This window comes from Apteryx mantelli, chromosome 1, assembly GCF_036417845.1.
Source record: "Apteryx mantelli isolate bAptMan1 chromosome 1, bAptMan1.hap1, whole genome shotgun sequence".
NCBI lineage: Eukaryota > Metazoa > Chordata > Aves > Apterygiformes > Apterygidae > Apteryx > Apteryx mantelli.
In genome coordinates this window covers 98211505-98283256 of record NC_089978.1, presented here as the reverse complement: position 1 = coordinate 98283256, position 71752 = coordinate 98211505, and the positions used below count along the sequence as shown (strand labels likewise).

At 43.8% G+C, this 71752-nt stretch overlaps 2 protein-coding genes across 11 annotated transcripts in view; one reads left to right on the top strand and one right to left on the bottom strand.

Moving 5' to 3' along the window:
• Nucleotides 1–29253: 29253 nt before the first annotated feature.
• Nucleotides 29254–46490, top strand: DIPK2B (divergent protein kinase domain 2B). Its single transcript, XM_013941674.2, has 5 exons — nt 29254–29646; nt 34717–34981; nt 42126–42299; nt 44074–44362; nt 45554–46490. Exons 1-5 carry the CDS (start codon nt 29423–29425, stop codon nt 45892–45894), a joined length of 1293 nt encoding a protein of 430 aa, XP_013797128.2. The 5' UTR covers nt 29254–29422; the 3' UTR covers nt 45895–46490.
• A 19224-nt stretch (nt 46491–65714) lies between these two features.
• The window catches only part of KDM6A (lysine demethylase 6A), a 159349-nt gene continuing 153311 nt past the window's right edge, over nt 65715–71752 (bottom strand). For 6 of the 10 annotated variants that reach the window (XM_067297937.1, XM_067297965.1, XM_067297955.1 and 3 more), the window contains 4 exons: nt 71582–71708; nt 70644–70814; nt 70303–70381; nt 65715–68308 (listed from right to left, as the gene is read on the bottom strand). In XM_067297937.1, the coding sequence (XP_067154038.1) occupies nt 70325–70381; nt 70644–70814; nt 71582–71708 (355 nt within the window). In that variant the 3' untranslated portion in view covers nt 65715–68308; nt 70303–70324. The other 4 variants (XM_067297947.1, XM_067297959.1, XM_067297986.1 and 1 more) reach the window with 2 other exon arrangements.

The following is a 71752-nucleotide window of genomic DNA, read 5'->3' as shown; positions in this document are numbered from 1 at the left end:
GCGCAATTGCAGCAGCCACTAGTGGGCCAAGGCTCGCATCTGAGCTTAGCTTCTGAAGTGACTCTTACGGGCCCCAACACGCTAAAAGCATGATCCAAATCCAAATAACAAGTGCTGTCTGGGGCTAGGGGAGGGAAACCAAAATTCATTCCAAGTGTTGCCATCCAGGCCCACTTCTGCTATCAACAATTAATGTTAAAGGAATTGCAACCTAATAATAAACTAACAGAGCAAAGCACATACCACAGTGAAAACTATAGATTTGTTGGATGCAACAGAATACATTGAAGGATCACTGCAAATTTCATAAGACCTATCTCTTCTCCTGTTACAGAATCACAGAATCACAGAATAGTTGGGATTGGAAGGGACCTCTGGAGATATCAGGTCCAATTATTATCAGGATTATCAGGTCCCTCTGCTGACCCCCCCCCCCCCAGGGTCACTTAGAGCAGCCTGCCCAGGACTGTGTCCAGGTGGGTTTTGAATATCTCCAAGGATGGAGATTCCACAACCTCTCTGGGCAACCTGTGCCAGTGCTCAGTCACTTTTGCAGTAAAAGGTCTTTTCTTATGTTAAGTGGAACTTCCTGTGTTTCAGTTTATGCCCATTGCCTTTCATCCTGTCACTGGACACCACTGAGAGAGTCTGGCCCCATCCTCTTAACACCCTCCCATCAGATATCTATCCACATTGATAAGGATCCCCCCCCCCCGAGTCTTCTCTTGCCCAGGCTGAACAGGCCCAGCTCTCTCAGCCTTTCCTCAGAGGAGAGATGCTCCAGGCCCTTCATCATCTTGGTGGCCCTTCGCTGGACGAGCTCCAGTAAATCCAGGTCTTTCTTGTACTGGGGAGTCCAGAACTGGACACAGCGCTCCAGGTGTGGCCTCACCAGTGCTGAGCAGAGGGGAAGGGTCACCTCCCTCCACCTGCTGGCAACACTCTGCCTAAGGCGGTGCAGAATGCTGGTGGCCTTCTTGGCCACAAGGGCACATTGCTGGCTCGTGGTCAACTTGTTGCCCACCAGGACCCCCAGGTTCTTAGGTCCTACTCCGCAAAGCTGCTTTCCAGCTGGTCAGCACCCAGCCCGTACTGGTCCATGAACCTGGCATTTTCCTTTGTTCAACTGCATGAGATTCCTCTATGCCCATTTCTTCACTCTGTTCAGGTCCCTTTGAATGGTGGTGCAACCATCTGTTGTGTCAGCCACTCTTTCCAGTCTTGTATCATCTGCAAACTTTCTGTGGATGCACTCTGTCCAGGTCATTAATGAAGATGTTAAGCAGTATTGGCCCCAGTATTGAGCCTTGGGGGATGCCACTAGTGACTGGCCTCCAACTGGACTTCATGTCACTGATCACAACGCTTTGAGCCCAGCAGCTCAGCCAGTTTTCTCTCTACCTCACTGACCACTTATCTAGCCTGCACTTCATCAGTTTGTCAGTAAGGATGTTATGGGATACAGTCAAAAACCTTTATAAAGTCAAGTAAAACAACATCTGCAGCTCTCCCCTCACCCATCAAGCCAATCTTCTCATCCTAGAAGGTTATCGGGCTGGTGAAGCATGTCTTCCCCTTCATAAATCAGTGTTGACTACTCCCAATCACTTTTCTGTTCCTCATGTGTTTGGAAATTATTTCCAGGATAATCTGTTCCATCACCGTCTTAGGGACTGAGGTAAGGTGGCCAGCATGTAATTCCTCAGATCCTCCTTCCAGCCCTTCTTGAAGATAGGAGCAGTGTTTGTTTTCTTCCAGCCCTCAGGAATCTTCCCTGATTACCACAACCTTTCAAAGATTATCAGGAGTGCTTCCTCTCAACAATCAGCCATCTCCCTCAGCACTCGTGGGTGCATCCCATCAGGTCCTATGGACTTGCATGTGTCCAGCTTGTTTAAATGTTCCCTAACCTAAAATGTTCCCTAATCCTCCTCCTGTTTAAATGTTTCCTAATCCTCCTGCACCAAGGATAAGTTTTCCTTGCTCCAGACTTTCCCAGTGGTCTCAGGGACCTGGGATTCCTGAAGGCAAGTCTTACCAGTAAAAAATGAGAAGAAGAAGGCATTGAGTACCTTGGCCTTTTCCTCAGTCTGTCCTTTTCCTGCTCTTCTCCACATCCTCTCTACATAGAGCTGAAAGGGCAGAAACATGAAAATGGGTTCAAAAATTTACAGGATACATTCACAAAAGACAAATCACCAAGAGATAGCAAATAGAAGAATGCTCCTCTCTCGTGATCCATCTCTGGAAAGAAAAGAGCCTCAAGTTGTCAAAAGCTTATCTTGAGAGTCAGCACTCTATGTTCGCCCTGTTCCTATATCCTTCCCAAGGCTGCTCTTTGCCCCATCAGTGACAGGATACTGGGCTAGATGGGCGGGTACGGATAGTCTTCTGTCCTGGTTGCTAGCTTCAGCATTACCTTCAGAAAGTGTAAGCTTTGACCTTGCAGCTTTTATGCAGATAACACCCAAATAACCATGCTGGAGAGGAAAATAAGATTGGGCCTGGCTATGTGCTCCCTAGTGCACTGTTGGCTACAGGAGCTGCTGTCCCCTGACCATGCTAGTTCAATGGGCTGTGTAGACCTGGATAAATCTGAGTTTAATGTGAGGCAGTGTGCCATTGTCCCTTCTCTTTATCAGCAGTTGTCATAGTCTTCTCCCTACTAATCTCCCTGATGGAGAGAAGACCCATACTGTTGATCTCCAGTGCCTACTGGTATCTGTATCACAGCCTGAAAATAGGATTGCAGTTGTTGTTCTTATCCTTTAACTAGTGCTACCTAGCTAACTCTGGTACAGACAATGTTGTGGCCATCACAGGGCAGGGTTTGATGTGACCAGACAAACCTGCTAGAGTAATCCGCTGAATATTAGATGCAGAGCTGCATTATTGTTTACTATTTATGACTGATCTTGCAGAAGTAAGAGCCTATTGTGACAGGCATTGTAGAAAGAGATTCAACAGAGTCTTACAGTATAAATAAGAATGATGAAGGGTGAGGAAAATGAAGTAGTATTACCTTTGTTTTTTTCTCAAATTGTAAGCTGAGTCTCAGACAGATTGCCTGACTTGATTAAGACCATACCGTAGGTTGGTGGCAGAGCTAGGAACTGAACACAAATTTCCTAAGCTCCATTCAAGTGTTGTAGTTACAGCACAGTGACAAACTGGACTCAGTTCTCAAAGCTATTAATGATTTCCAACATTGGATTCCTGGGAATCCAACAGGAGACATGTTAAAGAAACCTGGTTTTCTGAAAACTGGTGGCTGGGAGTTCCCAATTTGGACATAGGAAAATAGAGCCTTACAAAATTAATAGTTGCATTTAAAAATCTTGGACAAGTGTTGAGTGGTTTTTTTCCCTTTTCTTGTTTATGTTCTGGGGCCGACTTAAGAAAGATAAATGAGAAAAGCTCATTGGCTTCACTTGTTTAGAGTTCTCTTGCACTTAGTCTATTATCCATATTTGAATACTAAAAAAATTGACCATGTTTATCACTAAGTAGAACCTAAAGGCCACAGTAAAAACATGGAACTACAGCATTTTTGATTGCAATTTTTAGTTGCCATGGTGATATATTTGGACAGTGAATGCACTTGTTGGTCTCTCTTTCCTGCAACATGGCACACAGAGAGAACCGCAAGGTCCTTATTCAGGGGGACCATTCAGTGAATTTGGTGACTTATTTTGCCTGAGAAAGAACAGAGGGCTGAATTGCACATACTTCTTCAAAAATTATTTATAAAATGGTTTCCTCAGCTTGTAGTCAAGGAACTGGGACTGATTCAGTTTCAGAGCCTTCCTATGCCCAGGTCCTATGCAGCATCCCCTGGGCAAGTTACATCTCTCTGTGTTCCTGTTTGTAAGATGGAGATCATGGCACTGCTCTCCCCCACCATTGGTGCCTGTTCATTGGAGAGTACACTGTCCCCTACTGTCTAACTACACAGGGACAGTCATCCTAGTTTTGATTCTAGGATCTATACTGTAAGACAAACGTATACTAAAATAGCAGCATAATTATATTATAGAGCAATATTATAATAGCAATACATGATATTTGCCCATAAGAATCTTCAAAATATTTGAAGAAAAGTGAGCAGAGCAGTTTCTTATGTATGCGCTCAGAGGAAGCAGGACCAAAATGGCAGTGTCATTACTGGTATGGCTATGGGCAGGCAAGTTTTCAGCTATTATTTTCTAATGGTTATTCTTCAGTTTAGATTTAAGCTAGGACTCTAACAGGAGTCTTCGGTTAGTTGCCAGTGGGGCAGATTTCCAATACTTAGCAGCCATCACACAAGAAAAGAAAATTGAAGGTAGAAAAACACTAAGAGAATCATAAATCAGTTCTAGGTCCTTAAGAGACATAGACAGCAGCTGATCTGAGATGTAAAGCTAAAGTTCTCTTCATGGGCTTCTTCTATAAGGACGCAAAAGTGGCATTACCCTGAGCCATTCCCTTTGGCTGTGGACAAACATCCACCCCAGGACTGGCGGTGCTGTCTGAGAAAGTTTCAACTCATCAGCTCTCTATTACAGCCACCTTCTCTCCCCAGCACAACAGGTCACGCGTGCTTCCTTAACAGCTTCAAAGGCAACGCGGGAGCTAGCTTTGTCTGTGGGAAGATGTTTGCACGGTGAGCCAGCAGAGATAGGGGACATGGTCATAATGGCAGCAACCGCTCCATGGCCAGTGGCACCTTTCCTTCAGGCCTGCCAGCTGAGCTGCCCATGGAAACCCCCTTCAGCCCAACTGGATTTGCTTAAACGATGCTCCAGATGGAAGTAACAGCACAGGGGAGCAGCACCGCTGGCAGATCCGGGAGGAAACGGAAGCGAGGGGCAGCAATAGCAGGATGCTGGTTGTAACTTCTCCAGTTGGCACAGCTGTCTGCAGAGCATGTCTCTCTGCATCTGAAAACATCTGGTGAAGGTGTTCAGCAATGTCTTCCACTAGCGCAGCCATTTGTTCACTGAACGTCTCCATCTGCTGCATTATGTTCCTCAAATAGTCCAATTAAAATCAGTGGGCCTGCCTGCAGTCTAGCACTATTCAACTTGAGTAAAATCAGGCAGTGATTTAATGATACTTGATGCAGGCTGGGGCAGATTCTCTTGTCCTTATTTGCTGTGAATTGTGCTGTAGGCGGTTATAGTCCCAGGGAAATCAATGGGATAATGAATACTAATTAGCGGCAAGACACAGTGGGAGAATCTGGGAGAACATCTGTCCTTGCCCCAGGAGTGGGAGTTCCTCAGGCCTCTGCCATTGTCATGCAGTTTGGAGGCCCTCACAATTCTGGGGAAAGCAAGATTTTGAATATTTACAAGCAGCATAAAAATTGGCCCCAAAAATCACTTTCTCATCAGTTTCACTAAGCCTTAATTATAATGTAAATTGCAAAATTGGAAGGAATTCAGAGACGAGAAACAAATATGATTAAGGGGACTGGAGGATTGATTTATGAGAAAAGATTAAAAGACCTAAGAATTATGCAGTTTGACTAAATGATGACCGTGGGCCTGATCTTGCAAACTTTTCCCAGACATGGCTTTCCACATTAAAGAGGAAAGCATGATTTAAAAATACCTATCATGTTCTCCAGTGAGAAATTCTGCAAATCAGTATTCCAAGCTAAGGCAAAGAAAAGCATCATTTTCCATCTTGCAGATAATGAAAGTAAAAAATTCTAGTGTCAAAGCTCAAAGAGGGTTTGCGATTTTTTTCAGGGTTGTAAATGAGAAAAAAAAAACAGAATTTATTCACATCAGATAGAAATGTGGGGTACCTGAAGATGTGAGATCTGGAAAAAAAACAACATAACAGGAGTGATAGAAAAATGTTACTTTTCACTTGGAAGGCTGTTAAATGCTTTTATTTGTAGCTTTCTAAAATTAAAATGGAAATCTTCAGCCCCACCCTCCAAAAGGTTGACAATCTGAAACAGGTTAATTCCATCTTTGCATGGGTAACAAGTATTTTTAGCATTTTTGAGGATGCATTTAAGCTCTGTAAAACATTATAGAGGTAAAAGGGTGTCACAGGAGCAAGCACATGAAACAATTCAAATGACAGGAGAAATCAAACGGAGAATGCTGGAGACAACACCAAAGTGTGAAACCAGCCTCTCACTCCACAGGTTGGCTACCCCATAAGGGTACAGCACTCTGGTATGGCCAAGCTGGCCTCCCAGCAATGTGCTGCTCACAGGGATGGTCCTGATCCTGGTCTTTTTACCCTGTTGGCATTGGTACCTGGCCAGGGTCCCATGATAAGCAGATTCAGGGGGCTAAACCAGCAGCAGGCTGCTCTTTTTTTCTGGTAAAATTTTTTTTTTGCTAGTATCTCTCTCCAAACTAGCTCATCACAGACTTGGCCAAGGGCTGGTGCTGGCACAGGGGGAATGATGGTGGAAACACACAACTGACATGGGGCTGGTATGGACTGGCAGCATGGGTCTTTCTGGTAGCAGCTAGCTGTTAGATTGCCTTATTCACATCATAAAACTGCCCGAGTTACCTAGCAAGTCCTATCAAGGTAGAATACAGACTTCTGGGACTGAAAATATCCTGTTATCTGTTGTGCTTAAAAGGTTTTCTCAGTACCCTTGACCAGATCAGTCTGTGAAGAGCTGAAAGTATCCACGTTTCTGCTCTATTCAGCTCTACAGCATGGAAACAGTGAGGTGTGATATCTCATTTACCAAAGCATGCTTTCATTACTGTTTTAATAATCATCATAAAATGAGAGAAATAACATTCCAGATCAGATGATGTGCTGTGCTATCTATATGAAGAGCATCTGTTCATTTTCACTGCTTGCTCAGAGATCTTGTGAACTAAACATTGCAGGGATGGTTTTTTTCAACCTTGTTTCCAGGGAAGAGAGGGACAACTCAACACATTTGGGCGTTACAAACTATTATCTCTTTCTCAATCTCAACACCGATGGAAGCTAATGTGAATGAAATCTGATCTTCTATGCGTAGGCTTTAATGAACTGCCATAGCACGTGTGTGTGGAAGGGTGCGGGGTGGACACAGATGCAATACAGGATTAGGCAAAAAGTGAAAAGAAACAGTAGTTCCAGAGGTTTTGAGGGACTATGATGTCCAACAAACAAAGACCAAACCAGCATTACTTAGTTTCTGCTGCTTTCCACTTAAGCTGTGCATCTCTAGCTCACACTAAAATTTGCCATGCCAGTCTCCAGTCTCTTGCTATCACAGTGTCATTCTGCATGAGAACACCTGCAGCAAAAAAGTCAAGAATGGAATAGCGAACACTCAGAAGTATCAAATAAAATCCAGGACCAGATGATACTGACTTGAAATCTTGTCCTTTTTTGTCCCAACTATACTGTGTCACTCGATCAATGAAATGAAATCTGTTCCCTACAAACCTTTCCTCTTATAGCCTTAGATCATCAATATTACAACAACACTCACACGGAAAATAAAAGCTCCCTTGCTTTCATCCCACCAAGGTAGAGCTGAACAACACTACAAATGAAAAAATTAGTTAATTTCATGAAAAAATGGAGTTTGGGAAAGATTAAATTCTTTTGGAACTTGTCATATTTTGCAAACAGTTTTTCCTGGAAAAAAGATTCAGGAAGGATTTTTTTAAATGTCAGATTGAAATGCTTTACTCCTGAAAAGGCAAACTTTTTGGTTATGTTTTGAAAACAACAAAACTTTTATCTTTTGGTTATTTTCCAATTAAAAATTAATTTGCTATTGTTTAAAGCAAAAAAGTTCAAAAAGTGTTGCAGGAGTATTAAAATGGAGTATTTAACGAGCCAGAAACCAAATCTGAATGTTGTGGACTGATGAAGATGTAGTATAATGGCTTATTGATTAGTCCAAAACCTGCAAGTTTAAGCCTAATTCCACCAATTTTTTGGTCTGTCTGTCCATCTCTAAAATTCATCCTTCATCAAGCACTTTCCTTGGGTTGCTAATCTCCCTGTCATGCCAGAGCCCAGCTTGGACAAAGGTTCAATGCATGGCAGAATGGCTCTGCAAAATAGGGAGCAAGTAAATAAGGTCTCTGATCTAGTCACAATCACTAAAAATTTCATAGTACCAGTACCAAAACCAAACTTGGCCCATAAAGATTTGTCTGTGTGAGCCCAAGTTGCAACAGGAGGTCCTGATAGGAAAGGATACTGATGTGAATGCTACACCCACAGAGGCATCGATATGCTGCCCTGAGTGGCCACACCACTGCACTGACACAAAATAACAGAGCGAAACAACATGGGAGAGACATGTACAATGGTAAAATGACAGAGGTGCCTGCCTTGAGGTGCCAGCTCTTGAGAAGGCAGTTTCCAGCATCTTCAGGAATGGCCTTGCTGGTTCGGCAGGTTCAGGTTTGGATCAGCAAGCAGAGCAGAAACAAATGCCCTGCCTTTTTTAATGGAGCCTGGAGCAAAAAAACACTGTCTTTTCCAGAAGCCTCATAGCTGCTTGTGTGAAACAGTTTACGACAGTGAAAGAACTGGACAAATATGTCATGCTATGCTGCAATGTGATTTTTTTTTTTAAGGCAGGCATGATTTCACTTAGGCAAGCAAGGGAAGGATGAGTCAGCAAACGATTTCATAACAGTCCTCGGCAGCCTGCTGCGACGTGGTGGCTGCGAAGGAGGCAAGCGAAGGACGTGCTCTGGCATGGCAGGCTCGATATCAGGCTAGAGGACAGCCAGCCATTAGAGGGGCTCCCCAGCAGTCCTGACCTCGTGCAGGGCACAGCCAACATCAGTATGGGGAGAAGCAACAGCTTCTCCCGAGGAAAACTGCTGGGAGAGAGCAGGCTGCTGTGGAAGGAGCAAACACCAAGGGAAAAATACCGAAAATGTCTTTGCAAGCCAGGATACATCTTAGACAGTCTCCTTCCTCCTTGCCATGGCTGCTCTCTCCTGTTTTCTCTTGGCATTGAATTCCTGACATGAGTGGTTCTCTAACAAAGTGCTTGAGGGAGCTTTTCTTTAAAACCGGGAAATCCCGAACCAGGGTAATGTCATGGGGGCTGCAGCGAAGCCCTCCAGGAAGCAGCCCAGAGGGACGAGGTCTTCTTCTGGCTTTGAAAAGCCTCCTCAAGGAGGAGGAGGAGGAGGACTCTGGGAGACCTGGGAGTTGCTGCCCTCTTTCCCAGCCCCTGCTTTCCCAGATGTCTATGTAGAGGAGCCCCCCACGGACCCCATGAAAGGGGGGTGACCACCCACAGGCACGGGCACACTCTCCACACCGCTTCCCTGCCTATGCCTGCCTGAGAGGATGTCAGCCCAGAGGGCTGGTGGGGATGCAGGGAACAGTGCCACACCATATGAAGAATTAAAAAAGAAAAAGAAAAGAAAAAGCAAGGAACCCACATGCTTGGGGCCCATGAGGAGCGGGTTAGCTCCACAGTGCGCAAATGAGACGTGGGTAAACGCCATTCCTTCCCATCTGCGCTTGGCAGCATCACGGCTTCCTCCCGCTGCCCCTACACTGCACACTGCCTGCACAGAGCAACCAGGAAAAGTCAGGAAGAAGCTAATAGGGAATTTTGTTATAGGGACTGGCACAGCACCCGTGATTGCAGGCAGGGAGGTGATGAGTCACTATGGAAGCAGGAATAGAGGAACAGAGAGCAACAGCCCTTATATACTATACCATTGACAGAAATAGAAAACCGAAATGCTAATAGTATAAAGGCAGACATACGGGTTCTACCTCACATCTAAACTGAACCCTAAAAATATTTAAACAGACCTCAAGACACTTAGAAGGAAAGTTGAAAGCATCCTTAGTGTCAGAAAAAGAGCTAGAGAATAAAACAGGAGGGACAGTGAGGCAAGGAAAAAAATGGAAGAGGCTTCAAGAAAACATGGATTTTTTCATCAAATTTGTTTTTTATCAATAATCCTTTTTATTGCAATGAATGCTTTCAAGTAAATTTTACCCTGTGAACTCCAGCAGGCTCTGATGTCCTAGCCCGATACTGCTGTACTGCTTGATCTTTGCCTTGGTTATTCCTGCACAGGTTCACAATCACCATTAAACTCCCTTTTTTGCAAATTCCTTGTAAGAAATTCATAATCAGCTTCTCTGGAAAACTCTGTAGTTCAAGAGTGCCATCTTGAGGTTTACTATATTTAAGGACTATCATGTTGATTGAACTACTAGTATTTGGGGAAATATTAGTGATCTAACATTTAAAGTATCTTTTAAAAAAGGCATGAACAGGAATATGTACAGAGGGACTGTTTGCCTCTGCTCTGTATTACCTGGAGATAAGGGCTCTAGCTAACAGGAATGTCGTTCCCAGCCAAGGTTTTTAAAAGCAAAAATAATACTGAATGCTATGCTTTGGGATATTCTACTTCAAACGCCTTAGGAGATACCACGTGTTCAGACTGTGCTGAATTCCAACCATCTGAAAATCAGATGTGAGCTTTCAAAATATTTTAAGCCAGGCACCCAAAATGACTAGTTATGATTTTTAAAAATGCTTTTTTTCTATAGGATGTAGGTTTGCTTGTATTTTTAATTTGACTTAAAGGTAATGTTGGAGACAGAATAATACTATAGCCTTCAAAAATGTTTAAAATCTTTGTGGGGAATACATTGCTTTAGATATTCCCGTGAGTTACAATACAGAAGAAACTTTCATGATTTGGGGTATAAGTTTAGGAGATATTATGAGATCATTTTGCTTCTACATCATTGTCCAGACATTAGCTATTTACCATTGCAGGAGAGCGAATGAGTAGATTGCAATGACATGTCACGCATAGGTTGAGAGTTTACCACTGAAAGTGGGATGTTGCTTGCTGTTCTTCCTGTTGCAACTGCCAGTTGGCTTTTGGTTTGGGAAAAACACGTATGCCAACACCTCACTAACGTGCATTAAAGAATGAGATACCACAGGAAACTAGAGACCCTCAAAAATACATATTGTTAGCACCACAAATAACTCGTGTTTCTTTGTGATATTTCTTATTTTAGAGCACAGCAGAAAAGTAAACCCTTCTGAAACCTTTGCTCATGACATATATTTTCCAGTTATCACCCCTACACAAATTGTACAAGTATGTTTCATTCTTTTTACAAGAATTTTAGTTTCTATTAGATGGGAAATTCTAACATCATAATTTTGATTGAAGTCTAGGTGAAAAGTAATCTACCTGCAGCTATATAGCAGGGAATCTAAAGGAAAAAGGTCTGTTTGTTTTCGAGTACAGCAGCAGATTGCAGCAGAAGGCATTCTTATACTAAGCAATTCTAGTAAAGCAATGACAGAGCTCACAAAAGGAAACCAATCATCTTTAAACTATATCAGTGACTGAGCCAAATCCAGGTCTGGAGGAAGGGCTGGGTAGGAAATGAGTTTCCCTTTTACAGAAGAGAAAACCATGAATTTGAATTTTTTTGTTGCTGTTGTTCTCAAGTCCAACATACATTGTCAATAAATTGCGATGCTATGGCAGATCTTCTGAAAGGGATCAGAGCAACCTTCCACAGCCCATGGACCTGCCTCCTCCCTGTGAATCACTGCAGCAACAAGAGCATTCAGCACTGAAGCAAGGATATTCACAGTGATCTAAGTAACAGAGGATGAATCGGATAGCCACAGTCAAGGGGCTTGGAGTAAACTAGGTCTTTCTCTCCATAGAAATGACATTTCAAAGATAGAGTATCTTAGGTCTAGATTATGTTAAGCCTATTCACAGTGAATAATACTTTATTCCAGAAGCAGCCTGGGTTATTTCTTGTGGAGTAAAGTGTTCATGTTACTGAGCATGAACAAGGTGGCAGAATCTGTCTCCGCATGAGTAAGAGACATTGCTGAGACTAAACTGTGAGCTGGTTCATCTGAAAACTACTGTTTGGGTATAAGTCAGACTTCTATTTTGGATCACTCCATAGGCAAGTGTTGCCTAGAGTCAGTCAGGACTTCTCTCTTGGACAGACCAAACGTTGCCTGATCTTCCAGAAGGACAAAGGGCAGAAATAGCGCAATAGCTAAAAAGAACTTAAAATTTAGTTGCCTTTTAATTCTAGGGATGGACAAATAATTTAAAGTTTGCTACTTTAGTTTTTATTATCAATTCCCAATGACAATACAAAAACCAATCAAAAGGTTCAAGAAGGTTTATGCAAAAATTATTTCCACAGTCTGATCAACTAGAAGAGGGTTTTGAATGTGGAAATTTCAAAATGATTTAGCTGAACGTTACATTTTCAGTAGCCAAAAGGGATGAAATTTGTGTATCTCTCTGAAAAAATACATTCTATATTTTGACCTCATCTACTAATAGCTTTTTGAATGTTTCACAGAATTAACATTAAACGTTGTACAACTAAGTTGTCTTTCAAGTTATTTGATTTAGGGCTACTGCTGTGTATTATATCTTACATGGACTGTTAAAGAATGACATTGTATTCTGTAAATTTTTTACACTGTATTCTAAATAAATGTATTTGCCTGTGTTGTTAGTAAAAAATCTAAATATTTTGGAAAATTGTAATTTTTTTGAGCCTTATAATTGCTATTGCTATTTCTCATACTGGGCCTCTTGTTTCTTTGTCTTCTTCTGTGTTTTTATAAGATATCTCAGGTACCTGACATTTATATTTATGTCTTTCTGCAAGTTTGATTTATTATTATAATTCAAAGATAATTGGTGCTACCTTAGAAAGTAGATTCTACATTTAAAATTTAAAACCTCTTTCTGCCAATGTTTATAAACTTTAGTAAGTGAAGAGACAAATGAAAAAAACAGGAAATAATTTGCATTACAACTGTCTCCAAAATAATGAAAATACGGTCTTTCACTAAATACAAAATTACTGGCAAGGACAAAAAGAAGTAAAAAAGGCACTGGGAGGAATTCCAAGGGGAGTTTTAACGGTTGTTAACTGCAGTGAAATCCAAAACCTGCCAGCATGCTGCTGATCAGCATTTGAAAAAATTAGGGGTTTAATGCAGCTGTGGAGGAAAATAGTTCTGTGATGCCACAAGGGGTGAGACCTTCGCTTGCTGATGACCCTGTGAGTCCTGCATGCCTGCCAGCTGTGCAGTGGCGTCCCACTCCTTATCAAAAGATCTTCTCCAGTTTGATGCTCTCCAGCTGGGATGAGAGCTCTCCTCAGCCGCAGGACGGCGGCAGCATTTCATCACTTGGGTTGTTTGTGGCACCTACTGTGTGCATAGTGCAGAGTACGCAGGGAACAAACGTTGGCCAAGCATTAACTTGGGACAGTGAGCAGGGTGGCTTTCCCAGCTTACTTCAGGAACAAGACTGAACCAAATACCTCAGGAGGAAATCATTTTAGTGGAAGGAAAAGAGTGGTTCATCCACCTTGAGTTAAGCCATCACTGTAATAATTTGGAATGGTAAATACAGGAATGTTCCCTGGATACAGTTACGTGCTAAGAAAAGCATTACCATTTCCATAAGGTATTTCTTCAAGGAACACACAAATTATTTTTTAATTTTGTCATGTACAAGAAATATTTCTGGGAGCATTTATATAGCACCATTTGCTTGAGAGGAAAATCTTGAAGCTTATGTAATGAAAGCAAGATTTAGAAATTAGCAAGTAATAGAAAAGGAAACCACTGCTTAAAAACACTCTATACATGTATTGAGAAATACATGCTCAACGTACCACTGCCACCAGTGAATGCTAGCTGCATATCCTGACTTGCGTATAGCTTTGTGGCAAGGTCATACAAACATTTCTTTGCATTACACAAAGAAACTTTAAAGTAGTACCTGAAACAATCTAATATATAAAAAAGGAATAGTCTTTGAAAGAATTGTTAAAAAATAAAGCTATATGGAACCTCTGTACAGGCTTTGTACCTTTGTCTGCATTTTAATCCAATTGCAAAGCAAGATGCCAAGGTCACCTGCCAACAAGCTGAAGCCCAGAGCTAAAGAAAACTAGAGATGAGTCTAAGAAAGGAGATCAACCTCTAAACAAATGAGTGTGAATGTCATTAAAAAGAATGTGTATGTGTGTGTGTTTGCACACATGCACATGTGTGCAAAATTTAGCCATGTGAATGATGGTACATATAAATTTATAAACTACATTGCAACTGGAAGGATGATTCCTCTAGAGTTAATCCTAAAAGTATGTAAACAAATGTGACCTTGCAAGTTTGTGCAGGATGTGAATTCTTCATGGTGTGAGATACATGATGAGAGTGATGTTCACCTAAATCAATCATCAGCCAAGCCAGCGCTTCCCAGAAGATAAAGCCAATGATATCAATTCAACCCAGATTAAACTAAAAAGCCTATTTGTAAAGCTGCCAATATAAACCAAAAAAAACAATTTAATATTAAATGCCTGGTTCTGAGTGCAACATCAGCTGCCTTGAAGGGAACCAGTATTTCTGTGTAGAAACGATAGTGCTAAAATTATCCAACCACATCTCTTATAACAAGGCTGATGCCTTCAAAAGCGGGTTCTTTGCACAAAAAAATATTGCAACTGCTGACATGTTTGACGTGCCATGGACTGGGAGGCAGAAGTGAAAAAACAATGTAGAAAGCTATGCAATCCCTTTTCCTTTGCTTATTTTTGATCTTATTGCAGAGCAAGATGTTAAGGTTACCTGTTAAGAAGTTGAAGATCCAGATGGGAACAATGCTAAAAGCAAGATGTCTGTGGCTGCTGGTATTCCTAAAATAGAGCCATTTAGACCTGTTCAGAAACTTCTTCAGAAGTTTGCTAAACTCTTTTTCCATCATTGCTACCATTAGTGGTGCTGATACTAATTGCAGGAAATTAATGCAAAAAAGCAGCTGCAAACATAGGCACAGCCTCAAGCTATCGAAGTTACTTCTGAGCATTATTTTTCTCGGGAGAGATATGCCCTGTCTCCCAGGAAACCAAGTTTGGATACATCCTCCTCTTGCCGTTCATGTAATGTGTCAATACTTATTTATCATTTTATTTTCTTCATGTACAATCAGAATACACATCAGCTCCTGATTAAGCTTTTTTCTTTTTAAAGTCAGTGGAAACACAAGTTTCAATTTTTGCCCTGTTTTGATTTATGATTAAGATACATCTTCTCTGCTACGGCTCATATGCTGTCACTTTTGAACAGAAGAACACTAGGGAACTTCCAACTTTGAAATTAATTACAGGAGTAAAGCCTTCTTTGCATATTTTCTAATTATCCCTTTCTTTGTTAATGCCAAATAATGCCTTTAGCATCTTCCTGGAAAAAGTCTCATTGACCCTGCTCTGTGATTATGGTGCGTTTATCTCCCATCTGTGCTGTGAAAACCACAGGCTTTCAATTTCTAATGCAAAAATCTCCAGAACTAAAACCATTTGTACAAACCATACAAAGATTAAAAATCCGGACAGGTACATGACACAAGGCAGCCTTACCTAATTTTGAGTGGAAGAGAAAAAGAAAAAGGTGACCTGCCTTTTATACTGTGATCCCTATGAGCATGTTTATGAGCCCCTATGATCTGGGTTCATAAACAGATTAGACTTCAAATTAACTTAAAAATACTGAGAAAACTTGCAAGCACTAAGAGTCCATGATGTGTGCACCAAGAGGTGTGTAATGGTGCCTGGCAGAAGGTCACATCTCAATCAAGGCTGAGTTTCGAAGTATAGCAATCATGCTGCTTCTCTGGTCAGATTTGCTTTTTGTTAATACTTGCTGCAGTTGCGGGGGGGGGGGGTGTCTCGCTGGGCTAGGTCTGGAGAGAAAACGCTTGCCTCAAGAAGTAGATCAAAGAGGATAAAACCTGAGGTGCAGAACCTGAGGTTCACCAACGAGTGATTTCCTTCTGATGGGGATTGTCACTGCTCTTGCGTTTGATTTACAGGAAAAGCCACGGCTAGCCCCTATTTACTTTAGATATTTCCATCCTTACTGTCACACCATGTCACTCTGTGCCCAACTCCTGGGACATTGCAGGGACGGCACAGGGATGGAGGGAGCACCATGGCCAGCCAGGCTGGCGGAGGAGACAGCCGAGGTGGAGCAAAGTGTGCCCTCATGCAGCAAGAGCCGTTAGGTTGCTTTGCCCATGTTATGAAACTTGCAGAAAAGTGCAGGCTTGTAATTTTTGCCACCAGGACCGCATGTCAGACCTTGCTCTTCTTTTTCTTTTTCTTTTTTTTTTTTTTTGTTTTTGGCTCCGCAGCTTGCCGTTCTTGTAGTTTGTTCTCATGATACCTTGAGTCATGCTATGGTGCTACGAGCTGTTTGCAGGAAAGTTGGCAAATCATTCCTTTTTAACTCCCTGTGGAATTTAACCATTGCAAATCAAAATGCACATACAGACTGTTCAGAGGGCATGACAGTTACATGGATTGGTGACCTTGAGACCTGGAAATGCAGTTGCAAGCCTGAAGGGTGTGGATTTGTTGTATAAGGGAGAGAGGAAAAGGTGCACTGAAAGTTTAATTAAAAATACACTTGAGGGAGCAGTGGCTCCCTCAGCCCCCCTTAGAACAAATGCATTTTCCTTCCTTTGCTTCTCTGTTGCCCCCCCCCTCTTTTTTTTTTTCTTGCATTCCAGCAGAGACTAAGGCTTTTCCATGGAAAATATTTGCAAGGTGCCATTAAGGCTCCATGGCTAACACTGCATTGGGGTCCCCACTTCAAGCACAAACCTAACAGCTCAAAACCATCTTCAAAGCAATCACACCACAGCAGCAGCAGCAAATGTCTGATAAAACAACCAGAGCAAGTTCCTTGAATCACAAGATATTGTATGCAGCAGCAAAAGAAAAGAAAAAAAAAAAAAAGACCTCCCACATTTTAAAAGGCTTCTTAAGCAAAAAAATCTTTTTTAGGTAATTTCTTGAAGGTCTTAGTGTTTCTTGGGATTTCTTCAAAGAAGGTCAAAAGAAAGCAATCAGAAAATGAGTACATTCCTTATAATACTTAAAGTGAACAACAGTGAGGCCCCAGTCCAGGCCTGATTCACTTCTTTAAAATTAGGTTGGCCTACACGCTTCATTTTGTTTACTCCCTCAGCTGCCCGAGGGAATACACTTAGTGTGTGAAGTGAAGCACGTGCCCTTGCAAGAGCAGGTTTTATGTCATTAAAAGGAAAAATATAACACTGCAAATGAAGAAATGTTTCATTAGAATTGCATTTATCTCCCCACAAATGCCAGCCAAGGTTTTTTAAAAGTTGGTATACCTGTACTTTTAGCTTCCAAAACCAAGTTTTTATCAAAGAAGGGCCTGCAAGTGGCCTGTCATATAATCTATCACTGTAGGGTTTGTTTGCAGCCTATTAAAGAGATACCTGAGGAGCATATAAGTAAAGGGTGTGGGCGAAAGAGGTGGAGGGTATCTGGGAACAATCCCAATTTACGGCAACTCAGAGAACAATGGATTTTCATCTCTGTCCTGACACAGCTCCCCACCAAGTAATGCTCTTATTTACAAGACAGTTCCACCACTGTAATAGTTCAGGATCAAAAGACACCCTCCACACTTAAAAAAATATCTTTTAAAGTTGGTCTTAATAACAAGAGCTTTAGATGCAATTTCAGTCCTTGAAATTACAGCAGATTTTTGTTGGTTGCATTCTGTTCATATTTCCATGCTTCCCCATCCACATTTTGCTATAAGCAATAGGTTATTGTCAACTTCTTTTATCTGAGTGAAATTTTGCCTTCCCGGATTAGGAAAGAAGAAAAGCGAATGCTTGTTGAAAACCGCTGTCAGGAATTCCCCAGGCTCATGCTCCTTTGCTGCTCTCTTGAAACTTTGAGACACAAACTCCTGCTTTTGAAATGGGGGGTAGTTTGTATATTGTAGCTTGAGAAAGGAATGGCTCTTTCTGAACCGCTGGAGGCAAAGACACTCTGAGTAGGCAGCAAAAATGATGTAGTTGCATTGCTCAGGAGTTGTTAGTTGGTTTGGCCTCCGAGACACCATTGGGACCATCCAAGCCAATAGAAAAATTTATTTTAGTTACCACAAAGGGGAAAATCACAAAATATTTCTGAAGATCAGTAGCTGTCCTGTGAATTTACTCTCTGCAGAGTTCAATAAGCAGCCAGTAGCTGAAATAGCCTCTGAAAGTTTTCACTCAGTTGCTGGCTGCCTCCCCTCACCAGCAATCTTCCTGACTGAGGTTAAATAAGGACAAGCCTTTAAAACTGTAGTATTTTAAAACAAGTTACCTTATTTTTTGCTGATTTGGCATCTATTTCCATGGAAACAGAAGCAAGAACTTGAAGCCAGCAGCTGAAGTTGGCTACACCACCGCTCTTGGCTTGTTCTACTTCCATTTCCATGGAAACTGATGTAAGATCACTGCAAACAAGGCAGTGTTTTTTTGTTTTTTTTTTTTAATTAACCCTTCCTTGATTTTCTGCTTCTAGCTTCCTTTGGTGCCGCAACCACAGATGCAAAGTCACTTGAAATGAATGTGAGAACAGCCCAGATACGTTCATGAACCTGTGCATGTGTGTATGTGTGTGTGTGTGCATGTGTGTGAATGCCTTCCATTTTCTAAGGTGTATCTTCAAAATATTTATTGGTTTACTTTCAGGATGATAAAAATCACAAGAAAACAAATAATGCACAGGAGCATTAAGAAACAGCATGAAAGAGCAGCTGGTTATGTCAGTGCCTTGACAGGACATCCTTGTGTTACAGGTGCCTGGTCTCCTTCATACTGGGACCTGAGATCGAATAAAGCACTGAGCTCCTTGGCTATTCCTCTCACCATGGCACCCGCCAGCCAGGGGCTCGACAAGGCTCGGCTCTGCTACCCATGCTGACTCCCAAGGCAAGCACGAAGGCTGATGCGTCATGCTTGTGTTCCACAGGGAAAATGGCAAGTGGGAAAGCAGAGGTGGCAGTAGCAGAAGCAGCAGTGGAAGAAAGGAGAAGTACATAATGCAAAGGAGGCTGAGATGTAGGATTTCCCCCTGCGGAGGGTGAAGGTGAAAGTCATAAACAAGCTGACCACGAAGCAAAGCAGCTTGATGAGAAGAAATGGCACCTCCTACTTGCTATTTGCTTTCTAGGAGTTTTCTAGAATATTTTCAATCAGAAGCCATGCATGGGCCCCATTTTGGCTATAAAACCGTTCAAACTCAGACTTTAATACACCTCTTTTTTTTCTTTTTCCTAAGGTACCAAGGTATAGGAGCACCTCTCACAAGTCTCTAAAGGTGCCAGATAACATACACAATTTAACTTGCAGCCCCAGCATTATGGAGTGTGCTACAGAGTTTTTGCAGGCCATAAACCATTACTCATGGAGCTGTGGGAAAAGAAGTGAGTTACACCAGGCCTTGCAAAACAGCAGTCACCTGAAAAAATCCACTGCTATACATGGCCACATATTTTGCTTGTGCTACAGTCTAGGAAATCTGCATTAGGGAAAGAAAAATGGTTATTTGTATTTGTACTATTATTCCCTCTCTCTCTACATGACAAAAGTCAGGCTGGCGTGCTTATTATGACATATGAGAACAACTGGATACTGTGACATTACAGCTGGCAGCAGAAATAATAAAGCAACCTAAGAGAAAGAAATAAATCCCCAGTAATAAAAATTGTCATAACTTGCCTTTAAAATCAAAATGAAATCGTTGGTCAGGATGGATTCCTCGAAGTCCAAGCAGAGGAACTCGCCAGCAGATCCCACACCACCACCTAAGTCACTTACCTTCTTCACTGACAGCAAATCCTTGAAAACCCCACCGTGTTGTCCCCAAACCTTTGTTTTCCCTCCATTGTAGAAGGTAAGTGAAGATCTCCTCACTTATCAGGGGCATATAGCATCAGTTGTTGAACTGCCGCCAAAAGAGAGTGACATGCACCCTTGCAGGCTCCCTGCGGCAATGTGGGCGCTGCGCAGGTCAGAGCTCCCGGAAGAGGAGTCAACTCCTGGTCTTTCAGGGGTCAGCAAGGGTTTTGGTCTCTGTGCAGACGGGATTTCACTCTCCCTGCAAAGCTCTTCCCTGGGATGCTGGCAGCTCCAGAAGGCTGCAGGGCCTGGCGTACCTGTGATGCAAGGGATGTTTCCCAGCAAAGGGTCAGACTTCAGCAGTGCAGGAGAGATCCCATTGGGTCAGCACTCTCCCTGAGCTATTCAGTTTTACTCTGAGTTCATGACTGAACCTGCTCCAAGATTAAGGCAAGTTAAGGGAATTGATTCACTTATCCTACTTCATTAACAGGGGGTTTGGTGCCTATCGTAGAAAACCTGGATCTAAATACGCAAGTCCCAATATAGTAAAGCGCACACCCACAAACCTGAGTCCTTCATATGCTCAAATAAATATGATTTATATACATGCTCCAACTGCTCTGCACTGTAGGGCCACTAACGTCAATGCTCACAAGCAGGAAAGGCTTACCAGACAGTAAGTCTGTTTGGGTTTGGGAGACATTGGCGGGGCCGGGGGGGGGGGGTCTCCTTGATTTGATTGCTCTTTCTTATAAAATGCAAGGAGGAAGCTGGTGGGAGAAAATGGCTAAAGAGAAGGGAGCTGACCTAGGTCACCTCTAGTTACTAACACATTAAAATAACAGATGCATAGACATAAGAGATTGGAAGCCAGGGTTTTAAGAGGCAGATGAAAAATAGAAAGAAAAGGAATGCATTTCATGTCCTAATTCATATCTCTATCCAATTAATACACTTCTAGATTAGGCCAGATTTTAAGAACCTATTTATGTTTGCACCAGACACATCAACACCAGGTATGTATCAGTTATAATCTGACATGAACAGGCATTCACAGTTGAATAGTAAAAATAGTTAGGGCACCTGGAAAAAAGTTAGGGCACTATATTTACCTGCAAATGTCATTTGCATGGTAATAAGAGCATAAGACTGTATCCTTTGACACACTTAAACAGCATTGGACACTGCCTAGAGTTCACCTGTAGTGTTAAAATTTGTATTTGAATTCCCTAGTCCTAGCACTGGGTATTACTCAAGACCATTCCCAAGGGCAGTCAAAGTAGTCTTCACATCTTTCTCACAAACTGCCTGACCTCTCCTCATCCAGACAGCTGGAGCAATACAGCTGATGAAAATTATGGATTAATGTGCTTGCACTCAAAAAAACTTAGAGATTACAAATCTGGTGGACAGAAACCAAATGGGGCCAAACAATTGGTATTTAGAGGGAAATACGTGGTTTGACAAAGCTCAGTATTCTGTCACAGGATGAAGCATCTGTCATATTTCATTCTTTCACCACATATTTTTTAAAGCTTTTTCCTTTACTAGGTAACTAGTAGGAATCCTTTCATATTCATATTTCAAATGTTGTTCATTTCAGTCTTGGAAACTGAGCTGCTCTTCCAACAGTTCTGGTTCATTAGCCAGCCCACTTCAAGAGTGTTTCTCTGCCATGCCATTTTTATTTTAGATGAGCTTGTTTTGTCCTGCTACTGCTTTACAGATGAATTTGATACAAATCTGAAGCTGAAATGCCAAAAACTCTGCATTATTTTTAATCCATTGAACTGTTGGAACACAGAATTTATACTGTATATCCAAGAAAAATATTGTGGGTAGATCCTTCTCTTCTAGAACATTGAATGACATGAAAATGTTTCTTGCTTTCTCTTGAGAAAGGATCTTGTTTATTTATTTATTTTGCTTGGGAGGGATCCTTTGTTTCCTTGCTGCAGTATTGTCAAAGGAAGTCACCAAGCATGCACTGCTGTTCCAATTGCAGTCGCATGAACTTAAGGTTGTGATCACAGAATCACAGAATCACAGAATGGCTGAGGTTGGAAGGGACCTCTGGAGATCATCTAGTCCAACCCCCCTGCTCAAGCAGGGTCACCTAGAGCACATTGCACAGGATTGCATCCAGGCACATTTTGAATATCTCCAGAGAAGGAGACTCCACAACCTCTCTGGGCAACCTGTTCCAGTGCTCTGTCACCCTCACAGTGAAAAAGTATTTCCTCATGTTCAGATGGAATTGTCTGTGTTTCAGTTTGTGCCCATTGCCTTGAGTCCTGTCGCTGGGCACCACTGAAAAGAGTCTGGTCCCATCCTCTCGACACCCTCCCTTCAGATACTTGTACACGTTGATAAGATCTCCTCTCAGCCTTCTCTTCTCCAAGCTGAAGAGGCCCAGCTCTCTCAGCCTTTCCTCATAAGAGAGATGCTCCAATCCCCTAATCATCTTTGTAGCCCTTCGCTGGACTTGCTCCGGTAGTGCCACATCCCTCTTGTACTGGGGAGCCCAGAACTGGACGCAGTACTCCAGATGTGGCCTCAGCAGGGCTGAGTAGAGGGGGAGGACCACCTCCCTCGACCTGCTGGCAACACTCTTCCTGATGCAGCCCAGGATACCATTGGCCTTCTTGGCCACAAGGGCACATTGCTGCCTCATGCTTAACTTGGTGTCCACCAGCACTCCCAGGTCCTTCTCCGCAGAGGTGCTTTCCAGCAGGTCAACCCCCAACCTGTACTGGTGCATGGCGTTATTCCTCCCCAGGTGCAGGACCCTGCACTTGCCTTTGTTGAACTTCATGAGGTTCCTCTCTGCCCACCTCTCCAGCCTGTCCAGGTCTCTCTGAATGGCAGCACAGCCCTCTGGCATATCCACCACTCCTCCCAGTTTGGTATCGTCAGCAAACTTGCTGAGGGTGCACTCTCTCCCTTCATCCAGGTCATTGATGAAGAAGTTGAAGAAGACTGGACCCAGCACTGACCCCTGGGGGACACCGCTAGCTACAGGCCTCCAACTAGACTCTGCACCGCTGATCACAACTCTCTGAGCTCTGCCATTCAGCCAGTTCTCAATCCACCTCACTGTCCCCTCATCTAGCCCACACTTCCTGAGCTTACCTATGAGGATGTTATGGGAGACAGTGTCAAAAGCCTTGCTGAAGTCAAGGTAGACAACATCCGCTGCTCTCCCCTCATCTACCCAGCCAGTCATTCCATCAGAGAAGGCTATCGGATTGGTTAAGCATGATTTCTCCTTGGTGAAGCCATGCTGACTACTCCTGATCACCTTCTTGTCCTCCACATGCTTGGAGATAGCTTCCAGGATGAGCTGCTCCCTCACCTTTCCAGGGATGGAGGTGAGGCTGACTGGCCTGTAGTTCCCTGGGTCCTCCTTCTTGCCCATTCTGAAGACTGGGGTGACATTGGCTTTCTTCCAGTCCTCAGGCACCTCTCCTGTTCTCCATGACCTTTCAAAGATGATGGAGAGTGGCTTAGCAATGACATCCGCCAGATGTCTCAGGGAAGATCACAGACAAGTAGCTGCCTGGTTGCACGGATGGTCCAGGAGCACACACGCAGCTGCTGCTTGTGCTCACAAGTCTGCTGCCCATGGGATGGCAAATGCTCCCTGATGACGAGCTTGGTTTTCTTTCCAGATAGCATCTCTCTGTGCCTTCCCTGGTATGGTTTGTTCAGGGAGCAACCAGCACCCCCGTGTCCCCATGACGAAGCGGTAGCACTGGCTCCCAGGCACTCACTGAAGCAGCTGCTTGATGTTCTGCCAATTTTCTATTCACTATCATTTTCCCTTCGGCTCAAGATCCCTGTATCTCATTTTCCGCCTGTAAGGACACCAAGGTGCTGAAATCTGGGATCCTGTTCCACACTTTTAGCTGCTTGGCAGGATCTCCTTTAAATGCCATAAGTAGCTGATAGCACTTGGTGGCCTTCTGTACTGACATTTCAGCCTCTCACAAAATAAAACTGGCCTTATCTATTGGCCACTGTGCCTGAGACTTTTTTAGATGCCTATTTCTTCTAGCTGCCTACCGGTATTCAGAGGCAGAGATTTCTGAACAGCAGGTTTCCCCTTCTGCAGCGGAAGAATAGAGTCAGGAAGAATCAAAAAAACAGTGTAGATACAGAGCTGCAACTATTTTCTTAGATTATTAATAGATTAGCATGTTAATACCTTCGGGAATTACAACTAGGCTTGTCAAACAATAGGAATTATTTCCTGGTGAGGAAAAATGACAAATTTTGCAAGTGTTTTAATATTTTTGCTGATTCAAAATGTAGAAAAATCTGTACACATACAACTTCAAATCTTCTCATAGTGAACTGAAGTGAAAACACGCTCTACCAGTTTGACTGTGGTGTTTGACACCACCCACACCTCAGTGGGCTCTTTTTTTGTTTTTATTTGTAGTCTGGGCAGTGGTTTTTGTTCACTTACTTGTTTCTCCTCTGCTCCCTTTCTCTTTCATCTTTTAGCAGTAGAAAAGGAAAAAGAAAAGGGGTGGGGAGAATAAGAATATATGACAGTTGTTGTCCATTTAAGCTCCAATGGGAAGAAAAATCTTGTTTCAGATCACTTCAAAACAGATGTTTCTTTCATAACCATGCAATCAGGAGGAAAAAGCAGAAAAAGGAAGTGATCACATCCTTCCAAATATTATGAGTTTTGTAGCATTCAAAAAAACATTTTTTTTCATTTTAAAAGAATTGAAAATGTGTCAAGCTGCCTTAGCTATTAATCCACACATCCAGCCTGAACGGGGATTGAAGTGATAAGCAGCTCGGTATCAAGTCTGTACTAGTTACTTGGCAATAGTTTAATGATTATCTTGGAGGTGATTAATGAAAAATACTACTAGGAATAATCGCTTCGTACCACACCCTGAACTGACTTCCCCCCTGTCCTGCGAGGCTGCTCTGTGCAGCAGCCAAGGTCTTACCCTGGCCCTGCAGGCAGCGAGACCCAGGTAGGGCTCACCCAGGAGGTGGGCGAGAGTGGTATCTGGTCTTTCTCCAGCAAAAGTTTGGGGTGTTTTTTCTTTTCTTTGCCCACATGCGTGGCAGGGAGCTGCAGCAATCCTGCAACCCACCAGGCAATATTCTGTTGCTCAGCAACCCTGTACTTGCTGACAGGGTTCTTTTGTAGCAGTAAATCCACGCCATGGAGAAAAATGAGGTGACGGGACATCAGAAGCCTGTCACTTAGGTAGTCCTAGCAGTGAGGTCCTGCTAAAGATAGGCAGGTTATTAATAGCAAGGACCCTGTTGGGAACCTTGGCTGAACTGGGTCTGCTCAGTCTGTTGCAAATTATGAAGTATTTAGTGGCAGTTCCCCCAAATAAATAGATAAATTAAAAAGTTTTCCTGCTCTGCAAAGCTCTTACCAGTTTCCCAGCAAGGCCAGCAGCACTGGCCTGGTGCAGCATTTGCTTGAGGGGAACAGCGAAGCACCCTGCGAGCCAGCCAGCAGTACCGACGAGGCCCAGCGGGGCTCATGGAGCTGCGAGGCTTGGCTGGCATGAAACTTACCCCCTGGAGCAGCCCGAGTCTCATGGGTAAAGGTGGGCAAGGGACTGAGGTGGAAAGAAGTGGTGGTTAACAGCTGGATTGTATTATGGGTGGAGACTGTCTGAGCTAGGTTAAATAAAAGGTGCATTTGACCCCACGTATGCGTGGGAGAATCAGACCACTATTAGATACATCTGTGACTATATACCATTGTAAGCCCCCAGGAAAGCATACGTCATGCTGCTTTGTATGATCTGAGGGAGGCTATTTCCCTCTGGAGGCACCGTGTCCCTGCAGCATAGCAAAGTTGTCGGGCAAGCATGCTGCACTTTGCCTAGCAGCTCCGAGTGCCAACTGTTGCTCCTGATGTGGCGCATTTTGGCTGTGCTTTGCTACCAGTTGCAGGATACCTTGCTGTGTATCTCGGCGCTCTGAAACTCAAGGCCAGGCCCACTGAATGATCCTTCTGCCCATAACTCACATTGCTCTCCCATGAAAACACGGCTCAGGGTTGCACGCGCCACTGCAATCAGGACCACCGTGATGCACCAGCTGCTGAGCGGCAGTGGCTGTGGCCCCAGGTCACTGTCACTGGTGTGACACAGCCCTGTTGGGCGCTGTTGCATGAACCCCATTTTGGACAGAAGAAAGAGCAAAACGTGCTAGCGGGAGTCTGAAACACCGCCTTTTTGCTGCCGGCTCACACAGGTGTGGGACTGTGCACTCACCCGAAAACAGGCTGCAGCCGTCAATGCTCAAAGCTGCCTAAGAGCAGCAGGCAGGCAGCAACAGGGCAACAGGGCCCTGCCACATCCAGTCTCCACCGAGTTGCTGGAGAGCAAAGCCTTGCCCCTCCAAGCCTATGGTCATCGGGCACTTCGGGAGCCTGATTTTCAGTGCCCCACAAGCTCTACTCCCTGTGCAAGGCTCTGCACTGGGCTCGGGGCTGGCTCTGCCTCCAGTGCGTCCAGCAAGGGAGTCAGGCAGGTTTCTGCACCCCTTATAGCCCCTGAGCATGAAGGGAGGACAGGATCGGGTCACAGGGTCTAAACCCTTATACCTTTGTCAGTAGAAACCACTCTCAAAAGCTTTTCTGAGCTTTTCTGCTTGGTCTGACTTTGATATTACAGCCCATGCATTTTGGTCTGTATTAGAATTTTTCAGAAATTATCATTTCTTGTAAACTAATTTGACTTTTCTATCAAGGTCACTGACATCAAGTTTTCTGGGAGGAAAGGAAAAGGAAAGGAAAAAATGTACATGTGACTACCTACTGAACCACCTCCTTAAAAGAGAGGCTTCTTTCCGAAAGACAGCCCCTTTCAAAATATACAGTAAGCTGCAATTTCCCAACTGCCATTTTAGGCTAGCTCAGAGATATGTGCACTAATTTTTAAGCGTTGCTTTCAGTGCCATGAGCAAAATTGAGTTTTTCCTATGCACATCATCTGTGCTCCGAGACAGCCCAGTCTGAGCAAAAAAAGCTGGAGGGAACAAGGGGGCTCAGATCCTAGAGACAAGTGCAAAGGCCTGTGGCAAGCTCCTGGGGTGGGTATGATGGACCTGATCCCGCTCTTCGAATAAAACGTTGCTTTTATAACACTTCAAGGTGACACAACTGTGATACTCTGTAGGAAAGCACAGTTACGCTTACTGTTCCTTGGGAGAGATAAACATTGCTTTATATATTCCTAAATTAAGCAAAAGTGCAAGAACAACACGGCCATCAAGGCATCATTAATAGAACAGAAATCTTGCTCTCCATGCACTAGTTTTTTATGCTGAAGCGTTAGAGTCGCTTGCATTTACTGTGGGAAAGGCCCAGTTAATTGCACGAGAGCATTAAGGCCTCTCCTTTTCCACAGATCGCTGTGGGGCAGTGCAGACTGAGGTTAAAGAGCAGAGGTAGGAGTCAGGAGTCAGGATCTCTGGTCTTAAAATTACAACAGAAAATTGAAGACTGAAGGCAGGCAATTAAAATATTAAAGTAACCAAAGGCTATGCGTTTTGTGTATTATATAATGAAGATAAAGACAAATTACTAGCATTTAATTTCGGTAACATTAGGGGAAAAGCTGATTAGGGAGCAATGTTGCCACTACCAGTGATGAAGAGCTACTGACAGGAAATAGTGGAAAGGGCTGATTTCTACAGAGGGAAAAGGAGCAAGGCCCTAACAATAGGAAAACCCAGAGAACGGAATAAACTGCTGAATGTGGCAGGCAGTGAATGCCCATGTTTAGCTTTTGTGTGGCTCCTTTCATCAGTGGATTTCAAAGAGCTTTATACCGGCGTATACGGCCGAATGTGAACATGATGCCAGGCAGAGCTGCGCACCGAAGGCACTCGCTCGGGTACCAGGACAGCACGGCCACTTCAGCATGCAAAACTGTCGGGGTTCATACATCCCCCCCCAGCCTCTCAGCAGGGCTAATTATCCTGGTCTGACTGGGCTGTGCCCTCCAGACAAACCCAAAATGTCGTTATCTCCTTTTTACACATAGGGACAGGCAGGGAGATGAAGCAACTTCCTACAGTGGTAGAGCCAAGGAGAGACTCCCATATCTCCCACGTGCCACCACTAATGAACGTCTGTGTCGGAGCGAGCCGCGCTCCCTCCCCACCTTTGTGCCGTTAGGATCGCCAGCCTCGGGCAGCTCTCCGAAAAGCAAGGAGTGACCGCAGAGCCCAGCCTCCCAGGCCCGGAAGAAACCTTCCCGCTGTGGCTTATTCATTCCCCTGCGCCAAGGGGGCACGCGCTCCTGCTGCTCGCTTGGGCCGTTAGTCCTGTAACCACAGCAGTCTGGGCTGGGAGTTGCACACTGGGGGAGATAATAAAGGATTGTGACAGTGCACGGTTTTTCTTCTAAAATGTATTAGGAAATGGCTTCCCCACATGGGGAGCAAGTGGCTGAGCTGGGGGAGACGAGAAGTCTCTGGAGCCTCAGTCTTGTCCTCATTGCTGCCCTCACGAGACGTTGACCAGGATCTTCCCGTTTTATTCAAAATATGACAGCTGGGGATGGGAGGAGAGCAAAAGTGGGTGCAGCTGCAGCGGTACGCTATGTGCCGCACTGCTTGTGTCTGGGGCCCAGGTACAACCAGGAGTGTCTGTTCAAGGTCTTCTTTCCCGGGCTGGAGGAAGCCGTTCGCAGCAGTCTGCCCCAGTCCACTACCCCAGCCTCTCTGCACACTGGGAGAGACATAGTCCTGACTCCAGGGTCCAGGCCATAATGGATGTCCAGCAGTTTCCGTAGCTTTCAAGTGTTTGGCTTAGTGTGAACAGCTTTTGGGTGTGATCACAATAGTTTATAAGTGCATTTGAAACCTCTGGCAAGCTCCCACATCAGCCCCCCATCCCTTTTTCTTGTCCCCTTCTAGTGCCAGGAGCACAGGGAAAAGGTATTCAAAAGCCCACAACTCTTGCTGAAAAGTCCTATTTTTCAAGAGCAACTTAGAAGTTGGGAGGTTACGTCAGCTTGGTGTTCTGGAAAGCTTCAGGCTATCCTGCTTTCCACAGCATGAAACTCTGCAGCCCAATCACTTTTAAATAACACTATTTTCAAGAAACAAAACGGCGATGATTCCACCTGACAGTCTTTTCAGTGCTTCTGTGAGAAGGGGAAACTGAGCCAAGAAAGCATCCAAGAAGTCAAGCAATGTGCCTTTGCAAATCTCCAGGAATAAAACACTACTGCTTGGCTTCTGGTAAAATGCACACCTCAGCCACACTGTTATTCCACCCAGATCGTTTTTTACTAAGTGTCCTGCCTATGCCCTTTGCTACAGCAGCAGGATATCCTTCATTTGTCTGAATAAAGTGCAGATGAGCACTCCTTCTTGTTGTTTTCCAAGTCTGCTGATGGGAGGGTCAGCAGGGGCCAAAGCAGCTGCACCAAGTAAAGGAAAGGTAACCACGGCAACCCAAGTTATCTGCATCCTCCATGTATTTCCTTCTCCCCACCCCACATCATATCTTTCCCACCCAAACCTCAAGCCGATAGAACCAGTGACCAGCTGGCAGGATGGGGACTGCAGTTGGGTCTCCCAGACCAAGCGTCTCTTGCTGTGTTTCAGGGCTCACTGCTGCAGGCTGAGACCATCAGACGGTACCAAAAGCGTAGAGAGAGGTAACTTCCAAAGGGAAGAGCTCTCAGCTACTGTAGATGGGGCGCTGGATATGTTGTCTTTGCTCCAGAGCTGCAGATTCATTGATGCTGCTTCTGGTTTTGGCTGCGAGCTGTAATCCTTCCTTAGAAGCAACAGCTTCTCCGTCTGCGCCCCACGTCAAACCCAGCTACAGTTTTGGCCGGACTTTCCTGGGACTTGATAAATGCAACGCCTGCATTGGGACATCCATTTGCAAGAAGTTCTTTAAAGAAGAAATAAGGTCAGAAACTCAGCACAGTAATTTTTAAAGCATTCTGCATAGTAGCTCGAAAGTTGCCTATTAATATTTCCAAGTACTTTAATGAAAAGCAACGCAAAGAATAACTTATCACCAGGTTTCCTGGTATTTTAATTAATGTCTACAAGCTGCTGCTTTGTTTTTGTTTCCTTTTAAAGCCACACAAACATGATCAGACTTCAGCCCTGAATTATAATTTGAAAGCAAGAGTAAAAGGCACAACTTTCTGCATGTAGAATGCCTCTGTGACAATGGGGGAAGGGAAGAGGAAAGGAGGAGATCAGTTTGTTTAGATGTCACTGGAAGTATTTTATTATGAGCAACTAACCAAAGGTAAAGGGAATTTAACTTTGCACACTCCCAGTGAACTATATTAACCATAAACATTAAGCCCTATATGATTTTGTATCAGGTGCAACAACAAAAATGTGCAGAATGTCATGTGTGTATTAGCTAAGACCAAAAGAGATACAAACTTGCGTGAGGCACCAGAACTTCTGCACTTCAGATACCTGTGTGCTAGAACATAGGCATGGCCAAATTATTATTACGCTTTGGGGAGTTTTCAGTGAGAACTTGAAGGCAGAGGCAGAAATTGCATCTGCCTCTAAGTCAATTAGACATATGCTGCCCAAGCAGTTGTTAGACTGATCCAATCAGTTGTAGGCTCAAAAGCAGAGCATATCTGATGACAGCAGGGAAAATGTTGCTAGAGTATTTGAGAAGAAAGTTAAAGGCGATGCTTGGCAGAGGAAGGGTTTATTGGGTCTGGTATGATTTATAGAGCCATATGCGCTTTCTTTTATAGCTATAAAAGCCCGGGGGAGAAGAAATGATTATAGTAAAATTGTATTTTTAATACTATAATGTAAGTAGTATAATATTGGACAAATCACCATTTTTATCTTAAACTGTCCTATAAAACCTAGCATAGTAAAACCATAATGGTTTTTCTGAGATGGCCTTAACATACGAGCATCCATTCTTCCCTTACTGCTCTCTGAAAAATACAGCCTGTGGCTGTGCCGGGCTAGGGCTCCTCCAGCCATGGCAAAACAGGGTCTCACCCCTTAGCTCTTTGGATTTGTGGCCTCCTGACCCCCTCCCACGGGCTCACGCCGTGGGCGATGAGAGCGGAGTAAGGTGCCGCACCACCTCCCCGCTCATGTCCCCAGTGTGCAGCCGCATACAGCAGCATGGGGAGGGACCAGGCCAGCAGCCTGGGCTTTCTCACGACCAGCCCTGCCTCCTGTCCCAAAAAGCAGGGTGAATTTGCCGTCGGTGCGCTCGATACACGCCACCGCCCAGCTGGCTGACGGGGCATGATGTGGCTTTGCAATGGCTGATGGTGCGTTTGGGGCCCAGGCTACCGCTGGGGGGAAAAAGCAACTTCCATCCGCCTCGTCGCAGGTGCACCCTTTCGGTTACTCCCACTTAGTCACCGGAGGGTTGGGGCTGCACAGCTTCCTTCAGCCGTGCCGAAAATAGTCGGAGCCTGCTGCAGCAAGTAACTGCATTTGGCAGGGGGAAGGTTAAATGGGGAAAATTTCACTGTCACTTACACTCTTAAATCCCACCTCCACCCTGTACCGTTTTGCATGCTCGCAAAGGCAGGTAGCACTTTGCGCTACTCTGTGTTAATCTTCATTAGAAAATGCTTCGTTAATTTTCCGTCGTTTCTGGGAGCTGCCACATGCATTCACACAAGGGTGGCGAGTAAGAAGATGTGGGTTTTGTTCTCAGTGCTGCTGATGACTCATCATGTGCTCTAATGTTCTTTACTTCCCTTATTTTTGCCCAGCTTCATCCATCTGTAAATGAGAATACCAAAGCCTGCCTGCCAACTGTCCCAAAAGCAGAGCTCAGCAAAAGTTTTCGTAAAATATTAGATTTTCAAAATACTGCAAAACGGAGCTGACCAAAACTATTTGCAGATTTGTGCCAATGTTGGTGACTAGCTTTGGCCAAAAGTAATGGGAAGGAAGTTTGAAAAAAGAAGGAATGTTTCATTTTGATTTATTTTATATGACTTTTTTATTTTTGGTACTTAGCTGTTTTAAGACTTAACTTACCTAATTTTCCTCTTTAAAGAGATGTAAACTCCAAATACAAGTGAAATTATTTTGGCTGAAACAAAATACTTTGCATCATCCAGCAAGAAGAAAAGCCAGTTTGATTTTCTTCAAAATTTAGCTTTAGGTTGGTCTAAAATCTTTAATCTGTGAATCAGTTATTCACACAGATCTTACTGAAAGTCTTAATTAAAGGATGTTCAGGCCTTTAGCTAAAAGGTCTCATACAAGAGCGAATTATTGTTATGGCACAACTTGATGATGAATCTTGAAAGTATCTAGAAAGTGTGCCAGGCCAGTGCTGTGCTGCCTAGAAATGATGCCAAACACAGAATTACTGCAGCCCTTGCCGGATTCCCAGGCCCACGTGGCTCTCCCCCAGGACTTCTGCAGAGGAAATTACTCCATTTGTGCTCATGCTAATGCTCAGCATTGGATTTCACACATCCATGCATTGCTTGGTGCAGGAGGCAACCCTTTCCTCGTGTCTGCCTGACGTGAGCTCCCCTGAACAGGCGCACTTGAGCCAGCTCACAAGGCACATTTATGCTCAACTTTAAAAAAAAGCTTTGCCCATAGCTGTCTCTTTCCTGTATGTGCCTGGCACACTGTGCCTGCTTGCAGATTAGGTACCGGGAGGGGCCATGGTGCAAAACAAATTCCAGTAAGGCATAGTGAATATTCTCTGCTCTAAAAAGTCCTATCCCTAAACCAGCCAAAGGAGGGGAGGGAGGGAGAAGTTGTTCATATCATGTCAGATGCTCTGATCACAGGGGAAGCTTCAATTCCATACTGGGCAAAAGTCTCCGACTGAAATGGCTTAAACCCCTGAGCCCTGCTCACGTCAGGGGATAGACTCCTCTGGTCCTGGTCACTCTGCATCTTCACGGCAAATCTTCCAAAGGAGACACTTGGTCAGAGCTGACCTCTGCTGAGGGTAAAGCCAAATCAGGGCCAGCACCAGCAGGTGGGACCAGCCTGCTGCTCCGGAAGCGCTCGTGCTGGAGCAGACTTGCACAGTGGACAAGGGGAGCAAGGCCCTGCATCAAATTGGGGACAGGGGAAGGGGATTGATCATCCTCCACTTGCAGCAGGAGGGGAATGCTACTGGGCAATGCATTTGCCTGAAATTATTCCCCAGCTTTAGAAGTCACCCACTTATCGAACCAGGAACAGATTACGTATACTAGTGCTCAAAGCAGGAACTCAGAGCGGACGAAATGTAATAATCCCCTCAAAATTTCTCTGTGCAGATTGCCTGACTGGGAGTCAAAAAGAAAAATCAGCTTCAACTTTCAGCTTCGTTAATGTCTTTTCATCTAATTCCGTCCAGCTAATCCTGAATGCAACCTCTTGCCCATCCTATTTCAGTTGTGAGCTATCAGCTTTAATTTATGATGAGATTAAATTAAGAAATGCTTTCTCATGCACTCAGGCAAGAGTTTAATTAGGAGATTTTAGAGGCAATGAATGTTTGACGCTGGCCTAACTAAAGGTTAGAGTTCAATTGCTTTATTTGAGTGGGTTACAGATTTACTTACAAAATACCCACAGTGTTCTTTAACCACTATGTGCGAAACGCATGTGTGGGCAGGGCTGAGGGGGCTGATAAAACAAAAAAAAATTGTCACAGCCTAATTACACGGCCCATATGCTCCCCTCCTGTGCATGCCGCGGATGTGTAGGGGGAGCAAATCCATGCAAAATCTCCATGGCTACAGCAGAGCCGCACGCCCAGCACAAACGGCCCCCAATCTTCCTCCCATCACACCCCCAAACCCTGGGCGTGTGTGGGGAGGTCACCTATCCCAATAAGCCCCCAGATCCCAAACAGCGATGTCAGGGGTACCCGTCGACACCGGTACCCTCTATCCCTACTGCCACCCTATCCCCACCACCACCTAGCATGGGGCCAGAAGAGGAACATAGGGAACAGCCCAAGTAGCCGGCACCGCTCCTTACCTCTCTGCCTGGAGGTTTTTCTCCGTTTTTTTTCCCCAAAGGGCAGAAGGGTGGCTATCCAGAGCAAAGACAAGCTTTAATATGAAAGCCGGCTGACATTTTTTACTACAAAAGTATTTGTGGTTGGAGAGAGTGCTAGGTCATGATATTAAACTTTTCCTAGCAACGCACCAGTGGCATTGAAAACTTCAAATAAAATATGTTCTGTGATCTTTGTTTTGGTGTTAGTATTTTGATTAAAACACGTAAAAAAACCCTTCTCTCCTGCGTCAACACAAAGTAAAGCCACCACCTCAAAACAAAAGGTCATTATGATATTTCCAAATACTTTTTTTTTTCAGTTTTTGTTCTGCAGGACATTTTTAAAATGCTGTTTATTTCTCTCTCTTTTTTTTTTTTTTGGCTGTTTTCTCTTCACAGTTTAGTATAAAGGTAATTTCTAAATGTCGGAAATTCCTTTGGAACTGAAATTCTGAATTCCTCTCTCTTCACTTTTTCTGTTTACATAGCCCAAATTGCAATATTCTTTGTGGTTTTTCCTTCCACCTCTCACACAGCCCTGTTCATAACAAGGGAAACTTTGAGCAGGGAATGAAAATCCACTTTGTTTCCAAAGTACGTTTCCTCGGCTCAACGCTTATTCCTGCCCTTCTTAGGGAGGTACTCAGGGACACCAACCCGCTGCCGCTCGGCTTGTGCTGTCAAATAGCCAAAGCCACTTCTGGCCAGGCCCAGGAGCACACGTGCATGCTTGGTCGTGCACATGCACGCTCAGTCACGCACAGGCGGATGTGCACACGCAAAGCCTGGTGGGGAGGAGCGCACCAGCAGAGCAAACAGAAGCCTCCTGAGATGCTTGACACCCTCTCCCCACCTGCCAGGGAAGCTTTTTGGGGACGATTCAGTGCTTTGCCCGGCCTGTAGAGTTTAAAGCAGAGATTGCAATTATGCTTGCACTGTCCGTTTTCCTGCGGCTTGTTAACCCAGTCTCCATGGGGGTCTTGTTTTGGTTCGGCAGGTTTGACAACTGGCTTTCTTCTCATTTAAAGCTGCCCCCCAGCTACCTCCTCAGCTATTCAGGGAACTACACCGATGATGCCAAGAGCTGGCGGTTGGTGGACATCACCAGGCTGACCACCAAGTACCGGCACGACCAGGCCGACAAGCGCATCTGCACGGTGCTACTGAAGACGAGGACCTGCAGCCTGGAGCGTGCCCTGCGCCGCACCACCCGGGTCCAGAAGTGGCTGCAGGCCAAGCGGCTCACACCCGACCTGGTGCAGGTCAGTGCGCCCATGCGCCGCCACCCCTGTGCCCCCACCCTGGCTTTTTTTTTAGCAAAAAGGACCTGAAAATGGAGCAGGGTAAAAAAAAAATAATAATAAGGCTCAGGCTTCAACTTCTCATATAAGCTGAGTTCAAAACCTCATTGAATACCATAGGGCCTGCCAAACTCAGACTCACAAAAATGAGTCAGTTAATGCGAAAATGCTAGCAAGGGGGTGGGGATATTTCTACTTTTTTTCTCCCCAACACCTCTGTGCTTTCTATGACCTAAAGACATCTTCTCTATAACTAAGAGCACAGCTTTTTTAGCGGTAAGGCTTTCACATGACTTTGGGAACCAGGGTTTAAAATAGACGTTGAAATTTTGCCTGACTTGTGACACGGTAGGAGGGGTGGCCAGCAAGGAACTCTGCGACACTTGTTGTTTGTCTGATCCCCTTGGGCTGGATAAGTTACTCTGTACTAAAAAAGAAAAAAAGCAAAGAACAAAGCCTTACCCAGAAGGGTAGCCTCTACCTTGAAAGGGAATTTTTTTTCCAGGCGGTGAACCTCAGCAGCTCCATCCTCTCTCTCTGTTTGCGGCCATCAGGCCAAACGGCAATGGGAGCTCCTGGATCCTCAGCTCACACAGCTGCAGGTGCGTCGGGTCTCAGCGCCCGCGGAGGGGCACCCCCTGCGTGCAGCTTTGTCACAGGGTGTCTCAGGATGTGTCCCAGGGGGCCCGTAGAGCTACACCAGAGCGGGAGTCTTATTTCCTAATCTGTCTGCCGTCTATAGCAAATTATGTCATGGATGAAGAAGTCTGCTGCCCTTTTTATTGCAGTCCTGAAGTGTCACAGGCTAAGCAAGGACAGACACACGGCTACCTCCTCCTCGCAGCACCGGGTCTTGCTGCTGCCAGGGAGGGAGGCAGGCAGGCCTGGCACAGGGAGACGACAGAAAAGGCAGAGCTGGGGGTGCAAAATGACTGAGCTGGAAAGGAGAGCTGGCTCCTGGGCGCTGCCAGCAGACCCTGGCCCGAGGGATGCCACAGGCAGCTGGGGATGGCTGTGGGGAAGGCCAGTGTCTTTTGGTGCAGGTGGCTTTCATCCGAGAGCAAAACCCACCCTTCTCCCCTCCCCAAACGCACACACATCTCCCCACTCCAAGCAGCAGCACGGTTTTGCCTAACCATTGCCAAGGGTGAGGGGCTGTGGTGGAGGCGGAATATATTCTAAAACAAGACCCTGAGATATGAAGCAGGATTGTTCCAATACTTTTCTTCTCTTTTCTTTCATTCTGAAAGCATCACTTTCCCTTTAAGGAGAGAAGTGGTTATGAAAAAAAGGACCTTTTTTTAAAAAAAAAAAAAAAAACAGAAAAGGCAACTGCTTCCTCTAGCCTGCATACTGCTGCATCCACTCAGCTTTGCTGAGTGCTGAAGGTCTGTTGCTGTAGTTTTTTTCACTTCTGTTACCCTGTGGAGCCATGCACCAGAGGAGGGGAGAACCAGAGGCCATGGGCAAGCGGCAGCAGCAGAGCTGTGCTGAGAGGGACGTGCCCAGACTCAGACAGTCCCAAATGGCAGGTCCCACTGTAGCCAGCACCCTTTTGGGGGGTGAGGTGCAGGGTGGCTTCGAGCATGCCACTGACAGGGAAAGCAGGGATGATGAACAGCTGAGGAGAAAGCCTGCCCTCTGTGGTTTTGTGGGGGGGGGGGCTGGGGGAGCAAAGCTATACTGTACTTCGTCCAGTAACCCTGGGAGAGAGGCTGGAGAGGAAGGGGATGATTTGCATCCCCCTTCCACTCAGGGCATCCCTTGTCTGGCCTTGCAGGTGTGCGGCGGGGCCACCTCCTCCCCAGGAGGGCAGGACACTGGAGTGTCCAAGGAGCACATGCAAAACCCCACTGTCCGTGCAGCCACATCAGTGTTGCTTGAAACAGCAGGACTGGAGAGCTTAAGATTCCCAAGGACTGAGCTGGGTAAAAAGTTAGCGGGGAAATGTAGCTTTGTGGTATCTCAGATGTGCTGTAAAGTCAAGTCATTAGTGACCCCAGCTCCTTCTCCTTAACTATCTGTCCCCCTCTGTCCTCTCCTGAACCCCCAGCTGAGCTGGCTGGGTTGCGCATGCGTGCACGCACACACACACACACACACACACACACACACAAAAACACTGCATGAAGCCCTGCTCTCGTGCACTCTGGCTGTGGGGGCCCCGGCCTCGCTGCCTCTCTGGTTTCTCCTGGGCACTTGAATTTTCTGCTGCACAGTGGTGGGAAGCTGAGCTGACACCAGCCCTTGGACGCCTCTGACGTGAGCTCCTGGTGCCAGCGTTGGGGGACAGGGACAAACTCACTGGGCACGTTTCCGCAATCTTGGCAGTTTTTTAAGTCAAGCGAGGGCGCAACACGCTGTGGTTAGCAGAGACCTTTGCACACTGGCCCCAGGATTGCACCGTTCATGTTTTCATGGTTCTTTGGTTCTGTAAATCAAGCAGAGAAACCTAAACTGGGATATAAATGAGCTTTAACAGGATATAGACATGAATGCACACAACAGCACAGCAACCCAGAGGCCCCATATCCCCAACCCCCACCCCCAATTTTGGCAGTGATCACCAGGTAAAAACGTGTTTTGTAAAATGGCTGCTGGTCTTACAGCAGTCTGACTCCAAAAAAAAGGCACAGGCAGTAGATTTCAGTAGTACAGAGCGTGCAAAATTTGTACGTGACTCTCTAATCCCGGGGCCCTGCAGCACGGGCCACTGCAGGTTCCTGGGTTGATCCGCTGGGCCATTTGGCTCCACAAAGTCAAAGATTTCCGTTTCTCTCTCTTCCCCACCCAATCACACCTCCTGAGAGCTGAAACCACCGGAATGCTTCAGCCTTCCCCCCCCCCCCCCCAGTCTGTTTTCAGTTCTGTGGTATTTGCTGGGCAAATAGATGTTGGTAACCCAGCATGATCTGTCAGAGGGTTTTTCCTCACTGCTGTGATAAGCCACTGCAAATGCTTATCTGTAGAACTGCTCTTCTGGGCTTCCCCTCCCCCCCCCTTTTTGGTCATGGTAACAGCACGCTGTTGATACCCAGCACGATACCCACCCTGTTTCGGCAAGCTGTGGTCAGTTGGTGGTACCTGTACTCCCTTCCCTGTAGTTCTGGCTATACAGGAAAGCTGACAAAAGCTAATGGGCTCAAGTAATTTTATCGTATAGAACAGTGAGTTACAACAAACCTTAACATACTTGAATCAGAATGACAGACCATGAAATAATGTTGTTTTCACTTTACACTGCCTGCCCTGTGTGACCCAACAACTATCAACTGGGCTGTCTGCCACAGTGATTATTTCATCTGCCACAGTGAAAATCTTTATTGGACGCAGCAAAGTCTTCAGTACTAAAATATAGCTTGCCTCAGAGACAAGCTGGATTTAACTCTGTGTTTGTGTGTGGCTACTTGGGTTGGAAGTTTTAACCTGTGCAGGGGTACCAGCCACATGCTGCTTCGCCTGCATCTCAGCTCCGGAGTTCATCACTTCGAACCAGGCTGATTGCCTGTCCTGTTTGAGGTGAAGAACAACAAAAAAAGTAGGTTAGTTTCAGCACAGATCTCCTGCAGGGCAAATTTCTAATCCTGACTACAAAGAACAGCCAGCAAAACATTCAAGACAGACAGACAAAACCAGTATCAAGGAGAAAAAAGCAGCTGTTTTCAACCTCTCTTTCTAGTATATATTGCTCGAAACTATTGATCAGGACCACAATTTGCCCTCAGTAGACATGCAAACACCTTGGTTATTTGGCCTCTGAGCCAAGTACATACCCCTTCACTTGTGGTGCGTAGACAGCAGCTCTTTGGTCTGATAACTGGTTCTTACCAGGAAAGGACCAGCTTTAACCCGCCTCCGTCTACTGCTTTTTTGGCCTGCTGTCTCATTATTAGAGATGTACTTAGATAAACCTTCTAGGACCAAGCACACCTGAACCCACAGGTGGGAGAGGAAGACCAGCAGTGGAGACTGCAGTGGGGACAAGCCCCATAGTCTTGCAGGGTGTTCTCAGTTTCTCTCTTGGGAACGAATAAAACCTTTGGAATAAAAGAGCCAGGGGCTATAGGTGCTTTGACACCTGCATCCAAATGCTTCCTCCTGGATCCCATCACAAACTTGTTCGCTTTTAAAAAACAGATGCATCTGGGCAGCGGTGCATAGAGCAACAGGTGGCAGTGTTCCTGATCTGCACTCATTCCTCCTCAGACTGGGTGAATATAAAGCAAAACGATGAAAAGTTGTCTTCCAAAGATCTTCTTGACATCAGAGTGAATTCTGAGTACCTTTGCACAGTATAGGCAAAGTATATGCATACACAGAAGTTTAAACCACATTGCATGTTGTGCACTAGGGGAAAAAACATGTCTGAGTGTAGGCAGGTATTGCAGGAACAGTTCATTATCAGATATATAAACGTAGGAATTTAATCAAAGTAAATAAGAAGCTTTCCATGTCAGTCACAAACAAGATGTTGGACTGCCTGTCAAGTCTTATTCTCTAGGGCGATAAGACACTGCAAGGGACTCAAGATATTCAGAGATATATCAGTATCTCCAGTGTTTAAAGTATGTGTTCTTCAAATTTTTCTTCCATTGACAATTTTTGTCCAACAATTTTACACCTTCTGCTGCAGGGATGTTTCTATCATTCTGCCTAAAGGATCAACCCTTCTCTGCTGAAACACTCAAGCAAGTGCTAAACTTTATGCATCTGAGTAGTTCTGCTGCAATCAAAAAGGCTCACTGTTGAGTTTTGGTGGATCAGGGTCTTCATTAAATCATAGGAAGTTGCACTGATGGTTGATGCAAATGTGGCAGCACTCAGCTCTGCTCCACTGCTCTCGCGCCACCGCTCGGAGCTGGCTTCTGTCCGAGAGAGCGAGCGGTTTGAAGGTCACTCAACTCACCTGACTGTTTTGGGGCCAGGGAGTTAGTGCTGCCGCTCATCACGCACTCCCACCTGCTCACAGCCGCCCATCCCTCAACTTCGCCTATCAGCTCGGTGCCAAACAACGTGAAGGAGACAGCTCCATGGTTCAGCCTTCTGTCCTGGAGAAGGGGAAATAACAGAGCTTCAGCTAAGTGTCAGTCACTGCTTTAATTATGAAAACTCTAAAATAGTTTCATGGGAAGTGAGCAGTCATGACTACTGTCGTAGAGCACATGTCCAAGTCTGAGTTAATAGGATAAGCGCTGACCTTAGAAGAATTCCTAATTGCAACTTTTCTGTATTCTCTTCTATCAGGATTTCTGTTCCTGTTGCATACAGTTAAGGATCTCAGCTTTTGCATTACAAACTCCTGTAGGCAGTAAGGCTTTCTAAATTTGGTTGCAAATATTTGCATACACATTCATCTGCAAGAGATGTCTCCATCATTTATCTCTTATTTAACACCATTCAGTTCTGCTCATTTTTTTTTCACTTCTCCCCCAAAGGAAAAGTGACAAAAAGTCAGCCACAATGTGTCTGCAAGTGCTGTGAAACAGAAATCCATAACCATCCCCTTCCCCCCCTTCTAGTCTTTTTTTTAAATTAGCTGAAAAAATATTTCCTTGATAAAGCTACACCAGAGGCCAGAAGTGTATGGAAGCTTGTAACTAGAAGTGGTGAGAAATATTTTTGGCAAATGTTTTATTCTCTTGGGGAAAAAAGTGGGTTTTTGGTCATTGCAAAATGACACTCCAGTTGGGACTGAGTTTTTCAGATAGTTTTGACCAGATCTGAGTATTCAGAGCTTGGTTCTGGAAGCGGTTCAAGCCTCGTTGAGGCCAGCAGCCAGGTGGAGGAAGGTTCCGGGGGACACAGGAGGTTCATCCCTCCCTCTCCATCTCCACTTGGGAGAGTCGCACATTTCTTTTTTCCTTATTTCTTCATTTCTTTGTCTTGGTGGCTAAAAAATTAAATATTTTATGCCAAATGAACAGCTCAAGCAGGAAGGACTGAGAGTGACCTAGCTCAGAGTAACCAAATAACTTGGAGAGATCCCGAGCCAAATCATCGCTCACAGTGTGAAGAATGGCAGAAAGCAAGTGTGAGCTTGGGTGTCCTTTCCTCTGAAGAATGTCTTCCAAACATCAATTAAAAAGAAAATCTGAAAGAATGAATTAGGTTACTTGGATTATTTGGAAGAAAAAGGGTAAACAAAAATCTTGTTCCATCATCAAACAGAAAAATGTCACTGTAACGTTTCTGCCCTGCTGTAGGGAATTCTCCATATGTCCTCTCTCCTTAACTATTAAAAAAAATTGCACTGACTTCAAAACAAAGGTATCTTTCAACTACAAAGATATAAATATATATTGTCATTTATCCCAGCTGCAGATCACTTTTTACAAATCAAACTTACAAATTTAAAAAGTGAAATACAGTAATGGTTGAATCCATTAACTCAACAATTCTTTATTTGTTGCTGGTGTTTGCAAGAAAATATACACAGGATATTAACATTTGTTTTTGATAGTTAGAGTGTAAGTTTATCAGAAATAAAATATTTCCTGTGCATGTACCCACATACAATGTTTATTTACAGAGTTTTAAAACATGTTTACTGACCTTAGCAAATAGTATTCCCAAGAAAGCTGCTTACAGGCTAAGCAAATAGGAAAGCAATTTGAAGATATTATTTAAAGAAGGAAGTGACTCACTGACTTAATGAAGGGAGAGGCCTCTACGAGTGAATAAGGCTGCCAAGGCTGGAAACCAGCGGGCCGGGAGGAGGCCCACCGACACCGAGTAATACGATGGCATTCAGTCGAAGAGAAATGAGGTTTCCAGAGTCCATGGTTGTGCCACGAAGAGCAGCTGCCATTTTGAAAGCCTTCATCATGAACATGTGTGTTAGGTGACATTGGGGTTTGCTGCAGTTAAGTCACCCGTTTTTTTCTAAGAAGAGTTTGCTGCAGAAAACCCCACATGTACCCAGGCCCATCATCAGCAGATAGGTGTCGATGGGCAGAGGAGCCACCTGGACCAAAAACTTTGGGCTGGGCTATCAAGCACAGTGGGCAGAGCACAACCTTGCCCCTATCCATGGAGCGGGTTGAGCACATTGTGGTATCTCAAGCAGGAAAGTAAATATCTTTGTTCCCTTTTCCCCTTTTGCTAGGGTCTCTCCAGCCCAATGCTGCGCTGCCCATCTCAGCGCCTCTTGGACCGGATAGTGCGGCGCTACGCTGAAGTGCCGGATGCCGGCAGCATCTATATGGACCACCTCACTGACCGGGACAAACTGCGTCTTCTGTACACGCTGTCGGTGAATTCGCACCCCATCTTGTTACAGGTATGCGCCTCCACACCCTGGGCTGAAACCTCCCCCCGGCAACCCCTCTCTATTGAATCCTTGGATAAGACAGTGCCCAGCTGCAGAGGAATCCCAGGCCCTGTCCTTTAGCAAGATCCGCTCGGTGCCTTGCAATAGCCTGTGAAGTTGCTGGGAGATATGGATGCCCAACCCCTTAAACAAATCAGAACCCAGATGGATTATTATTACAATAACGTACTGTAAAAGCCAGGGTTTTATACCTCCCCAATACTGCACAGCACTCTGTTTGCATTGCTAATGTATTGCTTAAAATCACAGCCTGTTTATAAAATCTAAAGGGCGAGAGAGCACGTTTTAACGTGGGCACAGCAAGAAGCAATGTTAAGGCAGCACATGGCCTAAGAGAGTACCGATTTCCCCAGCTTAACACTCCACAGCTATTTTATTTCATTTTTCTTGTGTGCATGCAACCAGCAACCAGCTCCATGGCAAAGTGCAGCTTTGCAGAGGCGTTTGATTGAATTCCAGATAAAACGGAGTTCTGTTTGTAGGCAAAGAGCCGGGAGGCCCTGTGTCCCTCCCCAGTTCCCTTCTGGCACCACTGATGTGATGCAGTCCCCTCTCTTTTCTTAAGAGCGTTTCAGCAGGAATATCCTCACTCTTCCCCAGCACCACCCCACCTCTCCACCGGCGGGGGGGAAATGGTGCCTGGCTGCCACCTTGCACTCCAGGAACCTCCCAGGGGTCCCCCAGCTGCCCCCACCTCAGCTTGCCGGGGCACGAGGCTGCGGCTCTCAGCCCTGTAAAGATTGGGGAAGGCAGCTCACAGAGGTGAGCAAAGTATGCCAAAGAAAGAGACTTAAAAATTTATGTGGTTGCCTGAAATGCCTTTAGAGGAAAAGGGAGAGGCAACCTTAAATATGCAACTGGAAGAGTCCCTAACTCCCTCTCTGCCCCAGTGAGACAGACAAGTTAAAATACAAATGGCAGAAAGCTTTATGTTGGCAAGGCACAATGACTATGTGATTTCCATGCTAAGCAGTGAGATAGATATAAAGGCCCAGGATAACTGCACTGCTGGCATGGGGTGAAGCAATGCAGTGAGCCCAGCCCAAATGTCCCTCCTGTAGCAAACATCTAGGACTTCCGAACCTGAGACTGCAAAGTCTCTTCTAAAACGAGCCAGACAGTTGTTACGAATTAGCTAAAACTGCTTTAGCCCCACCTCACCTTCAAGCCATGACGTTAGCTATGCAATGCTCATGAGGGACCCATCAAAGACTCCATAAAGAAGCCTAAAATTAGCTCTTCTGTGCCTTAAAATTTCATGAATTTAAAGTCTATTATTATCTTGGACTTTCCAGTTAGTCTCCCTTCCCTCATAGAACAGATCTTGAAATATCTTCTTCTTTAATTAAAAAAAAAAAAAGAAAAGTAGCTACCTCAAAACTGACTATTGCCTTCCCAGGCTTCTGGGGCTAACTGGGGATGAGGAACTGAACCCATATGGTGGTGGGCTGGCTTTAAAAGGCAGAACAAGACACAAGAGCTGCTGTTTGCAGCAGGTTGGGGTTCTCGTGTGCTTGAAGCCATCTGAGAGGACGGTGGGCTGATGGGCATGATAAAGATGGCCAAAAATGCCTGGCAAATCTGTCACCCGCTCCCACCTGTGGCCAGGCAGTGGTGCCAGCCATGCTTATCCAGCGCGTGCTCCTCTACCTAGCCACACATGGGGGAAATAGTTTAGGAACAGGGATTTCTGGATTTAACGGTCTGCACCCCACTCCGGCAGATCTTCCCGGACGTGGAGGGGTGGCCATTCCCGCGGTACCTGGGTGCCTGCGGGCGGCTAGTGGTCAGCGCCAGCACCCGGCCCCTGCGTGACTTCTTTGGTGCCGCCCCCGAGGTGGCCGCTGACCTGGCCCTGCAGCTCCTTGCCGTCCTCCGCTCCATGGGCACCAACGACCTCAACTACTTCTTCTACTTCACCCACGTGGATGCTGGCACCTTCGGCGTTTTCAGCAATGGGCATCTGTTCATCCGGGATGCCAGCATGCTGGGCATCATCGACAAGGAGGAAGGTACTCAGCAGGCTCTGCAGACACGCATCTGTTGCGGGAGGTTTTTGTAAGGCGGAGGAAAACAAATTGTTCACCTGCTGTGCTCGGCTTTTTTGATTATTTTTTTTTAATAATCCATACATTCTTGGTAAATTAGATAATAAAAGTACAAGAGGAGACATATCGACAGCAAAAACATCAGTGGTTCCTGCCACCCTTGGATCCAAGTCTGGAAGGCAACAGGAGTTTTCTTTGCCTGGTAAATGGTGCTGTGACCGTAGGATGCTTCAGAGTGCATATGAGTACCATGCGGTAGTTACACACGGTCTGGCCATTTCTGCGACTAGCAACAATAGTCAGCATACACTGCTCTGAATGATCAGATTTAAAGGCTTCCTAAATCGCTTCTTTTCTTTAAAAGCTTTTCTCACACAAATGTCAATATTTACAGGTCAATATTTGTAGGTTGACTTGTTTTAAGAATTGGGTCAAATCAGAGTCTTTTAGGTGCATTTTCACATATTAGTTGTAAGAACAACAACAAAGGCACCTTTTTGTAAGTTTTCCATAAAATGAAGGACTACTATTCACTTTTCAAAGGTTATATTGGTCTACCACTGGAACTAGAGCTAGCCAAAGACTATTCCTCCAATAATTTAATATTTCGTTTAAATGTTCAAATTTTAAAAAGGCTTTTGTTCAGCTCAAATATTCAGCTGAGTATATCTCAAATATTTAGAAACAGTTATCAGAGAATTTTCCACTAGGTTTCCTTTTTTTTTTTTTTGTCCCAAAAGCTATTATTGCTGTCTTGTCTCCAGCTAGATTAGTTGTTGTTGCAATTTAATGATTTTGGATAACATGGAAAAATTATGGTTCTGACTACTGTGGCCTTTTTTTTATAGGAACTCCACACTTCAGTTCTTGGCATTGTTTCTGCATCAGTTTTATTGAATAGACGACTCTTCACTTCCTCTGTAAGGCTGTTCTATGGGTTATTGTGGAGTTCTATCATTCAGCAAAATATATACATTTCAGGAGTGAAAATATTGTTTGGCCCATATACAGATGTAGCACAGAGTACTTTGTGATGAAAGATATTAGTATCATTTAGATTGTATTAACAACATTTTGTTACTAAGTTACAGATATATTTGATTATCCAAGATTTTGCTCCATGTTTCTAACAACTGATTTAATTGTCTTTAATAGGGAGCCAGCTGACCGACGACCAACAAGAGTATAAAGATATATTTAGCTGTTTGACTGTGGACTGCCAGTCTGCAGTTGTGTCCTGTAACTCAATCAGAGAGAAGCAGAGTCTCGTCATGGTGTGTCAAGAGCTTTTGCCTAAGCTTCTAAAAGGGAAATTCCTTCAACCCATACAGGAGAAGATAGACAGCTTCCTCCAGCACTGTGCAGATGACTTCACCGACGACCAGGGCATTGACGACGCAGTTGCGAAGCTGGCAGAGCTCCTGAAACCGCTGAGATCTTGTGATTCTCGCTTTGCCTATCGCTACCCTGACTGCAAATACAGTGACAAATACTGAGAGAACCTCTTCAGGAAAGACCGGAGCAGCCTCAGAGCTTTGCTGTCGTGGAAAGTGAAAAGGACCTGGGGTAGCTGAGAAGAACTGCATCAAAACTGAGGCATCCTGATCGAGACGGAGGAGGAAGCAGAGTGCACATGGGATTTATTGTTCATCTCCCAGAGATGCATTTGTTATGTGGGATGTTTGATATGATGTAAGGCTTATGGATTATAGACGTTATCATGAGTGACAGGGGCTACAAGATTAATAAATCTTGTTCATCCATTTTGGCCCTGGAAAAAATTTCCATGCCATCCATTAAAAAGAAACCCTCCAAAGGCAGCTCACTCACAACTAGCTAGATAGAGGAGCTTTATTACTGAGAACATCTTTTTGATCGAGATGATACATACATAATGTGAGATGGATGGAAGCATTTAAGACTTTCCTGTGGGGATTTTTAATGCTCTAAAAATCATATCTAAACTGAATCATTTGATCAGTTCCTTACCATCACCCACTACAGACGACTTTTATAAAATATTTAAATTTTATTACTTTTATGACACATGGAATGGAAAGAAGCAATCGACAGCATTAAAAAGCTGAAAGAACTCATGTCTCTTGAGACTTAATTTCTCTAATCCCCAAATATCATTACTTTTAATCTTCCACGGTTTTGACTGGCAGTAATTGGAGTCTAATAAAGGTTCTCATTTCAAGACCAAAAATCCCCAACTCTTATATCTGATCGTCCAATAGATATGCTCACACTTTCCTCTCTAAAAATACGGAGACAACCGGTTTTGAGTGGTTTTGTACAAAACCACTCAAATGGGAAAATGTCTAACAAGCAGAAGAGGGGAACAACACAAGAAGATGAGATATTAATTTACCCTGAACATGATGAGACTCACTGAACACCCAATACTTAATCTAGGTGCTGAGGCATCTACCAAAAGGTGTGGAGATTTGAGTCCTGACCAGCAAGAGGTATAACCATTGCCAGTCTCTCCTCTATTTTCCTTTTAAAGGAGAAATCACTAAGCCGGTCCTCAAAGGAGTGATTTAGGCACCTAAGATTTGGTGGGGGGCGGACTCTTGTCTTACAGAAGTGGCCAACCTGGGGCTAGAAGGAGGTGCTTTTTTTTGTGGAGGAAGGAAGGAGAAGGTAGGAGCAAAATGCAACTTTCTCACCCAGCATTTGTGAGTCCCCACCCCACATGGCCCCTGTGGGGAGTCAGAGCCCCCCACCAAACCTTCCCTGCTGCCTAGGGGACTGCAAGACCTATGTTGGATTTGAGGCTTTTCTCCTGAGACTCAGGTGCCCAGGAGTCACCAAGCAAATTTGACTGAGCTGAGTCAGGAACTAGATTTTTCTGGATCCCTCTGGAAGTGTTCTCATCACAGAAACAGTCCTCCTCTAGCCATGGTTCAAAAAATAAATCAGTAACTTTCATAAAAGCATTAAAAAAAAAGATGTGAATGCATTTACATTGCTAACCTATGTACAGAGTTACTAAGAGCAGGAATGCAAGTCAAAATTTTGTGTTGGCTAATGCAAAGGGAGGCTGGGGAGGGACTCTGTTCCCTTTGTGTATGCAGAGCAGCATACCTGCAGGTTAAAGAAACATATTATAGACACATCAGGCATCCAAAAATACACATAGGTCTGACACTGAGAAAATCTGACCCAATACATTTATTCTGGTTTTCCATTATTCCTCCTGGCATAAAATACCAAGTGCACCTTTCACCTCTCAAGAAGTGGAAACACTGAAAATAATTTGTAGGTAAATTTAGCTTTAGGCCCAGATGGTCTGACAGCAAAAATGTTTAAATATACAGTATAAGCTACTGTTGCAGCTCTCTTTCATGATTTCAGTCTATTTCTACATCATGGCTCTCTTCCAGTAAGAAAAACATGTCCTTCGCCTAGATCCATAAGGCTGATTAGCAGTCTGTTTTCAACAGTTTTTCTTGAATCTGTCTCCATCTTAGATCTCTCAGTCTGTGATTTTACCTAATAACTGTACATTAACCCTGGCCTCTTTCTGTCCAGGGAGTCTGTCTCTGGTGCAGAAGGCTGGCCACCCCTTGCAAAGGGGAGACCATCAATCTTCTTGTAGTTAGCAGTTACTTACTTCCCACTCTGGGTTGTTAATTGATGGCTTCCATTCAGTGCTGGAAGGCAATATTGTTTATACAGTTGTAGCTAAAAATGCACACCACAAAATGTCCAAAAAGCGCTAAGATGAAGAGCTCTCTGAGCTTGCCCATGCTAAAGCAGAGATCATTTGCAAACCATGGGTCAGTGGAAAGCTCTTCGCAGTTACTCAGTGACTTAGCCTGACACAGCCTGGCCTCTCATTCAGCTCTTTCTGCTTTAGCAACTACTGGACTCACACTCAAATGAGGACCAGCCCTTGCAACAGTGCTCCACATTGGGTTCACCTCCTCTCTGATGTATCTTTGGGTTTTTTGGGTTTTTTTTTTTTTAACCATGTAGATTTTTTCTTTTGAAAAGGAGCCACTCATTTACTATGCTGATCTGTGAAAAATGTCTTGTAGTTAGTAGGGCATCTCTCAGCAGCCCACTGAAATGCAGAGAGGTAAGTTCATCACCTTAGAGAAGGGCAAGAGGAAGCCCACACCACTAATCTAGCATCAAGTTAAAGAACTGGGAGTTGTCACATGGGCTTCGGGAGGGCCGCAATAACTCACAATCCTAAAATGCTAGTTATAAGAAATGAAAGAGTCACTGTCTTCCCCTGCTGCTGGACTCAGGCAGCAAAAACGCAATGGAAGTTGTGAGACACATGGCACCTATTTTTACATAACCTTATTCAAAGATGTTGAAGTGAAGAGGAGTTTCCTACTGCCTTCAGCAGACTGATATCAATTCAGAAAAAAAACCCCCAAACCTTTACATGATTAGAAATAACATAATCATTGATTTAAAATTAATAAAGAGATGAGAGCTGTATTCACCACCAGTTTCTCTTCAGACATAGCTTACAAAGACCAGGCTCATGTGACTAGTGTGCCAGCCACAAAATCAGTTCATGGCTCAGAGAACAATCATTTTCCTAAACTAAATCTCATTTTCCTATTTTTTTCTGCCTTTTCTTTCACTGCCAATTTTTTTCTTTTAATATTTTCTCTTTTTTTGGCAGTCAGGACCTGGAATCAGTGCCCACCCTGTCTGTCTGCTTCAGTCAAGCCTTGAAATGCTAGTAGGCCAAGCTCCAAAAGGTTGTGAAATTAATTTATAAAAGAGAATTACTTTAAACCTAATCCTTCCCAAAAGAACTCTCTAGTAATTTTTTCCTCTCTACATTTATTTCTGACAGTGGCTTTGTGTGAGTCTTTGCACACTGTTCCTGCTAACAGTTTAAAAACATATCAGGCCTTCTTGTTTCCACAGTAGGACAAGAAATGCAGCAGTTTTTCAGAAATCTCACAATCAGTCTGAATCCTTTATTTTTGGATAGTTTGCAGCTGCATTTATGTCCACATATTTACTAGGTGTCTCTCTTACTATATTCCACATATTTTTTACGCTTTTATGTCAAGAGAATCTTGGTTTATAAAACTGCATTTTCTGCCATGTTTTATCTAGTGGCATATTTTAATACTCTCATTTCTCAGGGGACAGGTGCTGTGTATAGGCAGCCCTTAGCAAGTGATATTCCCAGTTTCACCCACTCTAGTTCATTGCCCTTCTAAGTATCATTTTCAGTCAGCTTCTTCACACATTTCAGTGGTATTCTTACTGCTAAAACAGCTGCTATACGTGCCCCTCTGCCCCCAACAACCCCTTTTTGAAACAACGGCGGCTATCAGTGCCGTTAAATTGTCTTTTACACACCCTTCTCTTGCTGAAAAGAGAGCACCCTGGCAGCATTTGCTGAGACAGGCCTTTCCATAGTGCATCATAAAATGGGCTGCCCTTTAACATAGACATTTATCGCATTAAAGGGGGCAGAAATACCTCCTGAGCTCTAAGACTGGCGCTGGTGCCACAGCCAAGAATTCCAGCTCAGCAGCGTAAGGTGGTTTTCGGTTGTTAAACTGTCCTGGGAGCTCAGACCGCCTCTGAGTGCCAAGCTCTCGATAGGAGGAGGAGTGAGAAAGGGAGGAGAGTAAAAGAGAGCAAAATAACGGCACATGCAACAGCTCTGCTTTTTGCATCATTCTCAACACAATAAATAGCCACACAAATATTTCTAGCATCTTTCTCTCTCTTGGTGCTCAGCACAGGCAGTGGCAAGTGCAGAAAATCAACCAAAGCCTTGTGACGTTCCCCTCAGTTAGCTACCCAGCACTAATCCCCTGGGTGCCTCCTTGCTCTGCACCCTCGTCTTCATTTAATAACTGCCTTACTCGGACATGGCTAACACATGGGGGAAATGACACTGAGACAGCCTCTGAGGCTGCCTGGCCCCCTCACACTCCCAAACGTTGCAGATACCTCTGTGCCTGTAAAGGCCAGGCCATCCTGGTAACTCGTGATCAATTGCCTTGGCCGGGACGTTGTATGTCCAACAGGAATGGGACGTGCCATGAATTCCTGGGGAAATCCAAGCAGGTATTTGAGGTCAAGGTATTTGGTAACATATAGAGTTCCCCAAAGCCTTCTGGCAGGGGGCATTGTCATCGCGACCAGTCCCCAGGGGCTGAAGATCAAGGGCTATGAGAGAGGACAACCTTAAAACTGGGGGTGGTGAGGATCATGAGGTGATTTCCCACTCTGTAGCTTTTGTGGGTGGCAGTGTCTTGCCCCCTCTCTTTATCCCCCTCCCAGCTTTACCTAAAGTGCTATCTAGGAAACATCCTGACATTTTGGGGTACTTGGGATCAGCATTTAACAACTCCTGTACACAGGAGCAACCAGAAAAGCACATTTAGAGTGAGGGCCTTTCCAGCAAGCTCAGCCAACAACAGTTATTTGCAGGTGCTTTTTATTTGCCTTCTGGTTTTCCAAGACTTTAGGATGCACTTGGGCCCCATTTGCCAATTACTCTCTATAACCAGGTGCTCTAGATACTTTATTACTAATTCTTCCTGAGTGAAACCTCAGGTTCTCTCATTATCACATGAATCCGAAAAGCATAGTTTTAATAAGAATATTGAATGTCATGAGACATTACGAAATTAGAAAAGCCAGCACCACAGTACTCTGAGCTAGTCTGCCAAGGCATATTAACTTGATCAATAGGTGAGTCTATCTGCTACTGAATCCTTCATTCCTCTAATTCAGCACTAATAGAAGCTTAGTAGCCATCCTGAAATTAAAACCAAACAAACATGAATTTTGGGGAAATGAAGTGAGAATAGCTACTCACAGCAAGTTTTTCTGTGGTAGGGAGACTTTCTGTTCAAGGCAGACTTGAACACCTAACAGGAGACCACCAAGGAAGGGTGAAGAAGACGAGAGGTCCAGAAAAAATGACAAAAAAGGAAAAGACAAATGTAAAGGTAGAGGGGGACATGTAATAACAGTCTTCAAACAATTAAAAGCAGCAGTAAAGGGATGAGGATAATCTGTTCTCCATTTCAACAGTGGACAGGAATAAGGAAGTTTATGCAGTAGTAGGCCAGATGTACCACAGTAAGAATAGCATGGAAACAGATAGAGAAGCCCCCAGGTCTCTAGCACGGGGAGTCTTAAAACAAGAGTATAGTGATGTGGCTGTCGATGGTGCTGTACTGGGCTGGGAAGCTAGCCCAGATGTCTCCAGAGAGCTTTCCCAGTACAAAGGGTGGTTGCTGAAATTGTGAGACCTCCTCTCTTGAGTGAGGTGACCTCTGGCATGCGTGACGAGCTGTCAGCCCTTAAAACTTTGGTCCACACATTTCACATGGAGACAAGACCTCCTAAAAGAGGAGAGGTTAGAGAGGTGCTATTTGGTGGCTGAATACAGAAAAGAAAATAGCAGGTTTATCCATCTGCAGATAGACCACTAGAAGGGCAGGGGTCATAGGAATAAGCCAGTTTTCTCATTTAAAAAAGAATTATTGTGTTTCTGGGCTAGTTTTATGTGCTGTTCTGGGGGTTCTTGCTCTTCTGGAGCAATGTGAGGAAGTTTTCCTTTCTCCACAGCTCTCCAGTTGGCACTGAAGGTTGCTGCCTACCCTAGAAAGTAGCCCCTGCTGCCTGCAGTCCTCAGTCCTGCACAAAGTGCCATAGAAATCCCACTACCGAGTTTTTCCCCTCTCCTGTACCAGCAGGCTGGGAGAAGGGCTGCCAGCACAACCTCCCCACCCCAGTGCTCAGCCCTCTCCCAGCCTTCAGGGGAGTGAGCCAGCGAAAGTTTCCTCACCAGGAAAAAGATGATGAGCTTTGGTGAGAGCCACCTCCTGCACCTCCACACAGGTTCCCCACGTAGCACCTCTCCAAATCTGAGACAGTCACTTCTTTAGGGCTCAGCTGCCTGGGATTTTTAAGACCAAGCTCCATTCTTTGCGATACAGAGTAAAAACTGCAACAGTTAGTCTAAAGCAAGCAAAGACTTTTTCAGGTGTTTGAAAGAACAAGAATATGCCAGCCTACTCCCTGGGGACCCGAGCTCTAAGAGAACAAGTCTGTCAGGTTTTACAATCCTATAGTACTACTCAGTAACAATGCACATAGCTACAACCCTTGCCTTACACAGTTCATTTGTTACATTACATGTAAAGATAGCTTTTTAGACTAACACCCACAGAAGTGTCAGGTAAAGTTCAGTGTATTATGTGTTTTAAAAGGACCTTGTCAGTCATGCTAGATTTTTTTTTTCCTTTCAAAATTTAAACATTTGGTTGGATAAAGTTCATTTCTCCAGTAATATCTTAAAATAGTGCTATTTTTTTCCTCTGAAAAAAATAATCAAGCCACTAGGAATAATCAGAGACTTTTCACAGGGTTGAAAAGACCCCTCTCTGTTTGTATTCTTGGTATACAAAAAGCATGAAAGAAGTTCACCTTTGGGTTTTCACTCAGCCCTGGCTGGAACATGCTGTCGCAGTGGTAAACATTTACTCATTTTTTTCTGACTGCCTCAAGCTGGAGACAGAGAAAAGAAAGTGCTCTTAAATGTCTGACATTATTTCTACTAGCAAAACAAAGCAGGGATTTGTGTACAATTCAGGTACTGCTGAAGGACAGGAGGAAAAAGACTCTGAAAGAATTATGCTACTGGGTAAAAGTGTTGGGATTAAATATGCATTTGTCTAGTCAGAGCACTTTTAACTGTTAGTAATATTTCAGAAGTCCCTGAAAGGAGTCACAATCCTTTTAATGTAGTAAACTGTATCACTGCTGGCGTTTCAAAATGGAAAATCTTTCAGCAGGTGGGCAAAGGGTGGAGACAGTTGTCCCAATTCCAGGAAACAACTTATTTATCCTTTCAAGTTTTCACTCACTGCATTGCCACTCCTGTGGCTTTCCTAAACATTGCACCAAAGAGGAGGCTGGGGGACCCCCAGGATCCCTTTGCCAAATCAGGACTGCACAGGATTAAACCTTCCAAATGGCAAAGGATCATAGCAGTATTTTGGTGAGAAAGCCAAGTGGTGATGCTTGGTGTTCAAGGACTTTCTATCTAATGGCTGCATTATCTGATGACAAACGCTAATAGGGGGTTTTCATATACAAGAATGGCTGAAAGAAAATAACTGTATAGGAAGCAGTTCTTTTGAATTCTGTGAGCAAAATGGCTAGAAAATTTAACAAATAACTATCAATTTATTTTGTCAAAGTGCTTTGAGAAAGACTCAGGAGTTCAGCTGTTCAAACGTTTTCTTGGATGAAACAGTAGTGTCACCCCAAAATTATCAACCACTCAAATATTTCATCTAATGAAAATGAATGTACCTTTGTAGGGAGAGTAGGGAAGAGCCCGTGAAGTAATATTGAACTTCGCAGTTGCACTCCCCTAGGTAGGAGTCAAGTAAATCAAGTAAACATTCTGAAAATATATCTTTTGCCTAACTGAAGTATTGTGTATTCAGCAGCATAGATTTACAGGGGCAGGAAGGCAGAAAAGAGTAGTTTTTGAATGGAATACACAAATACAAATCTGACCTTCAGATTCCACCAAATATATATGTGTATATATTTATTTATTTATTTACACACACACCCCTTAAAAATTAGTTTAACCCCTCAGCACTGGCAAGTCCAGTACTCTGGAGGAAGTATAGAAAGCCAAACAACGAGGACTTTTCCAAATAGACAAGAATCTTAGAAAGACCACCACCTCCAGGGATGTCTGCATTCATGGGATTTTGCCAGATGGATTGTTTGTACATTGACAGATTTAACCGATGGGCAGCAAGAGAGGACTTTCAGTGCTACAGAGGCAAAAATAAAGAGCTACTGGAAAAGCTGTGCCTGAGAAGTCCCTCTCCTGCCCACTGCAGACACAGACCTGTGGCTGTGAGAGGCTGCAGGGAAGCCCCCTGACTTCCCTCTGTGTTTGTGCACCCTCCAGGACAGCTGACAGGAAAACAGCAAACCCATTTGTGGCCCCACTGCTGGGACATACCAGCCAGCTTCTTCTGGGCATGCTGGGCCCTAGCTCCAGGCCACTATATCACCTCCTGCTGCTGGACAAGGATGGAGGGATGCTGCATGACAGCAAGTGAACTCATCAGAGGGAGGTTTGTCGAAGCTGGGATTGCAAGAACAGCTGCGAGCTGCTTCATCATTTAAATTAATTTTTTAAGTCCGATGGGGATCCCAACAGCAAAGCCTTGCATGCTGTGATGTCTGTCCAAGGTTTCCTCGAAGAGCCTTGCAGCAGTGGAATCTGTTTAAAGACACCACATTAGAAGCTCAGAGTAAATGCGTACCGGCAATAAATAAAAAAGTAAACACACACATACCCCAGATGGCTAACCAGCAGCAAAAAGGAGCTATCCAAAGCAGAGAGACACCCTTCAAAAAGTAGAAATCAAATGCAGAAATTAGGCAAATTAGATGTAAGACTACAATAAGGCAGCCCCAGAAAAGTATTCCAAGGAACTACTTGCTAACAGCATGGAGACTAATAACAAAACCTTTCTCAAACTTCTCAGACGCAGAAAGCCTGCCAAAAGAGATGGTGTGGCTAGCAGACAATCTTGGTGCAAGGAAACTTGAGGAAGAGAAGGCTGCTGAAGAAAGTGAAATGGATAATTTGCAATGATATTCACAGGCAGTGCCTAGAAGAAGAGATAGGAAGACCAACCTAAGTGAATTTGATAAGAACAAAATCAGATGAAACCTACCCAATTTCCCCATTTGCCAAGGTACAAAGCCTGTAAATGGGGGAAACTGGGGGTAGCTGATGTCATACATCTTGCCTCTACTAAGGCTTTGATGCTGTTTTGTAAGAAAGTTGATGAGGCACAGTTCTGATGAAAACATTACCAAAAGGGTGCAAGTGAGGAACTGTACTTGGTCACCCGTGGTTCACAGCCAACATGGAGGACTCATGGGCTAGGTATGATCCGCTGTTCAAGGCAGATGTTCACCACGCAGAGGAAACAAGGAGCAGAGCCGAAGGACGGGCAGGGATTCTGGGGAGCACAGCCTGCAAAGGGTGGCCGAAAGAAATTGAGTTGTCCAGGAGAGTGAGGTGTGATAACCAGAATGATCAGATATGAGGCACTATTTCTGCGTGAGGAGATACCAGCCTGGCAAGGAGTCATGAGCCTGGGGAGAGATGATTAAGGAGGGATGGAGCAGAAGGCTGAGACAATGAGAGGAATGGTAAAGTTAAACAAGAAAACAAGCTTTTTGAGTATGGATTAGACAGCTATGAAAGGGAAATCGACTGGCAGGCTTTGAACACCTGGTCTAAGGGCAACCTCCATGTCGGGAAATCTCTAAATCATTGGTTGTAGGAAGCTAGTAAAATATAGCAGAAGGATCCCTCTTAATCTTGTTTGTTATATTCTTCCCTAAGAACTCTTATTGGCCACCATTGGACACCAGTGACTTGGCCATTATGCCAGTCCAAATAAATTCAGAAGATCACAGAATCACCTGGGAATAACTGCTGGGCTCCCCAGGTGAAGTCCCAGCTGGTGGCTGGGCATCCCAGTTCAGTTGGTGAAAGAAGCATCTTTCTCAATGGAAAAGCAGTCTTTTGTTTTGTGATGTTCATTGAATTAATGATGTGGAGTATTTAACAATATTTATGAACAAAGCAATTGCAACATAGCTACTAATGACTCACTGTCTTCTCAAGGAAACACCCTAGTTTTCCGCTTATACCTCCTTATGGAGAAAAAAAAAAAAGAAAAAAACTTGAAGGAAATAAGCTTGTGCTGATCCAGAGACACAACTTTAACTTCAGTATTGTGAGTGGGAGGAAGAGAGAGCTGGGTGACAGCACATGGGAGCTTTGAGATACCAGATCTATTAAAATGTTAGTTTGCCTGCCCAGCCACTTAGCATGTCTGGAAATTTTCATTCAGGACAATTCTTCATCATAATCAAAAGCAAGTAGTCAGGCAAAAATGAATCTGGTTTAATTTTAGAGGGCACGTACCCTCAAGAGACCTTCTATTTCAACATCTGAAACAGCTTTCAGTGGCTACACATGGATTGATGCAAGTTTCTCTCTCCAATAGATTCAGAATGGCCTGAGGGAGTTGGTCTGATGTTTGTTTGCTGTTTAAGGTTTAGAAACCCTACTCTCAGACTCAGAGAACTTGCTTTCCTCCCATGCAAAACCCAGTAGCTCAGAAACCTGCCCCTTCTCAGATTTCTTCCTGTTCTTCCTGGATTTTTTTTTTAAATTAATTACTGTAATTGTGCTTTCCTGATGCATTTCCCAAAATGACTTTGTGGCTAGAAGGCTGCTTTTTCTTTTAACCTTCCTTGCCCCCTTGTGCTTACTGAGATTGAATCATTTCTCCAGGAAAACCCTAGAGACCCCAACCTCCCTGTTAATGGACAAGATTACTCATTTCAGAAATGGAGAAGATCTTTGTGTTTTCTGACCCGAAACTGAGGAAGACTTCAGCGAGTGCCCAGGGACTCTGCCCTGGTTCTCCCCAGACAAGCGCAGCCAAGGTGGAAGAAACCTTCCAGTGCCAGAGATGAAGTGTAGCTCTTCCCCATCTTTCTTGCAGGGGACCTCCCCGGGGCCACCTGCCCAGGGCAGGCGAGCAGGCACCCACCCACCCAGCTCCATCCCATCCCGCTCCACGAGAGTGCCCCGAAGCCGCAGCTCTCACCGAGAGGCTTGGCTGGGGAAGGTCCCTGCAGGTGGGATTGCCCGAACTCAGGCTATTCCAGCAACTTGAAAGAGGGCAAAAAAACTATTTCTTAGATGGCACTTCAGCTGGAGAGGTGCCAGAGGGAAAGCTTCTTCTAGGTGCATGCCAGAGGAGCCAAAAAGGGGTAGCAAAGAGGAGAACTAAAGAAAGTTCATTATCCCCCAAACCACCAGGCCCTGCAATTCTCACTTAATTAAATGAACATGCACCAGCACTCCATGTTGCCAGACCACATCCAGGTAGAGGCAAAACACTTGACTGGTTGTCAAAAGGCCAACGTACTCCTGCAGTCCCCAGGCCGCAGCTGCCCGTCAATGCTGGGAGGCATAGCCACCAGGGAGGATTCTCAGGAGAATGATCTATAGAATTTTTCTTATGGCTATAAATACAGCTTTTGTAACATCTTAGATCTTCCTTATTTTATTACTTTAAAAGGAATTTGTATGATCCTTGCCTCATCTTTTTTTTTTTTTTTTTAATTCTTTGTTAAACTCTTCCATTGAAAATGTTTAAAAAAGATCTCTCTTTTCTCTTTAACATTTTCCATCGTCCATGTGTTTTTTCTTCCTCGTTCTTTCTTAACCTGTAACTCTCCATGGCATATCTGTCCTCTCTGACCAGTTTCCTCATGTACTTTCTGCTCAGTGATTTCTTTTATGACACTGGTATACCCCGTTCCCAAACAGCAGAAAGGAGCTTGTAGTGCTAGGTGCTGTGATGAGATAAATGAGATAAACTTTGCTTTGGGGAATTTGCCAACCAAACAGGTACAACAAATAAATGACAGGAGGTAGAAACTGTGAAGCTGGATTTACTACTAAATTGTAAATGAAGCTCAACTCTTTCTAGTTCATTCCCTATTTATTGGGCCACAATTTTCCTCCTCTGCTACCTGGATAACCACTATGGAGACCTAAGGTGAAAGGGCCATAATAAAATAATATCCTCTCCGGCAAAGTACCTGCCCCACTGCCCTTCGCTAAGTCCCCTGGAGGCAGAGGAGGTGTTCTCTGCCTGCTGAGTTCAGAGTCCACCAGGAAACATCAACTGCACATCATTAAATTGACACTGCGCTTCACAAACATACATTCAGGCATTTCCCACGCTGAAGACTTGTCATGTGAAATAATCTAAACAAAAGCCCAGACATAGGGCAGCAGATCAGGATCATTTCAATAATGGGCACTAAGGTGGAGGACAGTGGGAGGGGTCTTAAGCCTCTGTAGTTTTTAAAACTTGAGACACTTGTGCTTTATCAGACAGCCCAGCTAATTCAGTCACCTTGTGAGAGGACAAATAAATGCCTCACACTAATTTTCTCATATCCCAGTGGATTTGCCGTTGTCAGTGATGGGCACAGATTTATGGGCAGTGTTGTTCTAATCTCTATTGCACTCTTTGTCCTGGAAGTTTCTCCTGATGCTGGCCTGCTCCTCAGACCCAAATTCTTGCCTCTTTTTGAGCATTAAATATACTAGGAGAAGGTGATGAGTGTGGTTGAGATGCAAGATGTGTGTCCATGCATAGAAAGACTACATGAAGGATAGCTGGCAGTTATGGAAAGGAAAAAACATGGAGATGAAGGTTAAGAGATGGTGAAGTGTATTTTGAGAAGGAAAGATGAGTACAACTACTAAAATGCACCAAAATGAGCATATAAAGCCTAGAAGACATTTGAGAAGGAAAGAGATTTGCCAGCAGAGAGAGAGAAGATTTCTTCTATGACAGATCGATAGCTTGCAAAAGGAACTAGACTAGGAAATAGGTGCAAAAAAAGAAACAGAGCAGTGAGCAGCTCTACCCCTCTCTGTAAGATTTGCTGTTGTGTTTCCAAATATTTGAAAGCAGACACGCCACCCAGCTTCTGGAAAATCAAAAATGCACTTCCCTTCACCTCAGACAAAGAAAACCCACTTTCTTAACTCATATATCCCCCACTATCCTATATCAACCATTTGCCTAGCACGCAAGCTCCCTGGGGTGTTTGCTCTGAAGGCAGGAATGCTGTTCAAGGGTAGTAATTGGCAAGGAGGAACAGAAATGGTGAAGCAAAAATATCCTCCTCTTTATACTCCTCTGTCTAGGTGCCAAAAACTGTCAGCATTAACCTTCTTCTCCCTTCCCAAGATGCTTTCTCAACAAAACTCAATTTTTTTCCCTTGCAGGCCTCCAAGCTCCCCATCCACCTCATAGCAGCCTTGAACCAGGCTCGAAGGGGAGCCCAGGCAATGCAGCCCAGCCATGTGGCCACCAGCCAGTGAGATCCCAAGCCTCCCCAGTGCCCCCCCTGTAGCAGCCAGCAACTGAGCTGGAGCCTGTGTGCCGTTATCCCAACTGCAAGAAATAAGAGGTGGTGAGGAGGAGACTGGTGTTAGCTTTAGCGCAGGGGTTGGAAACATTTCTGAGCTGAAGACCAATCAACTTTTCTAACGCAGTTTGCAGTCTCTCCTTTCATACACAGCTCACTGTTGTCCAGCATTGCTCTCAAAACATCTTACTGCTCCAGACTAAAGGGAACGATGTTGTGAGTTATGCCGGCAGGCCCTCAGGCTCCTGCCCTGCATTTGGGGAGCTGCCCCTGCTGCTTCCCATCAGGGACCAGGGGCCTGGAGAACTGAAGAACAGAGAAACCACACAGCATCCAAACAACCCACTCCTGGCAAGCACAGAGCAGTCAAATACCTATTCAAATATGTCAGGGTTGCATCCGTAGACTCTCTTATATTCTCCAGTCTCACAACTGTATAAATAAGCAATAGACAGCATTATCCTTCATAACACAGCAATAACTGCTAAAGACTCTGTCAGTCTCTGTAAGCAGCATTTTGCACTTACTTTGAAAATTAGGAACTGAAGTTGTACTTATGGAAATTGCCAACTCATTTTGTTCTGTGCTGGAAAACTCCTACCACCTTGCTTTTTTCTGTGTTCTTGTTCAAGATGTGACTCTTCAAAAATATCATGAACTACGTAACACATATTATTTACCTGTTTACCACTGCTGAGGGATGTTCACAGAAGGTTTATTCAAATAATTTTTTGCCTGCCCACACTTCTTCCTGCTAGACTTTGTTCCTTTCCTTCTTGGTTTCCTTTCTTTTTAAAATCATACTTATATTTCTGAGCCACTTCTTATAAAACCATTGATTTTTTTTCCTGTTCTTTTCACTTTTTGTTTTTCAGGGGAAATATTTTCTGCTGTATCTCAGACATAACCCTGCAGAATTCCTGCCTTGGGTACACAGGTGAAAGCTGAAAGATGCTGAAGTAGAATTTAAATGGCAGGCTGCAGTTTTACTTATAACCACATAATACAGAGACACTGTTCAATGTGCACAGACACAGCAATTTGGCAATTTTTGCCATCCCTCATTTGTGTTTAAGAATACCAAAATCCCTTGATGCATTTGAGTGCTGTGATGGATAACAATGAAGGAAACCTAATCCACATAGATCTGAAGGTCATCTTCTCTTTCTCTTGAGATGTCCACCAGCCCATGATTTGCTGTAGTTTGGTTCTTGGCCAAAGCCTAGTGTTTTGCTACAAAACATTTTAACATCATGGCATGAGTGCTTGGGGCAGCATCCCCATGGGGCACCACTGCACTGAGTCCTCAGAAACATTTCTCAGTAACATTACGCTCAGTCAACCTGTCACCAAAAGTGGTGGGTTTTGTTTTTTTTTTTTAAATATGTCAGCCAGGTATGAGGTGTCAGTGCCCTTACCTGATGACTGCATATCAGCATCCCTGAACTGACCTGCCCAGGCACTTCTGTCTCCTCAGATGTAACCATGACCACCTTGCCACCACAAAATTGAGCTTCCTGAGTGCTCTCCCAATGCTCTCAGGGTCACAGTGGTCTGGGAAGCATGACCAAATAAACAGCTGGGCAGATTGGCAAGGAGCAACAGCCCTAAACCCCTCCAGCTTTTCCAGGGGCACTTGCTGATTCCTTTCCCCAGGTTGATCTATTCCCATCAGATGGGGGCAAGTGCCCAGCCCTGCCCCTGGACCTCAATGAGTCAGACACAGGGCAAATAGCTGCTGGCCTGCTGCAGCTCAGCAAGGCTGCTCTTGCAGCCCCAGCCCCAGCATCTCCCTTGCTCTGACAGGCCCTAAGCCAAAATGAATTGCCACAAAGCAATGCCACCCACCCACACGGGCTGCTCTTGTGCCACAGGGGGATGAGTAGCTGGCTGTGCTGTAGCAGGGCAGAACATGGATCCTGAATAATCTTCTCTCTGTTGCCCAGTGGAACTAGTTCTCCCTCAGTTCCTCTTCCTCCCAACACCCAGCACAGTAGCTGGCAGAGCCACCCTGTTTGAAATGAATACATCCCCAAACCATTAGCATTTAATTCAGGGCAGCATGGATAACACTGGCATCTCATGAGCAAGACCAGGTCCTGCACCTAAACATAGAGCCCTAAGTCCGCCCCAGGCCTGCCAAGAGTTCCTGAGTGCCTGGAATGCAGTTTCAGATCTTCAGCTAAGATGACATTTGCCCTTACATTTGGCCTTGGACTACTGGAACTGAACTACAGCAGATGCTGCTTCTCATGTTGCACTGAACACCCTGGCCAATGCTACTGACCTTAAAAAGAAAAAAAGAAAAAAAAAAACCCTGCTCACCCCCACATCAAAAAAAAACCCAACCCAACACTGTGGTAATTGTGACTGCCTGCCGGTTATTCTTCATAATTTTTTTCACATCCCAAGTGAGGCCAGTCCTGGTATTTCATTTATCCTCTGCTAGCCAAAATGCACTCTTATCCAAGGTCTAGTCTAGTTTTTTCTTTTTTTTTTTTTTTAATAGGCAATTTTTGCATTGCTGTGAAAGTTGTCTGCAAACAGGAAGTGATCAAAATGACCAAACCCCTGTACAGCACCCACTGTCTACACCACCACCTTCTCCAAGCTCTGGAAAAGTCCTTCAAGCTGCTGGTGGGAATGTCCACCAGCCTGCAGGACAGCCCACTGGCAAGGAAGTGCTTTAAAAAAAGCAGCCAAACAAAAAAATCTTTCTGTAACTTAACATTGAACAGATTAAAATTTCAGCAGTGGCCAGAAAAACCAAAGCAGCCAGACATGCCTGACCACCGTCACAGGGTAAGTCCTGTTTCCTCAAAGGACTACTCAGTTTGCTGGTCCAGCGCTGCAAGGCATGGACTAAGAAGGGGCTGGAAACATTCTTTGTTCTGCTTCATTTTTCTTGTGCCTAGAAGGCCAGTCTTCTAAGTGACAACCTAGTACCAGCCCTGGGCCCTGGAACTCAGGCCCTGGATGCACCAGGTCACTGGATGCACCTTGCGCCACTGTGCTCAGGTCTCTGCTGTGTTGCCCTTTCCACCTCTTTCACTGGTTTTAAGTTTCTTGCATGTACTTGAAAGTCAGCACTTTCATACAGCATTTAAACATTCCCATATGCCCTGCCAGTAATGCTGCTGCATGCCTTGTCTTGGGTGGGATTCTTTCAAGTGGCCTCCCAGCTCCACAGATTAAAGGAGTCAGTGCTTTAGCCCATTCATTTTACCATTAGCCCATTCAGTTAAGCATTGTCCAGGCTTTGCTATTTTAAAATTACCATCTCCTCTTCCTGGTCAGAGTTGTTCTCCCTTTCCACCAACTTTGGTCCAAACCGCACATCATTCCTTATATCCTGGGCAACAGTAAGTGGTTAAGCCGGGCCAGAAAATACCTCCCTAGGACCTTCCAGAACAATCATGCGATGTGTTACCTGCAAGTGGTGCTTCATCATGTCAAACACCTGAGCACGTTGCCTTCTGCGAGAGTTTGTCCTCTACTACTCAAACACATTGTCCCTCAGGAGCTCAGTGGCAGGAGCTGAGGGAGGTAGTAAGCACCAACTATAAATCCATCTCCAGCCTGACTCCACCCTCCACACAAATATCCTAACTGCTGCTTACACCTGAGTACCCTGCCATTCCCCAGGCTGGTGCAGCATCTATAGTAGTTTAATGCATTAACAAGGTCCGTGGCAATAGCAGACTGGCAGTTGCGTGTAAAATGCTGACACTGCTATCCAAATAGTGAAGCTGAAAGCTGAGCCCTCCCTGTGCTTTTTCCCTTTGTCCATCCCTCCGGTATGTTTTTATGGCCTCCCAAGGTAAATAAAGATACATGCACCTCACCTCACACCTGCCTGTTTGAAACCTTTAATGGGCAGTCTCCTAGTAACAAATCCCCACATTTATCACCACCACTCTCGCTATAAGCTGCAGCAGACCCCAGCCTCCTGGGAAGGGATCAAGCACTACTCCTTCCACAGACAGCTTGCTCAAACCCACCTAAGTTACTCTAGGGGAACCGCAAACCCAGGTCAAAACTCCTGTTGGCCTCAGCTTGCCCCCATTCCCTGTGTTCCTTGCATAGGTGCGATCAATGGCACAAGGCTGTGCTGCCTGCATTTAACCTCCTAGTGTCTGCTCAGCCCCCAGCGCCATGTGAAGGCTGTTCTCCCCATCTACCTCATCTCTTTAGCTTTGTGTAGCTCTGGTCACTGACTAAAGGGAAATCTGCCTGCCTCAGCCCTTTCCCCAGTTACCAAAGATGCTCTGTTCCCTCCTTTTGGGGGGAAAGGTGTTACTTGCCTGGAATGAGGCAGCCCTGGGACCCAGTGGGGCTTGTGCCTGCATCTCTGCCTTGCTAGCAGCCATTTCCTGGGCATCCTGTGCCTTCCTCCATAGCACCCTGCAGGGAGCAGCCCTGCACGGAGCTGCTCGCAGACAGCAGGAGGCTCTGGGAAGCTGATGGGAGTAGACCAGGGCTCTGCAGCAGGCTGCAGGCAGCACATCCACAAGGACCATCTGGAAGCATCTCCCAAGGTCTCCAGCTGCCATGCAAAAGCTGCCCATCACCTTCAATACACGAGATCCTCAGCACCATCTTGGCTCTAGCTCCTAACATAGCCAATACAAGCCCTGGGGACTCGGCTCTGGTGTTCCCCACCACTTATGTCAGCCTGTCCCAGCATGGCCACAGCCAACACATTACCGAAGCCAGAATGAAGCCTTTGTCCTCTTGGCTGGCCATCACCTGCATCCCTCCATTCTCCATTGTCAGTAGTGTCACAATCAAAGCAGTTACTAGTGCTTGGCTTTGACCCCAGATCGAGGTAAACCATCACCCTCATCAGCTTTTTGCCCACTCTGTGACACTTCCAGCTATATAGGTTGTCCCCCTCCCCCCATCTTTTTTTTTTTTAATAGAAATACCTTCTTTTGTTTCCACAGTATCACTTGTTGATCTCCCAAAGGGAATCCTTCCTCTGCCTAGTTCCCACACTGGCTAAAACTGCCATGGAAGTCAGGCTTCCCTACTTCGTAATAGACATAGCCGTTGGCACCATCTCAGCTGTTGACTTGTTGGGCCATGACTTTGCTACAGATCCAGACAAAATGGTTCTGACCTAGATGAGCTCAGACTTAGAAGTCCTCTTGCTAACCCCCATGCCAAATAAAATTTTTACCTGAGCCCCTTTCCAGGGACTGGACAGCAACTAAGGATGAACACCCTCTTCCCCATCATCCCAGCCAAATACCTGCATCTGCTAATCAGTAATTATATTTTTTCTTCTCACAGAATCTCATCAACTGTGGATTACCCATTTGTGTAAGAATCTAGGCTGTAGTATGCCGAACTGAAGCAAGCTATACTAATTTCAATAGGGCAACATCATTTTACTACTATTTTCAAAGTCCTTCTTCTAACTACTAAGGTGCAAATTCAGGAAACTTTCTTCAGGATCACTGAGTTATTTGCTGTATAATTCAGGAACTTTGGGGAAGTCGAGTCACCAACCCTGTCTCTAGCTACTTCTTACTTACAAAACTACCAACATCACTACTTCTGAAATGTAAGCACCGGTAAACTTCACTTCTCCAAAAAAAGAAAGGAGATAGTGCTCCCAAGTTATGTATCTGAAGAAAAGCTTAAAATTTAAATGCTTTGTTGAATATAAGTTTATGGAAGAATTTAAATTAAGCTCAAAAACTTGTGACTAATCCTCCCCATATATGAGATCCTTTTGTTGTCAAGCTCCTCCAGTTTTCCTCCAGGACAGTTCTCAGATCCAGAGCTCAGTAGCAAATGTTGCTATTTATTTCTAACTCTCTCTCATCATTAATCCAACTTTTTGCTACTGTTCTTTTTACCCATTTGCATCTCATTGTCTTAATGTATCTCAAGTCTTAATAACACCTTTTCTTCTATTAGTCTTGGAACTCAAAATACTTCTAACAAATGCCACTTTGGCCATTTTCACCCTTTTATGCCGTGATATTTAATTTGCTTGCTACAATAATTTATAGCCATAAGCAAATATGCTGATCAGATTCACTTGCAGTATGGTTCAACTGTGGAACTCAAGAGCCACAAGACAGAGATTTTTTGGAGATTGATTTAGTCCCCTCCATACATCTTAAAAATCCCCCCTCCCTTGTTAACACTTGGAAATATCCCGAGATTACAAATGCTTCACTTACACTATGTGCTTCATAACTTAAGAAGCACAAGCACTTCATAATAACTACAATTGATAAAATATTAACTTGTGCTTTTTTAATAAAATGAAACAAAAGCATTCTAAATCATAGCAGCTTATAGATCAAAACTGTCCATATTTTAGGAGCATAGCGTAATTAAGAGGTATTAAAACTGCAAAACATTAAAGCCCTGTAGCAATTCGAATCCATGACAAAACTTCATGCAGAGTGAGCAATACTGTCTGATGCTCTACTAATTGGGTCTGCTTGTTCGCAGTGAAGTATGTTTTTCCTTGGTAATGGCATATCCTCTTTTCCAAAGGGGAGGAAAGGTACAAAGCCCTTCTGATTAACACACAATAGCTCTTTCCCTAGTTAGAAGTAATTTTTTTATAGCACTGAGAAATGAGGACTTTTTGTTTACCATTAGTTGAGGTAAGTTATCTTGCTTTTATTTGGGTTTAAGACTACTGTAAAGGAGTAGCTTTTCAGCTGCAGCATGGTTTATCAAGATTACAATATTTATGACTGCATAAAATACATAAGTAAAAAAAATATGACTTGTAGAGTTTGTTATCAAGAGCTGAGACTTACATCTTTACAGAATTGCAAATACTGGCTTCCTAACTGCTAGTTTATAATTTTGCTGGCAAGAGTGTTTGTCGTATGTTTTTTTTAATCCCTATACCCTTTTGTCCAACTGTTGTAAGAACTAGCAAGAAAGTCATTTGTAACTATAGTTAAATCGTTGTAACAATATTGGGTAAGCTGTACCGATTCTTCATTAAACACCTTTCGCTTGGAGCTACAAATGTAAGAGGCAATTCTTACTTTTTGTTGAAAATATACTATTAGCATGCTTTGTGCCTTTAATACTTCACACTGATTACAAAAAATTTAACAATGCAATCACTAACATACCCCACTAATGAGAAATTCTGAGAAATTGTTTGCTTGATGCAGAACCTTATGCATCAGTCAACTCTGATGGATAAGAAAACTATCAATTTTGAAATTTAGATTTAATGCATTTTCAAGGAGCTGATGAGAAAGGAGCAAATTAAAATAAATACCATAATTAAAACTGCAAACTGTTACAATGATATATTATAAAGTTGTCCTAAATAAACCTAGTGCTTCAAAAATTTACCAGTGAATCTGTATTACAAAATATGTGAAAATACAATAGAATACCACAAAACAACATCCATTTTGGGGTCAACAATGACACCAAGATGACTCAGTCTTAATGTTTAAATTGTTAATAGAACATATTATAATATATAAATTGCAATTTGGTTGAATTCTAGATACCATCTCCACCCAAAATCAAATTCACCTTTTTCATTCCTTCTCTAAAACTAATGCCAAACTTCCTGTCAAACCCAGTATTTCCTTGAAGAACTTTAAAGTCTAGCCATCACTTATTTTCTACTACTACATTTGGCAGCAACTATTTATTGGTCTGTTATTGCAAAAAGTGCAATTTAACAATAAACCAGTCTGAAGGTCATTTTGTGTCTTGAGGATACATACCATATATTTCTTTAAAAATAATCATACTTTCGTAAGCAATACTTTACAGTAGACACCTCAAATCTATCATAGATGTAAAACTTAAAACGAGAAAAATTTAGTCTCTAAATCTTTATACACATATTTATATTCAAATTTCTATATATATATTATATATACACACACACAAGAGTATATATAAAATATATATAATCAGATTCAAAAAAGAACAAAAACTGGGCACTGTACATAAAATCTTTTTAAAACTCAAACAATAGAAAAACTTTAAACATTAAACAATTTTAATAAAAGTTTCTGTACAATGCTAAGCAGTTTTATTTACATATAGAAAATGTAATAGGAGTAGTGTTTGAAATTACAGAACTCCTTAAAATTTCAATGGCAGGTAATCTGGAAAAAATAACAGCATTCCATTCACAAATATTTTCAAGCAATAAATATGTATTTATAAATAGTGTAAATTTACATCAAGATTAGAAACAAAAATCACAAATCTGAAGTTTATTCCTTAGTCTATGTGCAACCCATTTATCTTTGTGACTTGGCTGTTAATTGTTTTAAATTTTATTTAGGAACCAAAAGTGTAACCGTCATGGTTTCAAAACAAGACAGAAAAACATAAAAGCAGTAAAAAATTTATATCACCTAACTCTTCACATTAAAAAAAAAAAAAGTTGCCCAAAGAAAGACTTAAAATTTCTATCTACCTTACAAAGAAATGACCAGCTAAGCTAGTACTTTTTCCAAGGGAAATTCTGATGGGGAAAAATGGATGAAACCAACTCATCAGCCCAGAAACAGAGAAATACAAAAGAGGTGGTCTTCAAGTCAGTAGTCTGTATAACGTTGCCAGTTTTGTCAGATATATACAAAACATGGAATTATTTTTTTGAAGTACAGCTGGATGAGCTTTATTTGTTTTGAGTTCTGGAGTAGGAGGCAGTGCTCTCTCCTGTCCAGTTGGTTGACACTCCGCACTTGGAAGGTTGCATAGACACAGCTTTCAGCCAGCAGCCTTACGGGATAGCTACAAAAATCAGTGGTGCAGAACTGGGTCACTTCCTGAATATCAGAAAAGTTTTCATTTAAAGTCCATGAAAAAATGTCAAGATGAGGAGGATGGCAATGGAGGAGCCTGAAAAAGAAAACATTAAATTACCTTTTCTACAAGGGTGTAAAACTCAGTTGTTTAACCAAGTTCTATGCAAACAGTAAGCATGAGAGTTTAAAGTCATAAACACTACTGGTTTTATACTTCAGGACTTTTTCAAGTGGACACTGGCATTTTTTTTCCAACTTGTTCAAATACAATGTGTATTTTATGACCACTTTACATTAAGATTTTCCCTGTACTGAAGACTGGAGTATAATGCATGGATATCTGAGTTAATACTGTGTGAGCTACCAAAAGAAATCTTTCTGTAGCAGCACAGAGCTCTGTGTGGGCTTGTATAGGTATATCTTTACATACTCTAAAACAGGGATTCTCAACCTGTTTACTGGGGGGGGATTCCATATGTGGCGCTCCAAATGCCTTATAGGCTGCATTTTTTTTCCCTACCGAAAGACCAACATGTAACCCTGGGGTTAGGATGGCTGTGGAAAGGGTTCTCTGATATCGGGACAACCCCTTTTTTACCCTGGAAAACAGTACCAGAGCTTCTCAAGGGTGAAGGAAACCAGGTCTCTCCCATTCCTGCCTGCTTTCAGAAGACAAGGTCTAGAAGATACTTGGCCATTTCCCAAAAATGCACTTTGTGGCATCACCAGCAAAATATTGAATCTTTAATGGCACTTCCCTCTTCTTCTCCTTTCCTGCCCATCAATCCTGAGAGTCACAATGTGGAGTCCTTCCAAAAAACTACTCACAGTTTTTAAAGACACTTTAAATCACACCACAGTAGCCACCTATGAAACACTAACACTAGCTGATCCCCATATTTGCTCCCGATACTTTACCCCCAAACACAGGACCTCTTTGCTGGCTCTACTGCACCTTAGCTATCTGAGATCATCTTTGTTCTGTGGCTTGCCACAAATCTCAGCTCTTCTCTCCTGCTAGATCTGAGAGATACCATTTTATTTATTAAATACTAGGCTACAACTCTTCTCAATCAAGACTGTATCCTCTTTTAAAGAAGTGGTAATGTGCACTAATTTCATAATGGAACAATTTTTAATGCCCTTGAAGGCCGCAGGTACAGGCTTTGGTCGGGGAGGGAACTGCTCACAGGTTGAGAACCCCTGTTCTAGGCACAGTTATATCATCACAATTACCTATATAATGTTATAAACATAGACAACAAAATCTCCCTCCCTCCCGCCTTTCACATACAGAATCCTTCTTGCCCATTCCACTTAACTGGATGCAGTACATGAGAACAGGTGTTCATTTATATGCTTTTCTATAATAGATCATCACCTCAAAATTGCAGTATTTCACAAACTATAATGACAATGGGCTTCTAAAAGTAAGAACTGAAGTTCTACCACCTCAGGCTCTGTAGAACCAATGAAGAGAATTAAATTCAGAGGACACTGTCCTGCACTCCCACCAGCCTCTACTGCTGAACCTTGAGGCACTAGAGTGATAAGTTGTGAGCTTTGAGCTAATATTACATGAAATTATTGTCCAAACATACATTTTCTGCAGCACCTGGAAATGAATCAAAAGGCACAGCCGTTTCTGGACTGTTGTATTTAATTCAACATGAAATTCTTGTAATACTTTGTCCAGTGATTTTTTCCTTTGACAGAAAAGCAAGGCTTATCATAAATAAACCCAGCATCGCTCTCACTGTGATTACAAAATAAGCCATCTTTGCCTGAAACAATGAAACCTGGGTGAAATGTTAGGACAGTTGTGCTGACACAGTTCAAAGCAGGAGGCTGCCATATATAGCACAAAGCTATAATGGCAAAGAGGCTTTTTGCTTTAAATTGAAATGCAAAGGAGGCCCCAAGCCAAAGACAGAACTGTTTGAGAGCATCCACTTGCTAAGCAGAGGGACAGTGCTGATTTGGGAGGGGATGGGTGGGGAAGGGGGAGGAGGGGGTCTGAGTGCATAGGATGCTCTGCTGCTATACTGACTTCATACCACAACCAATGTATTAGAGATGCTCTTGAACCTGGTGCTAGTTTCTCCAAGCTTCACTGTCCTGATTCTTCCCATCTCCATCTGATCCAGTTATGGTCTTCAGGTGATCTCTATTGGATTTTTAAAGCCACAACTTTATGAATTGTAACATCATACTTTTCCTGAAAACTCAGTGGTTATGCTCTGCAGTAAGTTACTGTACTATTTCACATAATTCTGACTCTTCAGCGTTTTGTTCTGTAAATATCACACACAACCCATACCTCCATTTGAATCAGAAAGTCCACGGTACTCATACAATGGAGTACCAAGACTGCCTACAACTGCTTTACAGATAATGTATTTATGCACCCACTTATTAATTTGACTTACTAATGTAAATTGATCATAGACTTGCATCAAGTCCTCCATTTTGTACTGTTCTAGCACCACAAAATTTTCCAGGTTCGTGCTTATCTTTCGTGCACAGTCTTGGCAATGTACAACATAGGTCTTTCGAGAATTGCTCTCACTAGTGACAAAAAGCAGATCAAAGACTTCCACCTATTAGACAGGAAACAGAAAGCAAACTGTTACAATCTCATCTTGAAAAGTTAAAAAAAATACAGCTTTCCTGGTTTGAGGTTTATAGCCTTACTCTGTGTGTGCAAAGAGAAAAATTAAATTTGTTCAGGTAAATTTCATCCTCCTAAGGCTCAGACACTGAGGAGAAATATTCTAAAAGCACTACTAATATTACACCTCAGATGTCTGCATAAACAGCATTATGGGAAAGCTTTTGTCAATATTAACAAAGCAGGTTTCATATATGGTGGTTACTCAGTAAGGTGGATACTTTTAATTAATTTACCTAATTTTCTTTTTTTAAATCTGCCTGCAAAATAAGATTATAAATTACTTACTGCTACTCAGTCACACAGTCATCCTGCCCAAGATACTCAGTCAGAAAATAACCAGAAACTGATTTTCGGAGGTGAAAATTTTTTCTTTTCTTTTGAGCTTCATGAAAACTGTTATCCTGTACTTTGAAATTACTATTAACAGCAAGCAGAATCAAAACTTTTACCAAAAAGGTATGCCCTGTGAAGGAAATGCACTTAGATTCTGCCTCTTCTGGGCCTGCTGTAATAAGCTCTTTCAAGACAGTACTGCATCACATAATGTGCTTGCAGCACGTAGTAGATACTACAACTTAAAAGCAAAAGCAAAATTTAAATAGCAACAACAACAAAAGCAACAAAAGATAGGCCAAAATTTAAATGAAACTTAATTTAAAATAGTAAAAAAGTCCACTACATATTTTTACTGACCTCACAAATGCTACAGTAATGAGCTGGCTCGTCCTTTGCTCGCCCGTGCCAGACGATCTCTTTTCCTGCAGCAATTAGAGCTTCCCTCAGTGTCTGACACTGTTTGAGAGTTCTTAACAGGCAATACCTATAAGCAAAATCAGAATCAGGGAACTACATTAGCACTCAGTT

Coding starts and splice junctions, on each gene's coding strand:
- DIPK2B (XM_013941674.2), top strand. CDS start 29,423: ATGGGGCGCTGGATATGTTGTCTTTGCTCCAGAGCTGCAGATTCATTG. Junction 29,647..34,716: donor TTCTTTAAAGAAGAAATAAG/GTCAGAAACTCA, acceptor TTGGTTCGGCAG/GTTTGACAACTGGCTTTCTT. Junction 42,300..44,073: donor CGCACCCCATCTTGTTACAG/GTATGCGCCTCC, acceptor CCACTCCGGCAG/ATCTTCCCGGACGTGGAGGG.